General features: G+C 38.5%; 3 protein-coding genes across 5 annotated transcripts; 1 reads left to right on the top strand and 2 right to left on the bottom strand.

The window, feature by feature from the left end:
- The first annotated feature begins 26566 nt into the window (after positions 1–26566).
- LOC121985281 (probable E3 ubiquitin-protein ligase XBOS32) lies at positions 26567–33725 on the top strand. The gene is made up of 11 exons (XM_042538630.1): positions 26567–26759; positions 26912–27118; positions 27209–27268; positions 27334–27409; positions 27487–27658; positions 27727–27887; positions 28784–28842; positions 28909–28955; positions 29061–29201; positions 29282–29373; positions 33120–33725. The coding sequence occupies exons 2-11, from the start codon at positions 26924–26926 to the stop codon at positions 33590–33592; spliced, it is 1476 nt and encodes a 491-aa protein (XP_042394564.1). The 5' UTR covers positions 26567–26759; positions 26912–26923; the 3' UTR covers positions 33593–33725.
- A 1380-nt stretch (positions 33726–35105) lies between these two features.
- On the bottom strand, positions 35106–39023 carry LOC121985282 (30S ribosomal protein S17-like). 3 transcript variants are annotated; one of them, XM_042538631.1, is made up of 3 exons: positions 38892–39023; positions 38570–38787; positions 35106–35449 (listed from the first exon to the last, which is right to left on the bottom strand). In XM_042538631.1, exons 2-3 carry the CDS (start codon positions 38729–38731, stop codon positions 35312–35314), a joined length of 300 nt encoding a protein of 99 aa, XP_042394565.1. In that variant the 5' UTR covers positions 38732–38787; positions 38892–39023; the 3' UTR covers positions 35106–35311. The 3 variants fall into 3 exon arrangements, with proteins under 3 accessions (XP_042394565.1, XP_042394567.1, XP_042394566.1); XM_042538633.1 differs by having other exon boundaries at positions 38570–38784; positions 38892–39009; XM_042538632.1 differs by having other exon boundaries at positions 38896–38967.
- A 24576-nt stretch (positions 39024–63599) lies between these two features.
- LOC121987715 lies at positions 63600–64324 on the bottom strand. The gene is made up of 3 exons (XM_042541447.1): positions 64177–64324; positions 63952–64089; positions 63600–63861 (listed from the first exon to the last, which is right to left on the bottom strand). The coding sequence occupies exons 1-3, from the start codon at positions 64255–64257 to the stop codon at positions 63742–63744; spliced, it is 339 nt and encodes a 112-aa protein (XP_042397381.1). The 5' UTR covers positions 64258–64324; the 3' UTR covers positions 63600–63741.
- Between the last annotated feature and the right edge of the window lie 7765 nt (positions 64325–72089).

Here is a 72089-nt window from a genome sequence, read left to right on the forward strand (position 1 = left end):
TCTTTTAAGCTCATAAGATAATCACTATCCTACGAACAAGAAAAACTCATCTATATTATGGGCAAAACCGCTTCACCTACTATGTTGAGGATACAAAAAATGAGATAGTGAAAATCAAAAGGTAAAATGTTAGCTTTTGATGTCCACAACTCTTGACGTCATGAAGCATTATCTTTGCCCCTACATAGCCGGGCCACCATGTGGTAAATTTATAGAAATAGACAAAGGTTGATTCCTAGTGAAGTCGGTGGCAGATATCCTTCTATGTAGTGATCTGTTGGTTTCTTGATTTACCTCTCTACATATGATTGTGGGGCCAACCGGATGGAATGCCTAAGGTCAACGTATGACCTTTTGTAGGAATGAAGCATTATCTTTGGCATGAGATAAGGGAACATCTATTTTTTCAATTCCCCTATTGCAAAGTTATGGTAGAGGATCTGATGCTGAGTCCACAAGCATCCGAAGATGTCGATATATCATTAGACGCTTAGAGTTTTTAGCCAGTACTACTATGATAGTAGGGCATTGACAATTAGATCCGTCACTTATTCTTATCATCAATGATACACTATGTATGGAGGGCATGAAATCACAATTTTTTTTATGAAGGATAGTTAGATGTAAAAAGGATATGCACAAACATACAACTTTATGTATACAAGTCTTTACACGTCACTCAAATCTAATAGACATGAGTAACCCCTAAATGTTCAATTTGTACATTTTAACATATGATATACAACTTATCTAAAAAAAATGAAGCATTATCTTTGTATATCTACTATTCGCTAATTCTGAAGTACACTTTTCAAAACAATTTATGATGGTAATGATGCGAGATGCATGTTTATTATTTATATTAGAAATCTTCTCAGCCAAACAAGGTACTAGATCTCTTTCAACATACTATGGGGAACTAATAAAAACTTTTTAGGAAGTAGATTCTGGCGATAAAGTGGCAATGAAGGATCCTAATGATGTTATAGCACACTAGCAGTCCATTGAGTGAACTCGACTGCACATATTTTTTGCTGGATTGGATAATTTTTTGATCAACTTTGTTGAGTAATTTTACAGCATGACCCATACTTAAGTTTGAAAGAGTGTTATTCCCTGTCTTGACAAAATGATACAGCAAAAGTGTCTTTTCAGTTTCTCAAATATCTAAGAATTAAGTTTTAATTTTGATAAATTAACGGATAATTTTTTTTTAATGAACAGTTGACCTAGATCGCCCACTACGAACGTTTTCTAATTTATTGGATTGATCATTTTTAAAATTCATCAGCATAAATTACATATCTTATGCTAATTAATAAAAATGTTATTCCTTGGTCCGTCATGAGGCCAAATGATCTACTAATTAAAGAAAGGACATTGAGAAACTAAAGCGTCCTTTATGATTTCATGCCCTCGACCCAACTGAACGTTACAAGACTAAACAAAATCTACCAAATCAGAGAATCCAACAATTCAGACAAATTGACATACAAGTGCACTCGCTACAATCAAATTGGACATTCTAAAAGTCAATACTTTGAACTTATTGGATATCTAGATTGGTGCCACCCAATACGATATCAAAATTCTAAGCGACTGTCTACCGCATCGGTTGCTCAAACAAAGGAAAACAATGTTATTCCTACACATCGACATTGGTGGCAATACAGCTATAAACAAGCTAAGTCGAGTTAAATTTTATAGTATTCAAGTTTATTTAATAAGATAATCGGAGCAAATTAAGCCGGTTTAAAATGAACCAAGCTGTTAAAATGATTGTTTAAACTTGTCTTGATTTATTTTTTATGAGCTTGAGCTTGATTTTAACTTGACTTGAGCTTGATTTGTTTAGATGTTATCGAGCTCACAATTCAAGCTTGTTTGATTGTTTTAAACTTTTATATTTTAAGTTTGTTTGATTAGTTATTGAGCTTGATAATACAAATTTTTTGTTTATTTCAAGAGTTCTTATTATTTAGCAAGTTGATGAAAATTTTATTGATAAATATTGTTTACGAACATTGTTCACGAACGTTAATAAGCTGAACACATATGTTCAAACTTGTTCGTTTAGTTAAACGAGTTGTTCAAACTTGTTTATTTAATTAATCTTATATATATTGAATGAACATAAATAAACTCTTACCAAATCAAATACCAAATTTATTCACGATTGTTCAATTCATTTACCACCTTAGGTGGCAATTACAAACATCAAAGGCGTTGGAGTTAAGAAGATCAAAGGGCACCTCTTCCCCTTCATCTTCTAGCCCATTTAATTCCTCTATTAAAGAGAGAGAGGAAGAGTCATTTTCCTCTAATATATGTGCATCCAAGCCAAAGAGGAAAAAGGGAGTTTTGCGAGAGCTTGTTGTATGCTAGGTTTGTGCAAAGTCGGGTTTGTCCCATATGTGAAAGGTCTCTGTGCAAGGCTCGTCCATGTGCACAAGATTGTAAGAGGGAGTGAGAAAGTAATCGGCAAGGAGAACATCCAGTAGGGAGAAATTTGGCTCGTAGAATCTTGAAGAGCTTTCCGATTCATTCATGATCGTTCTTCCGACAACAAATTATTCTTTGATATCTTCTCTGATCTTCTTCGCCAAGCATCACGGTTAGTTGTTTTTCATTTTGTATAAAAAGGTAAGATCAAAATCTACTATAGGAGATTACTGTGAGTTTTACAGCCTTTGTATTTATATATATTTTTCATACTTTAGAACTATCAACAATGGTATCAGAGTGTTGCCTTAGTTCTAAGAATGCATGATGGATCTTTTTGCTTGCATGATTTGTTACCGTGATAAGCTAAGATCACAAATATAGATCTGTGCATCTAAGCAGTATACACGTAGATCTGTTTTATTGAAATGTCTAAAATGATAAGCCAAGAAATCTGTGCAAATATACCTTTAGATTTGTTCGAATGGTATGCACATGTTCATCACCAAAGATATCACCGACGGAGCTGTCATCGAAAGTGAAATCGCGACAGTGTCGCGATCTGCCGCCATTGTCGGGTGGGGGAAAATACAAGTTGCCTCGGAGAAAAAGAACTGGCGACTGCTGCCGAATACGTGTTTGTCACATAGAACAAGTAGTAAAACACCGACGACCAAGTCGAGAGGATAGCCATAAGTGTCCTTAGCCGGCTAACGCTAGAAACGAGGCTGGAAGATCAACAGTTGATCGTAGTAGTCGGCAACCTCGCCACTGCATGGGGCGGCAGAAATGACATCGGCGTGCTCATGAGTGTGGCTCATGGGCGTGATCGGAAGAAGTGGGCTTGATTTGACGTTGGGCAGAAAACATGGTTTCATGAAAAACAAAATAACATTTGTTATTAATGCATGTTAAACGTATATTAATAAAACATAATTTGTTTTTATTGTATTGCATGTCATATCAATTGATTAATTGAGCCTAGATTTAATTAATTGGTTTGGTTTGACTTAAAATGAATCTGGTTCACTAAACCAAACTAAATTGGTTTGAACCACTTTAATTCAAATCAGACCCACTTCTAGTTCAAACTATTAGTTGGTTTAACAAGACCAGATTGGTCCAATCATACCCAGATTTGATTTAAATCATTGATTGATTTAATCAGACCATGATGGTTCAATTAGTCCCCGATCTTGTTCAAACCATTATTGGTTTAACCGAACCAGTTTAATCTAAACCAGAATCGATTTAGGTTGATTTAATAGGGCTTGGATCAGATATGATCAAATGACCAGATTTGTTCTATGGTCAAATTTGATCAAATGGATTAAATTTGTTCTAATGGGTCAGACTTAATCCAATGGATATTAGGTTAATCAAATGGACTTGAGTTTGATCAATAAGTCTAAGATTGGCTTAAATGGACTTATATTAGACAATAACAGAATATATGTACAGAAAATCTCTGTCCAATTATATTAGTTCTAACAAGGACATTGTACGGAGCTTAGGATCTGGATTTCTAATCGGTCGATCAAATGGGTCAGTCGATTTAGACTCCTAAAAATTAAGAATATTTATTTTTCTTGATTAATAATGTTGATTCTATTCCTGTATAAATTGAATTAAGTCGGTTTTGTACTGGTTAGTTGATTTTGTACTGACTTATTTAATTTCAATTTATAGATGACATGGATGACTACCAGTCCTAGAAACTCGAACAAGAAGAATTTCCAATCCTGGATAAGTACAGGATTTGGGCGTTGATTCGTTCACTGCTTGAGAATCCAAAGGTGGTAGCACACCATATATGGAAGCTCTACGAAGGGAGAATCTTATACACATAGTTGTGTGTGGAACTGATTCACCATGAGTTCCTAGAAGAAGATCCTGAAGAATTTGAGAAGGATTCAGAGGAGGATCCTGAAGATCTGAGGAGGATTCTAAAGAAGTTTTGATGATAAATCAAATTGAAAATTTTGAAGTTGGTCTATCTGAGATTGTCTCAAATGAGTTCAGGTTGAAAGGGATTATGTTAGCTACTACACTAGTGTCTGTCCCAGTGGGAGTGGTGTTAGCCTATCTAGTTTGTTAGAGTTCTGTTATTGTTACTGTCATTATATATGAATAGCATTAGTCTATTTAATTCATGTCAATTTGTTATATGTTAACAATATGCAGCATGTTTATGTGAATAATATGTTCATTCATATGTTGATTACTCTATATGATATATGATAAATGATTAGTTTATTTTATTAAATGATTAGTTCATTTAATTAAAATAATCATGGTAGAATAATGATTAGTTCATTTGTTGGGATGCATGTAATAGTATTGATCAATATTGATTTGATTGGATTATACAAATGATGAGTGGAAACGTAGTTATCACTTGATTTTGTAAACCAACTCAAATTAACAATGAGCCAATCATAAATTACACACATATGAATTACACTAAATACTAAATAATATGTTTATTTATGTTAGATCATGGCAAATAAGAACATCATAGCTAGTCTCAATAACAAAGAGAAATTATATGAGGATAACTACAAAATCTGGTAGCTCAAGATATAATATGTTATTGAGGAAAATGAAGTTCTTGAAGCTATAAAATAGGTTATGAAAGAACCTGTAGATGGTCCCACTGCATAGAACAGACGATATCTTGATGCCTATAAGGTATGGAAGAAGAAGGACTCCACTGCTAAGGGAATATTGATTAGTTCAATGGTAGATGACCTAGTTTTAGAAATTAGTCGTATCATACGGCTCATGTAGTCTGGGTAAACCTTAAGGAGAAATACAGTGGAGTAAGTCTAAGCAAGTTTCAACAGCTGACGATTAAGTTTGACAGCTACAAGAAGCATCTGAATCGTTTAATGGTTCAACATCTCAGGAAGATGTCGAACATGATTCAGAAGCTTAAAACTGTTGGTCATGAGTTGCCAATGAACAACAGGTTCAAGCAGTTATTTGTTCCCTTCCAGATTCTTAGGAGACCATGAAGCAGACCCTAACTCACAGTGAGAGTATTAAGACTTTTATTGGCATCTCACACCATTAGAGGCGGAGAGAGTTGAATTCACAAGGATTTCTAAACTAGCCTATGTGGTTATTGGTTCTGTTGGATCATTTGGATCCAAGAAAAGGAAATGGTTCAAGAAGGCTAAGGGAAAGAAGAAAGAATTTGTTGTTGTGGGACAAGGCCCAGAAGAAAGAAAAATGCAAATGTGTCTTCTTTTCCTGAGCATTTTGTTGCTAGTTCAATGTTGTTAGCTGATTCTTATCCTTTGTGGATTATAGATTTAGGAATTATCAATCGTGTAGCTCGGGAGTGAGTTATATTTGTAGAGTACCGATGGGTACCAGCTGGCAATAAATGAATCTATGTGGGAAACAATTCAAGAGTTGAAGTCAAAGGAGTCGACACTTACAAACTCAACCTTCATAGTGGTAATGTTTTGTTTCTACATGATGTCCTGTATGCTCTTGAGATTCAATGGAATCTGATTTCCATCACTTGTCTACTTGATTTAGGTTATTGTGTAAATTTTTATAGTCATTGTATGGAACTTCGAATTAACTCTGTGTTAATTGGGCATAGTTATGTAACAAATGATTTTATGGTTCTTGATGTAAAACCAAATAATAATGATGGTTGTTTTTCAAACATTGCTCTTACTAGTAATGTTGATGTTAATGATAAAATTTGGCATGTTATACTAGGACATATAGGATAAGAACGAATGAATAGATTAGCTAAGGAGGGTCTTTTAGGCACTCATGCTAAGATTAACTTATCTATATGTGAGCATTGTCTTACTGGAAAGGCAACTAGGAAACCATTTAGAAAAGTTATTAGGGTTGAATCACCATTATAATTAATTCATTCAGATATTTATGGTCCAATGAATCTGACGGTTAGAAATAGGAGTTCTTATTTCATTACATTTATTGATGACTTCACACGTTTTGGTCATATGTATTTAATTTCTCACAAATCCAAAGTATTAGATTGCTTCATTCGTTACTTGAACGAAGTTGAGAATCAATTGGAACGTAAGATTAAAACCTTCCGTACTGACTGTAGAGATGAATATTTGTCTGATCCGTTCAAGACAATGTGTAATGAGAAAGGGATTATTAGATAGCTAACTATCCCTGAAACTCCACAGCAAAATGGGGTTGATGAAAGAAGAAATAAGACTCTTCTTGAAATGGTTAAGTTAATGATAGCGCAGGCTAATTTTCCAATTTTCTATTGGGGAGATGCATTATTAGTTGTGGTCTATATACTTAACAAAGTACCTTCAAAGTCAGTTCCATCTACCCCACATGAACGTTGGAGAAATAGAAAGCCAGATTTGAGTAATCTGAGACCTTGGGGTCAGCTGCCTACATTCATGATAAGACTCACAAATATAGAAAATTAGAATTCAAACGTAAGAAGTGTATCTTTATAAGGTATTGTGAGACTTCTAAGGGTTATGTCTTTATTGGTGAGCGACTAGATGGAGCCATCTCTGAAGTTGATAAGACTATTCCTCTATATGAGATAGAGGGGGATAATGTTCTTTTATCAACAAATCAGGAGATGCCTGAATCTAGTCAACTTAGTAGGATCAATTTGCCACTAAATGAGTCAATTTCTTAACAGTTTAACCTACGAAAAAGTAGTCATCAGATTATTTCTTGGAGAAGGTTTGATATTGAGAATGAGGTATTGATGATTCTCCCAGTTGACACAATAAACCTCGAAAAGTTGAGGAAGCATTAAGATGCTTAATTAGAGAAAAAAAAGGTAAGTTGCAATGGATGAAAAAATGGAGTTAATGAGAAAGAATCGATTTTAGAATTTAGTCAATTTTCCTCTGGGCCAAAGGGCTATTGGAAATAAGTTTATTCTCAAAATCAAGAGGAAAGCGAATGGATCAATTAATCGATATAAAGCTCGACTAGTTACAAAAGGATATACCCAAATGGAGGGTATTATTTTTTAAGAGAAGCTAAGTACATCTTAGGAGTTGATGTGGTGGTAAGGAGGAGCCCACCTGGTACAGGTCAACGGCCATGGTGGAGGTCAAAGTCAAAATGGTCAACGTTAGGATTCAGAGGCTCAACCTCGTCGCCCGAGCGAGAGGGGGCTACATAGGCCGATCGGAGTAACCGTTGTCTGGTCAGCCATTTGGATGAAATAGCATATGGTCAGCCCGATCAGCAGGAGAGCAGGACGAGCGGGCCACCCGTCCGGCTTGGGGTATGCCATTGACAATGTAATGAATCGATATAATAAAAGAGGAAAAGACGGATACTTAATAATGGGAGGAGAAAATGAAAGAGAACACTCCATCTATCATTGAATGCGAAGAAGTCAAAACAGAGATGCCTTCTGTCTACAATTAATATCATTAAACAAGGGCATATGAAGTGTCACTAAGACAGGTATAAAAGAGTATGATAGGTATGAAGAAAGGCAAGGATTCTTTGTCCCTATTATTTTTTATTCCTCTCCTTCTATTTCTAACTTGAGTGTCGGAGGGTCAATGCCAGGGATCCCTTCCCTGGTTTGGTTTGTTTTGCAAATAGGAGCGAGATTTTCATTCAGTCAGTGGAATTGTCACATCCCTGGCTTTCCAGCTTCACACCTTTGGACAAGAACATCTTAGCACCATCTGTGGGAAGATAACCTGCATCTGAACGACAAGATGGAAGACGCTGGATGAATCACAATGGTGACACTGACACAAGAGGAACTCGACACGCTGATACAGGCCCGAGCCGCAAGGATAGTGGAACAATAGCAACAACAGGCCTTGGCCGAACGCCAACAGGCATTGGCCGAATGTTAAGCGCAGGAGCTTGCAGCCTCCGCAGTAGGTCGCCAGGTTAAGCGAGGGGACCGAGCGGAACAGCTTTCCATTCGGGAACCAAATAAGAGGCCAATCGACACTTATGGGGAAGTCCCTCCTGTGTCGATCCCATTCCACCAAATAGGAGAGAGGGCTCGAGCAGACAAAGACCAGGGATCTTCCTCGGATGAGGCACCCGCTCGAGTCATAAGGAAAAGGAAGGCACCTAGAGAGGATGATTCACCTGAGTGGGGAAATCAACAATTTTCGGAATGGATTCTAAATGACCCTCTGCCGAAGAATTACATTCCATTGACGATCGGGGAATATAATAGAGTGACCGACCCGGATGACCACTTAGACAAGTTTTATAATGCAACCACACTGCACCAGTACACGGATGGGGTGAAATGCCGAGTCTTCCTCACCACGTTATTTGGATCAACGTAACATTGGTCCAAGCGGTTGCTGAGCAACTCGATTCACAGTTTCAAAGACTTCCGAGCAACCTTCCTACAACACTTTGCTAGCAGTCGCCGCCATTAGAATACGAGTGTAAATCTATTCTCACTGAAGAAGGAGCCCCGAGAAGCATTAAGGGGCCTATATTCAGTGCTTCAATTAGGTGGCGATGGGCATCCCGACAATCTCCTCGAACGTATTGGTGAACACTTTCACCCAAGGGTTCATCAAAGGAGATTTATTCCGATCACTCATTCGGAGGATGCCGAGGGACTTTGGCCACCTACAAAAGAAGGTCAATGAATACATCAACGTGGAAGAACCCCAGGCTGCAAGGAAGAAGGAGACGTATGCTGAACCCATGGAAGTATCTGAACGGTGGCAGCCAAGCAGCCATCAACCTCCCAAGGGGCCTCGATCAGGAGGGGCCCCGCCACACTAGCCCAGGACACATGTCGTGTAGCATGTGGCGGTCGTTCGTCCAAATGCTGCAAAGGGCAAGGTGTGGATGTCGATGTTCTGCTCCTTCCATCAGTCGGCAATGCACAACACCTTGGACTGCTATGACATGACAGTTAGCAGGTCAGCCCTGCGGGGATATCTCCGTCAATCACTATCACCTGATCGGTGACAAAGGCGTCGATCAACTGTCCGAAGAGAGGAAGTAAGGACAATGCCCAAACCACGCCACCATCGGCCTCAGCGTAGGAACAATCCAAGTCCCACAGGATGCTTCGCCAAGCGGAACAAATTGTCAACAAGGGAGGAAGAGAACCGGAGTAACACCGCTCGGGGGGAGATAGGTATGATCGCAGGCGGGCCGACTAGCGGAGATTCTAACCAAGCAAGGAAGTCGCATGCTCAGCTACTCGAGATCTACGTCGTTGGTTGCTACAAGGAGAAAGCTGAAGGACCTGAAATCAGCTTCGGCCTAAAGATTTGGAGGGAATAGAGATCTCTCACAATGATACACTGATCATCCGAGCATTAATTGCCAATTATACAATCCATCGAACTTTTGTTGATACAGGGAGCTCGGTGAACATCATATATACAAAGACATTCGATCAGTTGCAAATTGACCAGAGCAAACTGCTGTCGATGACGACCCCGCTCTACTGTTTCACAGGTAACAAAGTATTACCGATCGACCAGACCAAGTTGTCCATCTCACTTGGTGAGGGGCCCCTGAAGAGGACAAGGACCACAAACTTCATTGTGGTAGACGCACCATCGGCCTACAACATTATATTAGGCTGACCAACTCTCAATGAGTTTCGAGTGGTAGTGTCCACCTACTGCCAGAAGATTAAGTTCCTGGTGGACGACAAAGTGGGAGAAGTCAAAGGTGACCAATTGGTCGCTCAACGATGCTACATCGAGATGGCCAGATTAAGCAAGTATGGCTCAAAAAACCCATGCCTGGAGGTTAACGCCATCATTGAGAAGCCTCTTGTGATGGTTTATGAAGAAAAAGAAGAAGTCCATATTCACCTGAACTAGTTGGATGCGACCACCTTCATTGCCGCCGATCTGGAAGGAGGGAAAAAGGTGGAGCTGTCCGCCTACCTCAGGCAAAATCATGACGTGTTCACCTGGTCGACCCACGAACTCCCCAGGATCTCACCGAGCGTCACCCAGCACGAGCTTCATATCCGATCAGATGCCCGACCTATGAAACAGTGGAAAAGGGACTTCAACGTGGAGTAGAACCTAATCATCTGGGCAGAGATAGAGAAATTACTAGAGGTCGGCCACATCCCGGAAGTCCAGTTCCTGAGTTAGCTCGCTAATGTCGTGCTGGTCTCCAAGCCAGACAACAAATGATGGGTGTGCATCGATTTCCATGACTTGAATAAGGCGTGCCCAAAGGATTTCTATCCGTTGTCCCAAATAGACCAGATGGTGGACTCTACGGCGGGCTGCAAGCTAACCTGCATGCTCAACGTGTATCAAAGCTACCACTAAGTGTCACTCACCAAAGAGGATCAGGAAAATGTTAGCTTTATCATGGCCGATGGAACGTTCTGCTACAATGTCATGTCGTTCGGACTGAAGAACGCTGGCGCAACCTACCAGAGGCTCATGAATAAGGTGTTTCAAAAGCAGATTGACCATAATTTGGAGGTATACATCGACGACATATTAATAAAGTCAGCCCGAGCTACTTATATGTGTGCAGATATCGAAGAGACATGTTGAACCTTGAGGACATACGAGATGAAGCTAAACCCAAGTAAGTATCTGTTTGGCGCTAAGAGTGGATGCTTCCTCGGATATATTGTCACCAAATGGGGTATCGAGGCAAATCCAAGCAAGGTAAAGACGTTGTAAGACATGCCTCCGCCACGCAGCTTAAAGGAGGCCCAACGGTTGACCGGACGGATTATAGCATTGTCCAAATTCATATCCAAGTCATTCAACCAGAGCCTACCGTTCTTCAAGGTGCTAGGCCGAATGACAAAATTCCAGTGGGACACGGAGTGCGACCGGGCGTTGGAGGATCTCAAGGAGTATCTAAACTCCTTACTTGTGTTAGCTAAGCCGAGCGTCGGGGAGTCGCTTTGGATCTATTTGTCATCCACAAAGTATGCAGTCGGCTCGGCATTTGTCAAGCAAAATGGACATGAGCAATAACCCGTGTACATTTTAAGTCATATATTGAAAGATGTTGAATCCCGCTACACTAGTTTGGGAAAATTAGCTTACGCTTTGGTGCTTGCCACTCGAAGACTCCGCCCGTACTTCCTCGCTCATTTGATCATCATCATGACCAACAATATCTTGGGAAGAGTCCTCCTCAACCCAGAGACATCCGGACGGCTAATCAAATGGACAACCAAATTAAGTGAGTTTGATATCCAATATCAACCCTGAGTGGCAATCAAAGCTCAGGCCTTGACTAATTTCATCACAAAGGTCTAGAACGCGAGCCAACAGCAACTTGGATAATATATATCGATGGTTCATCCACTCGACAAGGCAGCAGGATCGACATTCTTCTCATTTCACCACGGAAAGATCGGATGTAACTTTCCATTTGGTTGGATTATCGGGCCTCCAACAACAAAGCCAAGTATAAAACCTTGATAGCCAGCTTACAGATAGTGCGGTATGTCGGAGCCACAAAAGTCCTCATTCACTCAGACTCTCAGATGGACGCCCAATAGCTATAAGGGGCGTTCGAGATTAGTAGCTCTCGACTCAAATTATATGCAGAAGCTTTCAAGAAGCTGAAGACAAATTTTCAAGAGGTCACTATACAAAAGATCCCCCGATCGAAAAATCAAGCAGCAGATGAACTAGCTAAATTAGCTAGTTCATTATCCCCAGTGGAGATCAGCCAGCCAATTGAGCAAGTCTCATTGGTAGCGCACATCGACTGGATGGAGGGAGTGGTCTTCCCGAGCGACTGAAGAATGCTGCTGATTGAATTCCTCCGATCGGATAGCACTCCGTCCGACCAGGAGACAACGTGACTATTAAAGAAGAGGGTCAGACGATTCACCTTGATTAGAAACCAACTATATAAGAGATCTTTCTCAAGACCCCTGCTTAAGTGTGTTGGACCAGAGGACGCAGAATACATCGTGCAGGAAGTGCACCGAGACTCTTATGGATATCATCCGGGCGACCGTTCGTTGGCTCGAAAGATTCTCCTAGCCAGATATTTTTAGCTAACTCTCCAAGAGGATACTACTCGAATAGTAGCCACATGCCTATCCTACTAAACGTATCACAACATCTCGCACCGACCGACCGAGGAGATGAAGGCAACCGCGGTGTCTTGCCCGTTTGACTAATAGGGCATGGACATCGTGGGACAGTTTCCCATGGCGACTGGTCAGCGGAGGTTCCTGCTGGTCACGGTAGACTACTTCTCAAAGTGGGTGGAGGCCGAGCCACTAGCAAGGATAAGTGAGCAGATGTTCATCAAATTTATCTGGGAGAGCATCTTGTGTCGATTTGGCATCTCCCATTGGCTCATCTCGGATAACGGGAGGCAGTTCGGAGGTCAGAGGCTCAAGGAGTGATGTGAAGGCTATGGCATCCAGCAGGCCTTCACCTCAGTTGCCTACCCCAAAGCAACGGCTAGGCTGAAGTCACAAATCAAGAGATCCTCAGAGGTTTATGAGCTCAGCTTGACCATGTTGGGGGTAGCTAGGTCAACGAGCTCCTGAGTGTCTTGTGGGCACTTCACATGACTCCAAAGGAGGCGATCGGCGTAACACCATTCTAGCTGGTATATGGGAGAGAAGTAGTGGTCCCCGTGAAGGTTGTAGTAGAATCCGACTGAGTGCAATTATACACCAAGGGAAACACCGAGCGGAGGTTAATAGAGTTTGACTTGGTGGATGAAGCGCGGGATAAAGTTGTCGTTTGGCTAATGGCATGTCGACAGCGGATGAAGCAAAACTACAATCAGAGGAATATCCCGAGATCCTTCCAAGTCAGCGATTTGGTATGGAAGAGAATCAAGCCGGTCGGGGATGCCACCAAGCTCGAGGCACCATGGGTGGGACCTTACAAGGTCGTACAGAAACTCTGCTCGGGGGCACACTATTTGGAAGATGAAGATGGAAAATGGCTCAAACAGCCATGGAACGCGAATCATCTCCAATCCTACAGAGTCGGGTGAGAGGTGTGTGAGTAAATATAGATGTACTTGCATATATGCATTCTGGATGGAGGACATACATGAATAAATGATGAAAGTTTTCCACACTCTTGAGCCGATCCGCCAAGTTAAAAGTCGAGCGGTGACTATAAACCCCTGTCTACGTCAACAGTCGAGCGGTGACTATAAACTCTTGTCTCCATCAACAATCGAGCAGCGACCTTAAACCTTTGTCTCCGTCAACAGTCGAGCGGCGATCTTAAACCCTTGTCTCCATGAACGGTCGAGTGGCGACCTTAAACCCTTGTCTCCGTCAACTCTTAGGCTCTCCCCAAAAGGCCTCATGCCAATGGAGATATCTTTTTTCTTATAAACTCATGATCTTTCCCATATGTTTTCAATGTGGGACTATGTTTGCAAGCTTGCAACCCCAACAATCCCCCCTTAAACAAAGGACCACAAGCTTCGCACGTACGATCCTTGACCCACCAGGTATTCCTGCCCCTCGGTCCACCCGACCTACTAGGACTTTCTTGCCTAACCGCAACTAGGACTTCCTGCCTGGTGTCTAGTCCTTTTTATCCGAACATAGGAGTCCCCACTTTCTTTGTTTGAGGTCAATATTGTACCCACATGGATCAATTAGACCATACCTCTTCTGCACAATCGGTGGTTAAACCTTCTGGTAGTCTGGACTTTGATACCAATTGTTGGTCCCTTGGTGGCCGGCAAGAGGGGAAGGGTGAATTACCCTACAAAAATAAATCAACCCTTTCTCGACTTATAGCTTGAATAAGAACATTTAATTTGTAATTAAAAATAAAGAGACTAATTAAAAAGAAATAGACACAAGAGGAATTACTTGGTTTGCAATCAGAAGATTGCTAATCCAAGGAGAATGAAGCGTACTTTTCTGAAGATCTCCTTTGGACGGAGTAGCCTCTTACAACCTTAATAGCTCACAAACAAAAGTAGAATAGAAAGAATGGAATTACAAGTTGTTGTGCTAACTGTTGAAATCAGCGCTATATTTATAGCACTATTCCGGACGCTTGGAAGGGTTCCGGGCGCATGGAGTAGGATAGAATTCTATCCCCGATGCGTCGGTCAACGTCCACGTCACTTGTGATAAACTTTGGGTTCTGGGCGCCTGGAATGGTTCTGGACGCCCAGACCACAAAAGTCAACAAGGTTGACTTTTTACGATCCAGTTCCTCTGCTCCGATTCTGCTCATCTCGGTCCGGGTCTTCCGCTCCATCTCCGCTAGCTTGGGTGATCTCGGCCATCTGGAATAGGGCTCACCCGAACCCAACTTCTAGCATTCTCCTCGAGCAACCTTCCTCCCCGGCTTCTTGTCCCTCGAATGTCGCGTACATTCTTCTCGTCCATCGGTGTACTCTTTCACGGCACCTCGTCCCATGAACGCACTGAGTCCGTCAGCTCTCTCCCGTGCCGTCCTTCTCGCTAGCCGCGTCTTCCACTCGACTTTCTGTGTTCCTAAGCTCATGCACACTTAGACATAAGGGTTAAACTAAACAGAACCTAACTGGGTCCAACAATCTCTCCCTTTTTGATGTGAGCAACCCAAGTTAAGCTAGGGTAAACAAATATAATGTAAAAATAAATAATTTTGCAAATAAGTGAAAAAAGATTTTTCAATGAAAAAATTTAGATTATACCTGCCCCTAGACTTAATATACTTCTCCCCTTTTGATCACATAAAAAAATGAGATTCTTTAAAAAGTCTAAGGTTAATTTTAATTTTTAAAAAATTTGCAATAAATTAGAAAGTTTTAAGTGTTGTAAAAAAAATTTCTAAGTAAGAAAATTTTAAGCAAAAAAAAAAATTTCTCAAGTGTTATATTTCATCACTTAATTAATTTAAAAAAAATCTAAGTAAGAAAATTTGAAGCAAACAAAGAAATCTAAGTTAAAGATAAAATATTTAAGTAAAGTTTGCAAAAAAAATTAACAGATGTTAGATTATTGACAAATATTGAAAGAATTTTATTTAACTATTTCATGCTTATCGCTTTGTCAATTAAATATTTTAATCCAAAAATTGGCTTCCATGCTGTGATAAGGCACTAGACCTTCTTGGTTATTGGATCATCAATCACTTCTAGACAAAGCCTTTTAATGAATTCAAATATTTAATTTTCTATCAGAAAGCTGTAAGTCTAATTTCACTTTTAATTTAAACAAATTTTTGAAACCCAATATAGGTTCCTTCCTACAGAGTTAATCAGGTATTTTCTAGGAATATAGGCTTTTGTTATTTTTCTGATCTATCCTTTGTAAAATATATAATACCAGTTTAATCCTCTATAGTTTCTAAAAACAGAAACATTTGGACGTGCAGAATTTTTTAAGTTATCTATTTCTTCCTTTAATTTAGTATTTTCAAGTTTTACTTTTTCAAAATCTTCTATCAAACATGATTTTGCTAAAATTCTTTTTATTTCTATGTTTTCATTTTTTAATTTATTATTTTTACTTTTTAACTTGTACATAGATTTTGTCATAGACTTAATACCAAAATAAAGTTGATCAGGAGGTAAGAGACATACCTCACTTACCATATCAGACTTGAAGCCTGACTCTCCCCCTGCTTCGCTGCATTCATCTGAAGTTACTCCCCCTTCATCGATGATGGCTTCTAAGGTACTTTGCTCTCCATGGTTTGCCGTCAGTGCTAGTCCAGCATATTCTCTTATTTCTGATTCTGATGAAGAGCTGTCATCCCAAGTAGTAGTTAGAGTCTTGTGTTTGTTTTGCTTGGGCATCTTGTCCTTTTCCTTTTTGAGTTCTAGACAGTCCTTTTTTAAGTGTCCTTCCTTTTAACACTGGTAACATCGGACCCTTCTTTTATTTCTTGGATTTTTCTTATTCTGCATTTCTTTAAATTTGTTAGATCTAAAGAATTTTCTAAAATTCCTTACCATATAAGCTTCTTGATCTTCTTCTGAGTATGACTCGGGTTCATCCTTCTTGGTTGCATTTAGTGCCATAATTTGGCTTGAGTCTTTTGTTGTCCCTGCACATTTGGTTTCATGTAATTCTTGAGTAGAAAAAAGTTCCTCTAGGGTACTTACCTCCAGGTCCTTTGAGATATAGTAGGCATCGATTATTGAGGTCCATTCTAGAGTCTTGGGAAAGGAATTGAGTGTGTAGCGTATCGTGTCCCGATTGGTTACCGTTTCACCGAGGTTTTCAAGTCTGGTGATTAGTTCTTTTACCTTCGCGTGTAGATCGACTACCTTCTCACCTCTTTCCAGACGAATATTCGTCAGTTTGTTTCAAAGTATGTCTCTTCTTACGAGCTTGGCTTCAGATGTGCCTTCATGGAGTTCTAGGAATTTTTCCCAGAATTCTTTGGCCAACAAGTAGCTTCCGATACGGTTGACTTTTTGAGGCGGTAGCACGCTCAGCAAGTGATATTCTACTTAGTTATTTGCTACGAAATCATTTTGTTCTTTCTTCATCCAAAGACTCTCTTCCTTCTCCTCTCCATTTTGATTCATAGGAGCTACAAAACCGTACTTGATTATTAAATGAATTTCAAAGTCTATTTTTAGGAATACCTCCATCCGACGATTCCAATGTGCGTAGTCTCCCTCGAATTTAGGTGGAACGATGCTTGGTCCGGCCATTTGTTTCTTTGTTTCGGTTGGCAGTTAGTCTTTCTGAAGCGTCCTTGCTCTAATACCACTTGTTGGTCCCTTGGTGACCGGCAAGAGGGGAGGGGGTGAGTTGCCCTACAAAAACAAATCAACCCTTTCTTGACTTATAGCTTGAATAAGAACACTTGTAATTAAAAATAAAGAGACTAATTAAAAAGAAATAGACACAAGAGGAATTACTTGGTTTGTAATCAGAAGATTGCTAATCCAAGGAGAATGAAGCGCACTTTTCTGAAGATCTCCTTTGGGCGGAATAGCCTTTTACAACGTTAACAGCTCACAAACAAAAGTAGAACGGAAAGAATGGAATTATAAGTTGTTGTGCTAACTATTGAAATCAACACTATAGTTATAGCACTGTTTCGGGTGCCTGGAAGGGTTCCGGACGCCTGGAAGGGTTCCGGGTGCCTGGAAGGGTTCCGGGCGCTTGGAGTGGGATAGAATTCTATCCCCGACGTGTCGGTCAACATCCACGTCACTTGTGATAAACTTTGGGTTCCGGGCGCCCGGACTCTATAGGCTCCGGGCGCCCAGACCACAAAAGTCAACAAGGTTGACTTTTTGTAGTTTGGTTCCTCTGCTCCGGTTCTGCTCGTCTCGGTTCGGGTCTTCCGCTCCGGCTCCGCTAGCTTGGGTGATCTCGGCTATCCAGGATAGGGCTCACCCGAACCCAACTTCCGGTCTTCTCCTCGAGCAGCCTTCCTCCCCAGTTTCTCATCCCTCGAACGTCGTGTGCGTTCTTTTCATCCACCGGTGTACTCTTCCACGGCACCTCGTCCCTCGGACACACCGAGCCCGTCGCCTCTCTCCTGTGTCGTCCTTCTCGCTAGTCGCGTCTTCCGCTCGACTTCCTATGCTCCTAAGCTCCTGCACACTTAGACACAAGGGTTAAACCAAACAGGACCTAACTTAACTTGTTTGATCACATCAAAACAACCTTGGGGTTCCAACAGTTTCAATATCACCATTTTCTTTCAAAAGTATAATTCTTTTGTTTAGACATTGTAAAGCAATATGTCCTCTTCCCAAACATTTAAAGTATTTAATATCTCTATTTCTTGAAGATTGGATAGGTTCTTTACCTTTGACCAATGGAGAACCAGCATCTTTATTCTTCAAAAACTCGGTCTTACTCTTTGATGTAAATTTATCATCTCTTTTGTTCCAACTAGATTTCCAAGTGGATGAATTTTGACCATGATTGATTGAACCCTTCATTTTGAGTTGCCTTTCAACTTTCATGGGTATATGCACTATATCTTCCAGCTCCACATAATGTTGCAACTCCACTACATTTGCAATTTCTGAATTCAAACCTTGTAAAAATCTTGCCATGGTTGCTTCTCAGTCCTCCTCCACATTGGCTCGAATCATGGCAATCTCCATCTCCTTGTGATATTCCTCCACAGTTTTGGATCCTTGGGTTAGACTTTGTAGTCGTTGGTACAAATCTCGATAGTAATATGATGGCACGAACTTCTTTCTCAGAATAGATTTCATCTCTTCCCAAATACTAACGGATCTCTCATTATTTCTTTTCCTACTTAGAATAATTTGATCCCATCAAATAATAGCATAATCAATAAATTCAACAATAGCTAGTTTTACCTTTTTCTCTTCAGAGTAGTTGTGGCAATCAAACACTAATTCAACTTTCTTTTCCCACTCTAAATATACGTCTGGATCGCTTTTGCCTTGAAATGAAGGAATCTTCATCTTGATATTTCCCAAGTTTCTATCAACATAATCATTCATTCTTCCTCTTCTACCACCAATTCTAGCATGACCAGATCTGCCACTAGAAACTCTATCATCAATGTCCTCAGATTCGCCATCATCATCATCATCATCATCATCATTGTTGTCATCACGATTATATTGCCTTGAATTTTGTGTAGGAACTCTACCTGCTTATCTATTTTGCAATCCTGAAATTACAGCATCTTGTCTCTTTAATCTGTTGAGGATTTGATTGAATTTGATTTCCATACGTTCCAAGTGTTGTCTCAAGGCTCGTTGTTCAAGTGTTTCTCTAGGTCTTGCTTCCTCTCCACTTGTCGCCATTAATGCAATCTATTAACACTCAATCACTTAACTCACTAATGTTAGCTCTTTAAAGAACTTAGAATTATGGCAATTTTCCTATAAGTGTTCGTTGACTAATTGAAACTCCCAAGGATATTAGGATAAAAGATAGGAATTGATATAAAAATATAAGTTGCAGAATTGAAAACTGATCTTAAGGACTGAAAGGAAATTTGCCAGAATTAATCTTGGCAGAACTTAAAAGGAAAATACAGAATTGGAAACTGCAAGTATACTAGGCAAGATTTTAAAGGAGATGCGGAGTATACTAGATAAGACTTTAAAGAAAATACGGAATTGGAAAATGCAAGTATACTAGGCAAGACTTTAAAAGAGATGCGGAGTATACTAGGCAAGACTTTAAAGAAAATATGAAATTGGAAAATGCAAGTATAATAGGCAAGACTTTAAAAGAAATGCAGAATTGGAAAATGCAAGTATAGAAATAACAATTCTCTATGCCCACCTTCTTTTTTTTCTTTCCCTTTTTTATTTAATTCATCCCTTTTTTTACAGAAAATATTTTTTAAAAATTTTGGCCTTTTTTTGCTGAAAATATTTTTTTTTTAATTTAGGCCTTTTTTTATAGCAACAAGACGACTAAAACTCACTAAGATTGAGATGATAACGATAAGTAAATAATGTTGAACAAAATAAACAAATATTCAAGCACAAAAGAAAAAGGATAATGAAATCGATTTAGAAAAACCAAAGCTCTGATATCAAATGATGTGAATCCAAAGAGAAAAATATCTCAAGAATCTACAACGAATGGAAGAAGAAAGAAAGAAAGAACTAAATCGATAAGATTGATGAAAAGAACCTCGACCCAATGCTTATGAAAGCATGAACCTTAGTATAGAAGATGGAAGACGCCACAACCTTGGGATGGAGGTTGATAAGTCTTCGAATGCCACAAGGAATGCCTTGATAAGTTCTAATTCAATGAAGAACCAATAAGTGAGAGCCTCACCGTGCTTTAGATTGAAAAATATGTCAAACATATATGTGTGGCTATTACCCCCTTTATTTATAGCTATAAGGTGACAAAAAAAAACCTAAAAAGCCAAAAGAAACCCCATTTAGTAAAGGCATATGTAGAGTACTTAGCCATTTTAAGCTTATGACTTTATTACAATCCAAATAAAAGTAGAAATTGAGTCTAAATTGAGTCTACATATCCCTACTACATAGACATGAGACTTAAGTGCTAATTAAGCTCATCTAAGGCTTGAATTAGGTTGACTATGCCGAATGACTTGCTCTTGGTCAAACCTTCTTCAATGGTAGTTTTAGCCTTCACATCTTCAATTAGTACATTAAGTACTTCCTTCATCTTTCTAGCATTAGCCCTTATAATTGGGGTATGACATAATAATAAAATAGGATGCAGTAAACATAGATTATACTTATGAAATATATGTAAATGTGTGTCAAACAATGTCTAAAAATATATATAATCTATACATATCATCAAGGTTGACCTAATACTTGACAATATGTGAGAGAAAAGCCAAGTAGGTCATGGAAGACCGGATACTTGACTGGGAAAATCCTAACTGTGATTAGGCAAAGGAAAATCCAAGTAGGTCAAGGAGGGTCGCACGTTGGTAAAGGGAAGTCTTAATTGCAGTTAGGCAAAGGAAAGTCTAAATGGATAAAGGAGGACCCCACGTTGGCAAAGGAAAGTCCTAACTGTGGTTAGGCAAACGAAAGTCTAAGTAGGCCGAGGACCACATGTTAGCAAAGAGAAGTCCTAACTATTGTTAGGTAAAGAAAAGTCCAAGTGAGTAAGGAGGACTGCACGTTGGCAAGGGAAAGTCATAACCGAGGTTAGGCAAAAAGAAAATCTAAATGGGTCAAGGAGGACCGTACTTAGTGATCAAAAGTCCAATGGGAAGTTGGCACGAGATGAAAAGTCTAAGTGGGTCAAAGTTTAACCGGACACTTGGTGAAGAAGTCCTAACAGGTCACAGTTGGTCCAATGTTGTGTAAGGAAATCCTAAACTTAAATTAAGTAAGTTAGGGTTGGGCAATCAATTAGGGTAATTGATTAGGGTAATCGATTGACCCTAAGTTAATCGATTAGGGCTTAATTCGCGAGAGCAAAGAAGGTACCAAAATCGATTGCTCAATCGATTCTGGCATCTCTAATTGATTGGTTGAATCGATTAGGCAGTATTGAATCGATTGGGAAGAAAGCTCAATCGATTGGGAGCTTCACAAAGGAAATTCGTGAGAACAAAGGATAAATCGATTGGCCCAATCGATTGGGTCAATTGATTGGCCATCAATTTATTGCAAAGTGGTAGAATCGATTGGGGTAATTGATTTTGTCATCCCTAATCAATTAGGACAATCGATTAAGGGCTAGTTCGTGAAAACATAGAGAGTTAGAGAATCAATTGGTCAATTGATTCAACCCAAGCAAATTGATTGGGGCAATCGATTAGGAGAAGCAGAAAAGAGCCATTGCGTGGTTTGGACCGCTGTATTTGATTTGATCTGACGTAACAATCGGTTGAAGGTAAGGTCAATCGATTAGAAATCTTAAATCAGCGCAATAAAAAAGATTTCGTGAAGATTCAAATCACTTCTTCTTCTTTGCTCTTCTCCACCATTTCTTGAGCTTTTGGAAGAGAAGTGTTGCTGTACTTTTCAAGCATCAAGAGGAAGTCCAGAGCAACAAGAGATCAAGAGCAAGATTTTTCATTGTTGTATTTAGTTTTCTTGTTCTTGTTATATTCTTATTGTATTTCTCATGTTGAGATTGTACAAGGTTTCTCTACTTCTTGGAAGGAGATTTTTATAGTATATCTATGAGTGAGAAGAGTGTATCCTTAGATTAGTCATCTTAAGGATGTAGATATCAAGAAAAATCTAATGAGTTAGCATTGCTTTGAGCTACCCGCTACAACATCAACAAGATGAACCGGAAAAAAACTATTCACCCCTCTCCCCCTTAGTGTCGTAACATATCCTTCCCCGAAAGCCCTAGATGTGAATTATCCTTAATACCCTTTAAATGCTTAGCTATCGTTTACGATCATAGTCAAAATTCATATCCTCCCTTTAAAAATTATCTAATTCCATAGCTATCATTGTACAAGATTAATTGTTACCTCACCAGCCTCATTCGACATCCATCTCAATTCATCTAAAATTTCTTTAAAGAATGTTGTCATTGATAGCGATGTCTCATCTAATTGTGGGGTCATCAATCAACTATCGTTCAATTCTAAATGTCCTTCTTTATAGGTCAAAAATCTCTATGGATCATAGAGAAAATAAAATGTGTTTATATTTAAAGTGTCAATAATTTTTCTAAAATATAAATGTAATTTTTTTTAAAAAAAAATATTTTATATATTTTTAAATTCCTTTTTTTTATAATTCTTTATATTTTAAATTGATATTTAAAAAATAAAAATACTAATATTAATTAATAAAAAAAACTTAACTATGCATAAAATTTTGGCTTATCTCATATTAGCATAATAATAATATTAGTACATATTTATTAAATGGTTAAAGGAGCATGAAATTATCTAAGATTTTGTTGTAAGGAACGTTATTTGTAATCATTCCAAAGGATTGAGAGTGTAATGAGGTTTACCTCTCTTCTAAATGTGCGGATGTAGTGGATTAATCAAAAAGTAACTCAACTTATGAAATCATGGGTTATGAAATGAATTTGAAATTGTAAAACCAACTATATTAGTATTAAGTACTATTTCTAATATATTTATTTTTTATACCAAATATCCAAATGTTATAACCCGATTAATCTTAGGTTAGACAGTCCGACCCCGCATTAGGTCCACTAGGTAAATTCAAGAAGCACGGTGGCTCCTGATATGATACCCTAGATTTACTAGTAGTTCAATCATTGTAAATATATCTTGCGTGAAAATTAAACTCTGATTGTTTAGAAAATACACTCTGTCTCAACTTGACATGATTAACTAATTTGCAAATGAGCATCACTCACAAATCTAAAAAGTTTGATTTATTTAGCTTGCAAGAAAAGTTTTATTTTTAGGTCAACCCTATTCGACCCTCCCCTCTAACTAGGCCATATCATCTATTACAATGATAGTACGACTCTCATGTTGGGAAAAATAAGAGTTGATTGAAAAACTTTCATTAATAATCATGAGATGTTGATTTTTTGGATCGTCCATCACGAGCGCTTTTCTAATTATTCTAGTAACATGGAAATTTTTTATAAGATTAAATCAGTCATTCTAGATTCAGTGTTTATTAATTCATTATTTTCTATTAGACCGTTATAGTGCTATATATTCTTTACTATTTTTTTGCAATATTTAGGTATGCTCTTGCATGTGATATGTAAGAATTGAGGGGCATGTAATCATCGGAGAGGGAAGATCTCAACTTTGCCAAAGATTCGATCATTGGGATGATTGAGGAAAGATTCCAACTTTGGTGAAGACTCGATCATTAGGATTAGGATGATCATAATCTGGGCTCTAGTTGACTAGAGATAATTCTAGTCGACTAAGGATTTGATTTAGACTAATCATCCAATAAACAAAATATTTTTGTTTGTAGCTAGCTAAGTCGACTAGACAATTAATTGATTTGTGGTCAGTTGACTGATGATAAATTCTAGCAAAATTGATGCTATAGTAGGAAAGTCGGAAGGAGCTCTTGATTTGATGAAGTTGTGTTGCATTTATTGAATGACCCAAGAGCTGTAGTGAATTAGTTGACTGATGGTAAATTCTAATGGACTCATGCAGTCGTTAATAAACTACTAGATTAAATGATCAAGAAACTAATGACTGGTGATGGATCCAATCAACTAATTGGCAATTGATCATCAAAACAAGTGAAGTTTGAAGTATTTGAAAGCTATAAAAGGAGGACCAAGGGAGAGACTTTTGAAGGCTAACAAAATATTGATTGCTTTAATCTATTTTGCTTTTCTCTTGCAATCCTTTTAGCCTTCCTCTTAGCTTCATTCCAATATTCATAATGTAAGAGATGTCCTCACCTCCCGAGGTTCTCTAGAAAGGAGAAAGATTGTGAGCTTTTACGAGGTTCTCTGTTGTATTGGACCTTACTAAGTCATTAGCAAGAGCATAAACTAAGAATTGCTATTCACCCTCTGATATACATTGTTCTTATCACTTACTTCCAAGGGTAAGAAGATACCTAATATGTTTGATCTGTATTGAGGAGATATTTTTTAAGAAAACCTCATGCCACTAGTAAGCTTCAGATGTTTTTGATGTAGCACATACCTTATCATTCAAGGACCATCAAGATTCAGTAGCTTCATCTATCGCTCTATATATAGATGAAGAGCACTTATGCTAGGACAGAGATATGTGTTAAAAAGGAGAATAATATACATTTAGGCCCAGAGGAAATATACGTCCAATTGACTAAAAGGTATACACAAAAAGGAGGTTGGCTATTGCTAAGAGGATAGAGAAAGAACAAAGTGTTTCTAAGGTGGTTGATGTCGCTTAAGAGGAAGTGTTCAAGGAACCAAAAAAAAAGAAAAAAGGAGCACAAAAGAGGGTTGGAGGATGAAGCCACAACAGATTAAAAAAATATCCTTATACAATCGTCTAAGGATGTGGAGGGTGAAAATGTGTCTGTGGAGGGTAAAAAAAATGTCGAAGGAGGGTGGACAAACTGCTAATGGGGGTGAAGAGAAGGTTGTGCATGACGAAGGAAAACAAGTAGTGGAAGGAAAGAAAGCAAAAGAGGTACCATTACAATGTAGGATCATTCATGAGGATAATGGGAAGTGAATAGCCTATCACTTTATTTTTCTTGCTCGTGTCTACAATTTTTTTAGTACATGGTGAAATATAAGACAAACACAAATGCAATGCAAATGCTTTACTTTTTTACGTGATTTGAAACCAATAGTTCCTACTCCAAGGGCTATGGTTCATTGGCAAGTCAATCTAAAAACCTCTCTATACTTTCTCCTTCTCGTATGTCCCCTAGAGGCGGGAAAAACTCTTCCATCTAAGCTAGCAAAGATGAATTAGTCAACTATTAACTTACCTATAGTTCTTGACTACATTCACCTAGGTTGACTGCACCTGCATCTATTTGACTTTTGACTTTCTAGCTCCCAACAAATACATGAGTCCATTGATCTTCAATTAGTTAAGTACTTTAGTGTAGCATCCGAATCATTTTTCTCTCAGCCAATCTTATTGACTTATTGCATCAATAGCTCTATGCTTGGATTCCTACTTTTCCATCAGTCACCTAATATTTTCATAGTTGATTGCCCAATTGACTAACCCACAAATATAAAATAAGATGTTAGTAATCTGGCCCGATCGAGTTGATTACTTAGCTGAATCAATCATCAGGCAACTGAAGCTAATCGTCAATCAATCGACTGACTCTCGACAACAAACTCTAAGGTTAAGTCCTCGCCTAATTCATGTACCCAAAACCCAAGTACATGTCATTTAGAAACTTTACTCTCACTTCTAAACTTCCCTACTAAGAGGGCAAGGATCCTCTGGTCCAGGATCCCTGGACCACCCATGGTCTCCTGTTCATTCATTGGTTGGATGAACTGGACCCCACCTATTTAACAGATGGGGTCCAGTTAAAGGATATCCTCCTACCAAGAGGCCAAGCCTTTGGAATTTCCTTGTCTTATCAAGAGGTATTGCCTTTGAGATTTTATATGTAACAGACCTTGTCTTTAGGCGTTCCTCATCTGCAATATTAGTCAATCTTGACCCTATCAACTTTAATAATAAATATATCTTTTTTGGGGAATAATGATACTATTCTAATTATAATATTTATGGAGAAGGAATTGTAATAATTTTACGAGAAAATATCTTGGATCCCCATTTGGATCAAGATTTCCATGTGGACGAGATAGAGTATTAGTATTTTGGATAGATAATTTAAATGTAATAATTATGTATTAGACTTTTCATTATTTTTAAATGTCTAATCAATTATAATTCACTTGAATTTCATCCAATATCAAAGTGCCCATTTAAAACCAATATCAAAGTGGCAATTTAAAACCTAGAGAGATGTAACGCCGATCTAGTTATAACTTGAGTGTTTTTTTTAGAAATAATTGACTATTTTGGCAGGATTATAGGATTGCAGTAATAATGATATTTATAGACTAGTAGGGATCCTTTAGTAGAGATGATCCATGCATCCTTCATTTGGATAGACTGAGTCTAGAAAAATTAACCGCGCAAGAAAACGGCTTAAACTGGTTGGCAGTTGATCTGATTTCCTTTTTCTAGAGACATAATAGTATTTAGAATAATTTGACGGGTATTGTAGATTTTGTTTTTTCGGATGTGGGACAAAAGCGTGGGCACCGGCAGCAATTAACGACTGCGATTTCTGCCTATAAATGACAGATACCGTAAAAAGACGTCGTCTTTGGGCTGAATCCGATCTGGAATCAGCTCTCGACGACGAAAAAGATCGAGTTGGGGGAGATACCTTGTCTCCGATCCTTCCAAATGGAGGAGAATTTGAGGTTTGTCTTGACGAGAAAAGAAGGGATTTTTTATTCGATGTCCTCACCTGGTCGTCGATGTTGGTGAGGATTGTTGCGGACGGTAATCTTCCTTTCTTGACCAAGTTAATGTAGTTTTCCTGATAGCGATCGATCCAATTATTCTTCTTCCTCAGTCGAGATATAGACGCTAAACTTTGCTTCCAAGCGAGTGTTCTTCCAGTTAATTTTTTTTTTTCTTTCCATCTCTTGTAGAATTTGGGGATCATGGGATTTCTAAGCGTCGTGGGCAATTCCTTCGGGTGTTCCGCCACCGGAGAGCGGCTGGTGTCGGCGGCGAGAGATGGGGATCTGCAAGAGGCCAAAGCCCTGTTAGAGGTCAATCCTCGACTAGCTCGGTACTCCACCTTCGGCGTTCGGAATTCGCCGCTCCATTACTCCGCAGCTCAGGGTCACCATGAGGTAGCCAGAAGCCTGCGTCGGTTGATTTTGCATCTTGTTAAAAGCATCAAAAGAATCTCTAACTTCATTTGGTGATTTGCTGTTCTCCAGATTGTCTCTCTTCTGATCGAATCTGGAGTTGATGTTAACCTAAGGAATACACGAGGACAGGTAGTACCAAAAACGGTGCTGATTTTCTTGTTATTTACTCTGTTCAACTCGTGTTAATGTTGCAGACTGCATTGATGCAAGCTTGTCAATATGGTCGTTGGGAGGTTGTTCAGACATTAATTATTTTCAAAGCCAATGTAATCTGCAATTCCACCTACACTCAAAGATTGCTTGCCAATTTCAGATTCTCATTGTCTTTTTATACAATGTTTGGAAACTGGCCACAGATTATCTCAATGGCGGAACAGCTCTCCACTTTGCAGCTATAAAGGGTCACACTCGTTGCATACGTCTTCTCCTTGCTGACTATGTTCCAAGCATATCTAATTTTTTGAAAATGATGAGGTCAAAATCAAAACGGGAATCATCTATTCCTGACTTCGACAAGAGGTATATTTAGGTTTGTTGGTATCCTGTGCTTCTTTTAGAAGAAGATTTGACCTCCTGCTAATTGGCAGTGCATTATCTAAGGTTGTGAACCAAAAGGCTGATGGAGGCATCACAGCTCTGCATATGGCAGCACTAAATGGGAAAGCAGAGACCGTGCATTTACTACTAGACTTGGGTGCCAGTGTTTCTGAAGTCACTGTGAAAGATGGATCAACAATTGATCTTATTGGTTCGCTTTTCTCCTCTCTTTTTTTATCCTTCATCTACCATCTATTTGCTTGTGGAATTACGTCTTCATACTTGGTCAGTTTTCCTCAGATTTAGAAAATTTCTTTGATCTTTGTTAAATAGGGGAACATATTAACAAGATAATTTGTTTTTCTTGGTCAAATATGGTCATGGCATACTCAATACTTAACCTTTGCAGCCTTCTTTCATTATTTTTATTTGCTCCTATCGTACGCATCTAAGGCATATAGATAGGACTGAAATTTTACAATTATTGGACTCTCATCAAAGCTCAAGTCTGCATAAATCCTTATAACAAGTAATTGTTATATTCATAGACTTGCTCTCCTTCATGTAGCTTTGTGGGATAGAAATGAATGCATTCCATTTGATAGTAGTCTACTCTCTCTAACACTTATCGTCTAAGCCTCATGACTTGCTTGAGAAAAGTTGGAATGAGCTGCTTCACATATTTCAGGTATCTACCAATTCTAAATGACAGGATAAGAGATACTTGGCTTTGTACTTATCTACTCGGGCCAAGGATCATTTTTGTGACTGAGAGTAGAAGTTTGAGGTTATTGTCTGGTAGTACACTTGTCTAGAAATTGCAACAGTAGCTTCAATTGTAGTAAAAGAGGCACTTATTTCAGTTGATCACTAAGAAGTATTAAATTAGAAGTTCTGCACTTTTCACTATACAAATTTTTCCACTGGAGATCATTATTGTCTGCAATATGTTTCAGTTTTCTTTACTTTCTCTAACTAGATCACCATATCCTTCAACTTGATCACAGGACATTTACATAAAGCAATTGTGTTTGATCTATTCATTCATGTAATAGAGGAAGTAAGTTCAGTTATATGAAATAACTACCTTTTAATCTTATCGAGCAGGTGCTGGAAGCACCCCCCTTCACTATGCGGCTTGTGGGGGAAATGCAATGTGTTGTCAGGTATTAATTAGTTGTTCATTCTATCTGTAAATATGCTATATCAACACATGATATATGGGCATTCAGGTTCTTATAGCAAGAGGAGCCAGCTTGAGTGCTGAAAATGATAATGGGTGAGTTCCTAAGGTTTAACCCGTGTTGATTTATGATAAATCTCATATAGAGCTAGAATTCTGCCTATTACTTGACTGCTTGCATACATTTCTTCCACCCCTCAGATGGACCCCTTTAATGGTAGCCCGTTCATGGCATAGAAATTTGATTATAGAAATCCTGAGTCACAGATCAAGTGGTCGCATAAAGGTTCTCCCCTCCCCATATTTGTCTATTCCTCTTATGAGCATCATGAAGATTGCTAGGTAAGTCTATTTGACTTTTGTTATTTACAAACTTTAACTGTACGTCTTATCTTTTGTCCTAATAAACTACTCGTACGCAGAGAATTGGGTTGGAGGAGCACAACCCAGTCACCTGCATGCACTGATCCTTGTGTTGTTTGCCTGGAAAGGAGATGCACAGTAGCTGCTGAAGGTACACTGATTCTTATTTATTAATGGTTTCAGTTTATTTCCCATCCTAATACTGTGGATTATGCCATTTCAATTGCCGATTGGGTGGCAATGTAACCCATATCAGAATGAAGTTTCCATTTTCCCCTATTTTACTTCTGTTTTGTCCTGTCAGAGTTCAATCTACATTAATAAATATTACTTGGACCTACATAATTCTAGTTACCACAACAAAACTACATTAGCATCAGAGCAAAATATAGTAAAATAAATCAGCATCTCAATGATAATCACCGACAAACGTAGATGAAAGCCATTGAAATATCAACCTTTCTTGAAACTAAGGGAAGCAAAGGAAACATTGTTAGCCACTAAATGCTAGCAGGAATTCAGTGGCATGATAATATACATAAGAAACAAGATTGACAAAGAAGATAGTAAAATAGAATCAGAACATGTGAACTCAAAGAATATGAAAATTGAAACACAAAGGGGAAATGGTGGAGCAATCTTGCTCTAGACATTGCTCACTGTTGATGTTTGGCAAATTATTTAAGTTAGGTCTTTAAATATGCAACAACCATAAAGCATAGTAATATGATAATATCCATGAAGCATAGGCATAATGAAGTATCTAACTTAAACTATCCATATCTCCCCCTTTGACACACAACAAAAAGATAGATAAAACACACTCCAGCATGAATCTAAACTCCCCCTTAATCCAACATTTCTTTCGAGATCAAGAGACAGAAAATGCAAACAATTAGACCAAATAAGTCATATCCTGAAATAGACTTACTTATCAATAAGCAAGAAGAAGAGACATAGATAACCATTGGCAAATAATAAGAACTACTGCAATGCATAGCTGTCAGACAATGTCATAGGAGGCATACAACTAACATACAACTAGCACAGTCATAAAAATAGCAAACTAGAATAGTGACAGTAGTGTTCGAGATAAACAAGAGAGAAGTATGTCTATGCCAAAAAGATTCTCGACACCAATTGGAACCTAGGCAGCATGTCTAAAAATCATTACGAGAAGGAGGAGGCGGAGGGGCATGGTAAGCCAAATCCCAGCGTTGCATCATCTCGTACATCTCTATCTGATGCTGCTGAGAGACGGCTCAATCCTGTCGGAAACCATGAAACTCCTAAAATCCTTGACGCACTGTCTCCTCCAACCGAGTCAACTGATCCTCGATAGTCATAGGAGCAGGAGCTGGTGCTAGTGCTGGAGCAGGAACATCCGCCTCCTCATCGTCCTCAGAGTCCTCTGCAGCCTGACCAAGCTATACCATCTCTCCGCGGCGTCGCTCAATCCCTGCTAGATATAGCTGTCGGGACCCGATCTGATCATAATCCTTAGATAACTAATGTTGTTGGCCCCTAGTGACATCTATACCTCTAGATGCGAAAAATGAAGTCAGGATGTGGCAAAATGACATGTATAACTTCCCTTGGATAGGGCTAGAGAAATGCAATATGGACTCAAAGATCTGTAGAGCAATGTCGATATCGATCCTTTACTCTAAGGCATACATCAGGACCAAATGGGGCAGCCTAATCTTGGCTTGCCCTCTAATGACAATAGGTAAGATACATGCAATGACAATTTTGTAGAGAATCTTACTGTGGGTGGACATACGCGTGGCATCAAAGATGCGCCTCAGTGGAGCCCTAGGAGCATTGAAGTAATACTGATGGATCACCTCGACCGACAGATGAGAAAACGAATCAGTAAAAGGCTCAACAATAGTAGGAAAGCATGTGAATGTGCTATCTGAACCCCTACACCCTAAGAATGACTGAAGAACGCTAGGAGTGAACTCAATGTCTACCCCTCCAACACGAGACACCCATGCCTGACCTGTACTGGTGCTAGGATGTAGATTATTGTAGAATTCCCTGCACGGATCCAAATTCACTGTATGCGTGCAATGAACCAACTTATCTAACCCAAAGTACATAACGGTCTCCATGATATCAGGAACTATCTCATTAAAATATGTTTGGTTTCGATACACAATTCATCATAGAAAAGTCAGTATTTGCAAACCGTTGTCATTCGCATCGGAAGAACTCATCGTCAACCGAAGCATCAAGATGGCGTTTCAAGAGGGATATAGCACCACTCGGCCACCTTTCTTTAATGGCAACTACTTCGCATATTGGAAAGAGAAGATGGAGTATTACTTAAGGAATGATATTGAAAATTGGTTTAGTGTTGTAGATGGATTTGAGAACCCAAAGGATGGGTCGGGAGCACCTCTTCCAACCAAGGATTGGACAAAAGAGATGGTAAAGAAGGCCCAAGCAAATGCAAAGGTCACAACAACCCTACAATGTGGACTCTCAAAGGAGCAATTAAGCAAAGTAGGATCATTCAACTCCGCCAAAGAGCTTTGGGAAAAACTCACAATCTCATAAACATATCATTATCCTCTATGATATAATATATGTGTATAAACAGTCCAAAAAATACCATGAACACTAGTGAAAAGGGAAAAAATAATGGTCATATAATTTAGCAACTCTAGACAATGCAAGTGGATCAAGCACTAAAAGGAAAATAAAATATCATGTCCAAGTTAAATTGGAGAAGGGAAGGAATCAAGGTTTTTCCATCTATATATACATTTGATGGGACTCGCATTGTCTAAATGAGAGAAGAAGCAAGAGGGGTCTAACCTAGAAGAGGAGAACAACGGATGGTTAAAAATCATTACTATTGCATACCTAGGGTACCATTTACATCACCAATCATTGAATCACTAGTTTGGTCGGAGGAAAGCCTCTACTCAGATGATTGAAGGAAGAAGCATATTACATTGATTAAATATTGGAAAATTAAGAGGAAAACCAAATTGTAGAAATGATGATAGACTTTAGCACAGAAAGATTTGTACACCAATCAAATAGAAAAGAAAGTCGCAAGATCTATTATTGCCGGTGCATACCTTTTAGATTTACAATAAGGTGCTCTCATCACAAGTAGTGCCTTTATGCTATTGAAAATATAATCATTGTCACTTTGATGTCTCCACTCAAATAGCCCACACAACTTGAGGTAGCAAGCACTAGTGAGCTTCTAAATGCTACTTCTAAAGGAATCATGCCATCCCATTGCTATGACTTCCAGCACCATGAAACCTCCTACGGCTTAGTAGCATACGGAGAGGGTGAGTAAGACTCACCAAGATGGTACAGAGGATGCCTCATCAACACTTGAAAGGGAGAGGAAAGGAATTGAGATCAACAGGACCGAGTGAAAGAGAGCATTCTTTAGTGGGACTATAAAGGGGAAATGGTTTGATTGTGACCTTGACTGTGTTGAAGAATGAGGTAACCGTGATCGACATCGAATTCCGGAAGTCAACTGCAAATGTCGAACTCAAGATTTGGGGGCGATGATGGCTAAACCTTCCAAACTAGAAAAGAAGGGCTTATGAGTTTAAGAAATGATTACAATTTGCATTTTTAAATCAATTATGATTCCTCATTATATATGCCCAAACAAAGAAATAGGTTACATCAACACTGGGTACGCCAACTTGTCTGCTTGTGAATAATGCAATTGTAACAGCTTCTAACAAATATAGTCTTGTCTATGTTGCAATAGCTTGCTACCAAAAAGATTGCATTATTTATTAAAACTTTGCTTCTATCTTATCAAGGTTGATGCAACTTGAAGTCAAATTGTGTTAAGAAGAGAGCTAAATCATATTGATGAAATTGTGCCTCATACTTATCACATCACAGGTTGCAACCATGAATTTTGCACCAGATGTGGCCTGTACCTGTGTTCCACCACCAACACCTCAACAAGCTTGTTGGTGCCACCAGGATCCATCCCTTGCCCCTTGTGCAGGCATCCTATTGTCTCATTTGCCAAAATTCCCGGAGTGAGTCCAATCAGGGAGCTGCCGAGAAGGAGCATAAGCTTGTCTCTATGCACTGCCTGCCCATCTGTGAATGGCTTTGGTGGCACTGCACCAATGACTGCACAGTTCTGTAAGCCCGAGTTCCATTTCACCAGGGCCCCTCCTTTTGGCTCCTCTTCTTTCAGGTCACTTAGCTGTCAAAGGTTTCCCTCCATGAAGATGAACCAAACACTTTGCATGGGAGTTCCTGAGACAAGCCCCTCACTCGTGAGATTTTCAAGGTCTGGTTCGAACTTAAGACGAGTCTCTTTCACATCGCAAGCCATTGTCACAAATGCTGAGAGGGGTTAGTTTTTTCACCTTCAAATAAATTCTTTTGTCACCCCTACGATTTCTGCTATGTATATTTTTGCCAAGTTTGTTCAGTAGAGAATCATGGATTCTGTAATTATTGTTTGTAGTTAAAACAAGTTTGTTTGTCTTACTGTAGTCAAGTTGTTGCTATGCATTTTTTTAGCTAAGAAGCAGTAGAACTATCAAATCTAAGTGCATTAATGTAAGATAATTTGTCCTCTCGGGACGGTAGAGACGGTACAGTGATTAATGTATGGGATATTATCACATGAAATGTTGGGATCGAAATTCGGCGTATCCGAGCATGTCTTGCCCTATGCCTTGACCACATGTAGTAATAGCTATTACCACATGAGGTGTTGGGGTAGAAAATCGACGTATCCGATCATGTCTTGCCCTATGACTTGGCCACCTGCTGTAATAGCTAGTAGTTATTTATGATTTATCTCTTTCGTATTGACTTAAGGAGATTGACGGAGATACCGGGACGAACAAATCGCCTTTTTAACCATATTAATAATATGCAGGATAACTTGGTTATGTGTTGGGCTACTAAGCGTTTATCGTCCCACATAGTTCAAACCTTCCCGTCTCAGAGACCATGACTGCGTAGAAAAATGAAAAGAAAGGAAAAAGATGCCACTATTTATGTTGTGTTTCCGATCGAACGGAACTGAAGAGAAGGAAATGCATACACTTTCATTCTATTGCATGTTCATCAGAACGGAAAGACGAGCAATTAAATTTGAAATTGGGTCCATAAAATTAAAATAATTTTCTTTCCTTTGACATTTTAGCGGTTTTGATGAAGAAAACGCTAGTATTAAACCACCCAACTAATTGAATTTAAAAGTTCAATTAAGTTATTTTAGAAATTCAATGTTTTTAAAAATCACTAAACCGAGTCAGGTGATAACTTGGCCGCAAGTGCTAGAACGATCCTCTGTATGGGGCGTGGTCATGCCAAATTTCTTAGTTTCATTTGTTCTCTTAAAAAGTTCAATTAATTTAATTTTCAATTAAATTAATTTTTGTTAAAAAAATTCGGTTAGCTCAAACAATATCGATTTGTTCTATTTCAATAAATCAGTTCGGTCGAATCAGTTCAAGTTGATTCGGTTTTGAAATGCTCAGCCCTAATAGTATTTAATTCATACAGATGTCACCTTTCTTTCAGAAATTTTATCCTTAATTGAAAAATAATAATAATTTAAGGTTCATGCACAACGATGAAAGAGACCTTCTAAAACTACAAACTAAACGGCTAAATAGAATAAGTCATTTAATCAGATTATCATCATAAAAATTATTTCTTGTCCTTTACGTGCCATAACTTTACTAATCAAATATAAGAATTCAAATTCATTTTCTTAGAATTACAGTTAAGAATCAGAATATAAATATTAATTACAACACAGAGATCACTTTTCACAAGTTTTATATTGGTTCTCCTGGATATCAGATTCAGGTCAAGCAGGAAACTCCATGCTGTTGTTGTACATCAGTCAACTAGATCAAAGTAAATATTTAGGGCTAAGCTATTGATGAATTTTTAGTCATCCATTATTCAGCTGAATTACTCATTGGCCAAGGAACAAGATTAATTAGTATCCGTGTATGAGACACGTCCTTCTAATTCATCTAAATTCTTAATATAAAGAACAAGGCAAGGGACTTCATGAAAACATACTATTCATTGTTCCTGCCTCAGGAAGCTCATGTAGAAGACACACTCTGGGATGCAATTGAATCTGCAGCAGGAGATGGTCGAACATAGACTCTTGCCTTCCGCAATATCTCGGCCACAATCCAGTCCTTTCTTTTGCTCAGTGGCCTAGAAGGATCCAACCTTACCTGGGAGCAAAAGCTTAAAATGCCATCAGAAAATTTTTCAAATACAAAGTCAGCTTAAGGCAATTTATTTCCGAGATAGTCGTCATATGGTTCATGCTATTTCACTCCAACTTATCAACAAGTCATTTTCTCTCAAAATGAAAAAGGCACATTCAGTCACATATTTAAGATTAAAGAAAAACAACATTGGGAACAGGAAGCAGGTGACTTACCATTTACATTACAAAGAACAGCAACTGTTTGTTATTCGAGATGAGGGAAGTTAATGATAATAACACATTTACAAATGCCATAACTGTGATTATGGTAAGATGCCTTTTTCTTTATTAACTAGATACTTCCATCTACCAGGTACAAATTATATGAAAGAATTTGTACTTGGAAAATGCAACATTATCAATAAGCAGAAGTTGCCTAGTAGTGTCTTTAAGATAGATGCATCAATGAACCGACAGATCTTCTGGAACTAGCCCCAAGTTTCATCTTTTGACAAAGAAATTTCTCTCTAAGCTCCAAATTCTTAGTGACATTGTTTAAGGTGGCAGTGGGTCACAGCTACTACTCTTGATTCCTAAAATCATCCCCTTATATTCCAGCAAATGACCACAGATCTGAAGCACCTAATGATCACAGCTATAATATCAAACACAATGATTACATAGGAGATGAAGGATATGGTTATGGAGAAGTTTATGATTTTCCATGATTCCAGTATGAGCATGATTGTTTCACATCCAGAAATATCAAATAGCTTTAAAACAAAGGGAGCACATCTACAATTATTCTTTATTTTTCAGTGATTTATCACTAATTTCATCCTTTACTCTGTTCCAGATAACTAAGAAAAATCAAGAATCAGTGTGACCTTCCAAGATTTATCCAAAAGGCAGATCACCCTGGAGATCTAGAGTTACAAAGCAGATCCTTATGGGGCTTGCATATGTTCACTAGAGGAAGATCACCCACTAAATCAGAGTGCACAACCACTGCCAGCCATTCTCCCATCACCACTACTCTCTGTGTGTAACAGCCATCTTCATCATGTTTCTCTGGTATAGACCTCAAAGCAGTGATTAAAAGAGCACAGAGTTCAACTTCACAACCTCTCAATTGATTGTTTCATGAAGCCGAGAGTCCCTTATGCATCCATCTGTTCACTTCGCGTTCAAGAACTAGCTATGTTCCCACTTTCAGGACCCCCATGCATTGTTGCATTCCATCTGCTACTCACCACATATAGGACTGAGCATTTGGTTACAACCTAACGAACTAACCAAACTTTTTTTTTGAGCAAACCGAATTAAAACCGAACAAATTAAACCCATACAAAATCGGTTAATTCAGTCGGTTACTGAATTAACCATTTTTTTTTAAAAAATAAATGATAATTTACCAAACCGCATAGCCAAGTTTCCTGAAAACTCAAACTATGTATCCAACTATCATATTTACCAAAACATGACAATTAAAATAATATTACAATAATTATAGAATTGACCAAAGTTACAATAATTTTTTTACTGAGAATTAAAGCACCAATGAAATTGTAGAGATATCACCATCTCAAAATTTGTGCAAATCATCGCCTTGGTCAAAGTGTGTCTTCCATTCTGATAATCTGGAAACAACTTATATACCTAATCATCATCATCTTGTGCAATTCAAATTGAAAATAATTGTAAAATCTTCCATAGATGACAGAGATGTCTATTAGAAAGTAGTAATAACTACCAACATGTTTAAATGGGTAACAATACATGTTAAATGAGTCTAGGACGAGTTTGGATAAACTAATAGGAACTAATGACTAGTATTGGATGGATTTGGATTTAAAGCCTTGAGTAATGAGTACCCGAATAAACTTAATGTATTCATAATAAATATCTATATCACTATATGAATTTAAAAATTCTTAATCCTTCAATTTTTTTTTCTCTTTGTTGCATGTAGATGGGTCAAGTATTGCAGGCATTTGTCAATATTTGACCCATCTAACTGTATGGCTACCCATTTAGTATTATGGGAATAATCAAGGAATGAATGCTAACAAGGTCATGATGGGGAATAGGTTGGTACAAATAGTAGATGATATCTTGAGATAGTGATCCCATTCCAGGTCAGCAAATTCAACTTAAGTGGCTCCGTTCCATGTCAGCACTCCCACTTACATAAGACTGGGAGCCTCGCATGGTTCCCTGTTCAACTTAGACTCCTAGGCCCCCTATGCAACTCAACACCACGGGTTCCTCATATAGCTTAGCATCCTGAGTTTCCATACAACTTGGCATCCCATGCTCCTGTACAATTTGCATTTTTCATGAGGCTCAGCTTCGCGAGTCCTCCTTACAGCTCTGCCTCTAGAATACCCTAAGCAACTCAATATCCAAGTTCCCTGGTCAACCTAATTCTAGATCAGAGCTCCCTGAGCACTCTCCTCCAAGCACTTCGAGATCCCTATGTTGGGCTCAATCTCTTGGGATCCTTGTTACACGAAGAACTGCAGGGATGGGCCATAGCTAGGCATGATCGCTTCATGGGCTATAGCTCATAATCCCTGGGGTTTAGGATGCTGATCCTTAATAAATATTAAAGTCGTGATATGAGCATCTAATCCTAATCTCTTTCTTCTCCATTGCCATTTTATTGCTTCCACGACACCATCATAATTTAAACATTAGAGGGACTTTGTTGGGCAACTCCAACGCCATCTTACGTGTGCTTTCTTGTTTGCAAGATGGCTTCCATCCCTCACATCCAGTCAACACATTTTAGCCGCATCAATAGATACCTAGATGTATATGAATATCAGTAGCTAAATTTTTTGTGTGTGCCCAACCCAGTACCATCCCTAGCACCTTTGGTTTAAGAAGGGTATTGACCGCTGAGAGAATATTTAACACCAATTTATCAAACGATCGGACATATAGATGGTTTCGCATAAATATATCATCCACCTCTTCCAGAGATTAGTGTTCAACAACTACCGAACTGTACTGTAGGCAATCAATGAGCCAAGGACTCGACGAAGTTAAATTAAAGGAACAAATCCTAGATACCGTGAAAACAATGCGTAGAGAGAAAAGAAAAAAAGGAAACAAGAAAGGGAGATGAAGTTCTAACTCGGTCACCGATGCTGCAGTCATTTTTCTCGTCGTGAGCCATGAATTTGCTGGTGCGCTTGACATATCGATTATAGAGCTTGTGGTGAAATAGCCGATCGACGGCCACCACGACCGACTTCTGCATTTTGTTGGAGACGACGATCCCGACCACCTGCTTCATTGTGGAAATCCTGCGCTTCCGCCTGAGCCGCCTCGGATGATCACCGATCACCGCTTCTAACCAGATTAGGGTTGGAGGTTTAACTTTTTTTTTTTTTTTTTTTTTTTTTACATATAATAGCGAATACCGACTATAAAAATAACATAAAATAAAATCTTACACACAAATTTGATATCTTGGCGACATCACTTCCTATGCGGAAGAGGCGCCCACGCGCATCACACACAGATGTCGGCCATCACCCCACCTTAAGTCGCACAACTTTGTGAGCATCTAAAATATTTTTTATTTTGAAAATTTTTACGAAGACAAAATTCTAAATAGCTTAATCGTAAGCTTAAAAAAAAAAAAAACTTATGCACAGCGTGGTGCACAGGATATATATATACTGCATGCTCCACAACCGTGCGTGATAGTGGGGTATGCAGATTTTTTTTTTTTATTTAATTTTTTAGCTTACGAATAAACCATTTAGTTAGTTCCTTCTCAAAATTTTAAATATCCTTTAAAAGTTGTCTTTCAAAATTTTATAAAAAGTTAAGTATTTAGTAAATTTTTCTTAAAAAACTCTTTTCAAAACTAAATATTTAACTACATTTTTTTCAAAAAAATCTTTTCAAACTTAAATATCTAATAAATTTTTAAAAAACTAAATCAATTTTTTTTTTAAAAGAAAAGTAAAGTGCTACTTTTAGGAAGAGTTTAAAGGAAAAGATTAAAAAATTAACTTCTCAAATTTTAAAAAAAATTTCTCAACTTTTCTCTCTACTTAATAATTTTTTATATATATGTCAAAGGAGAAAAAAAAGTGTTAAAAGTAAAGTAAAAAATCTTATTTTGAGTAAAGTAATACTTAAGAGGGAGTCAACAACATTTTATTTTTTTACCTTGAAAAATGTACTTGAAATTTATATGGTATTTATTCTACTTTATCTTTTCAAATGTTATTTGTTTTTACTTAACTTTGAACTATATTGTCATAATCAAAAAGGGGAAAATTATTGGTGCAGAGAGCACCAGACGATCAAACCTGTGTTTTAATAATAGCAAAGAGTTCAAAGTTAAGGTGTCTTGTTATCTAACAAACTGAACTTAGTGTGCAGGAAAGTCCTAAGTGATCTTAGGCAAAGGAAAGTCCAAGTTGAGATTAGGCAGGTGGAAAGTCTTAATTGCGGTTAGGCAAGAAAGTCCTGGTCCGATGGACTTGGCGAAGTCTTGACGGATCGAGCACTTTGGGCGAAATTCTAGAGTCAGGAACTCTATGTGAAAATTCTGGTGGTCGCAGACCAGGTGGAAGTCTGGACGGGTCGTGAAGCGGACGTTCAGCATGAAGACCTGAAGTCTCGGTCACTGAGCAAAAGTCTAGACGGTCTGGAGGACTGATCTGACAAAAGATAATTTCTCCTGAGATAAGTAGGTGAGGATGCGTTCCCCGAAGAGGGAACAATAGCTGTTAGTTCGACCTAGGGTTTCCAGGAAATCCGAAAGTCATAACCGAACAGACCTAGGGTTTCCCTGATGACTAACATTTTTATAGGATCAAATTTTGCCTTGTTCGGTCGATCGAATGTTCGAATTGGTCGACCAAACCTTCAAGGAAAAGGATCATATTTCCAGCGAGTTAATTGAGTTCGACCAAGGGATCGATCGACCAAACCTTAGATTTAGTTGACTAAATCGTAGATAGGAGCTAACTCGATTGGACCGGGTTGATCGGACTAGATAAGCCAGCGAGGAAAGCAGGATCAGTCAACCGAATGAAGGCTCTATCTGAAACGACAGAATCTGGATGGGAAGCTGGGTAGGTTCAAAAGGTTTGGTTGACCGAACACCTAGATCGATCGACTTCGACTATAAAAGGGGGTTCGACCAGCAACTTTGAAACAACTGAAACAGAACGATCTTCTAAAGTGTGCGCTGCTCCGAAACAACTCAACAACGCCGAACCGCTGCTCCGACAATCGACGAATATCTTCTTAATCCTTTATTGTCGGTAACTTAATTTTATATAGCAATTATACTTCAAGTTGTAACTTTCTGAATCTATAATGATTGTCCAATGAAAGTGATCGACGATCACGGACCTTAGAGTAGGAGTCGTCACAAGCTTCGAACGATGTAACCAAAAGTGTTAACGCTTGCTTTTTGTTTTCTTTCTTTATTTCCACTGTGTTTATCTCCGATTGTTCTTCGAAAAATGAAAAAATCACGAATACTATTCACCCCCTATAACACGCATCGATCCTACAATAAGCTCATCTAATTTCATCATGATGATTAACAAAATGTTGTCACATCGAAATACCCAATCCAGAATCTAGTTTAAAAGAAGTTTGTCCTCTCGTGATGGTGTAGTAGTTGAGGTATAGAGTATTACCATATTAGGTCATGGGGTCAAAACTCGATGCGTCCGGGCATGCTTTCCCTATGCCTTAGCCACTATACCAATGGATAGTAATTACTCGTGATTTACTTCCTCAGTGTTAACCCAGAAACAGATTAATCGGGGTATTAGGGGAGAACAAATCGTCTTTTGCTATATTAATTTTGAAAAAAATGTCATCAAACTCAACTCTTTGAAATTTACACAGAGATTCAGATTCCTCATTAAGAATGGATATATATTAATTTTGATCCTCTTAGATGTTGAACAATTATCAATTCTTGATTTAAAAATGATATAATATTATTTCATCTCTTTCTCTATTGATATGATATTAAAACAACCTAAATAATTACTTGATATTCTTGATTTAAAAAATGATAGAATATTATTTCATCTATGTCTCTATTGATATGATATTAAAACAACCTAAATAATTACATAAGTAATTAACTGAGTGGACAAACTCAAATAACGTAACTTATATCTATCATTTGATGGAAAACCACTAGAGATTAGATAAACATCTATATTTTTTTCCCTTAGCTTCTTCGCCGATATATCAATTTCAAGAGAAAGTCTAAATAACCACACACATTAACAATTTAGGAGGGAAGTGGGGAACATCTACATTAAAAGATTGAGGAATGTTAAGGAGGCAGAGGCGCTCCTTTTTCAGTGGTCAATCAACGACAGTCGTGGTGGGATCAAAAATTAAATTTGGGGATTTTGAGCTGATCACAAAATTTGATTGAGGATTTAGAACTGATCAATCGATAATAAGAGTTGCATATAAAAAAACCCACCCAACTGATCGCGAAAGTTAATTTGGAGATTTAGTGCTAAATAGATAAATAATTGCATATAAAAATAAAATAAAATGGCCCCGGACTAAAACCCTGATAGGCTAATACCTCCCTTCGACCTTAGTTGTAAAACAGAAAACATATACAATTAACTACCAGAATAATAAGATAAACATGATCATTAATTATCTCAAGCAATCTAGCATAAATTCTCATGTCTAAGATTAAACATGTAAATCCAAAGAGAGTCAATTAAAATATGGGAATACATATAAACATCCATGATAAGCATCCTAGAATTTTAAAATATTTCTGCATTTTTAAACAACTAAATTATGTTTATCTTATCACTAAAGCTGCATTGTAACGACCCGCCTCCTACTAACTAGGCTGTGAGGCCGATTGTTACATTATGTTGTGCTAACTATTCCATGACCATCATTAAATCTAAGTACGGAAGCTGTACTAATTAAAATTTTGCTAAACTATTATCATTTCTTGGTTCTACATGTGCTAAAGGGGGTAATTTAAACTATTCATGACATATATTACATCCCCCAATGGTCAAGGAACTTAACTAAGAGTTTCTTGCTGATATCAGGCCTCCCAATCGATCCACGGATCGATTGGAATGGCCGGATCGATCCATTGATCGATCCAAGTGGCTACTGTATGTGGGGCTTAGGTTGGATCGATCCAGTGATCGATCCAACACGCTACTGTGCTCGAGCAATATTCTGGATCGATCGGCTGATCGATCCAAACTGGCCAATCGATCCAGTGATCGATCCCAGAGCCTTCTGTTCGCGACAGAATTTGCTGGATCGATCGGCTGATCGATCCAGAGGCCTACTGTTCGCGGTACGAACTTCTCAATCGATCGGCTGATCGATTGAGAAGCCTCCAATCGATCAGCCGATCGATTGGGGTTTCTGATTTCGTACCAGAAGTCTGATTTCAGCACTGTTTCGTGCCTCAATCACACATACAAGTTCTAAAATGACTGGAAAACATTCTAACATCACATAACTAAGGTTCTAAGCATGGTAGAGTGCATAATTTACTAGTTCATGGCATTTAAACATACTAAAGTGCGAAACCTGGTAAAATGCTAAAAAGTTCCAATGATTTAAACAAAACTTGCTAGATCCCTAAGATCTTTATTCCAAGTTTCATCCACACACATCTTTGCAGCATTGTCCTCCAGCCTCCGCTACCTTTACCTTTATCTGCAGTATAAGGAAAATAGTATCTGTAAGCTTGAGAGCTTAGTAAGAAACCATCTACCTCACTAAAACATGCATTCGATGTAATATTATGTTTTTAAAACATGCTACTTGAAATGCATACTGAATATGCTAAGCATGGCATGACATACATCACATAGAAAGCAAAACTAATCATAGTAATCGAGCTAATCATAAACTATCATGTTGTATCAACAGAAAGCTACACCGATATAAAACTGAGCTAAGCTAATACTAATATGATGCTGAGGCTGTACTGAGTTCACATAACTATTTTGTGATGTTTGAAAACTATATTCATAATAGATTAAAATAATAATCAAGCTGTTGTTTGGGCCTGGCAACTGTACTTGCTATGCGCACATCCCTAACTAAACCCGGGGTTGCAAATTCTGAATCTAGTAGGGTTACTAGGCTAGCTGAACCTAGGGACGACTATGAGAGCCCAACCCAATGGATATCTAATCCAGTACAGTGCCACTGAGAAAGTAAAATACTGAACATAAGCTAATAAATTCTTGTCTTGCTTTTACTAGGTTGTCTAAACCCAGAACTAGGTTATCTAAACCTAGAGGCGACTATGGGAGCCCACCCACTGGACATCTGGTCCTGTAAAAGCTGGAGCAAGACTCAATAAGCTATGAAATGCTTCTATTGCATTTATCTAAGCCACTAAAATGCCTAAGTTGCATTTTTCTATGCTAAACAATTTAAATCAAACACTTGGTATGCGCTAATTCGAATCCTTTGCGTCGGTAGTCTACATATTACTAAACTAATACATGAAATTCACACGAGAGCTACTTATACTGCAGGTGCGGGGTTTCTTACCTCCTGTTCGGATTTTCTTACGATTCTAATCGCTAGATTTCCGGAGGAGACGATTCTTTCGACGATCTTCTCGCGTCTATGCGTTCCTCTCGCGGAGGGGGGCGTCCTCGTGTCGAAGTCGTCGCCGGAAAGTGCTCCTAGAGCCCTTAGGGCTTGGTGCGCCGAGAGAGGAAGAGGAGGGAGGGGCGGCGTGAGGTTAGGGTGAGGAGAGGAGAAGTTGCGTTAAAAAAAATAACTCTTCACTTAATTCCTCCCTTTTTATATTAAGTGGGTAATTTCGCCCAACTCTAATATAAATTTAATTGATTCCCTTTCCTTTCAGCACGACCCTGCTGGGTTCACTTGGTTACTAGAGTCTGCTATAAGTCGTAGGACCCAATAGGTCTCGGGTTCAATTCCCGCGTTGGCTATTTTTTTTTTCTATTTATTTTTGCTACTTCCGCTACTCTAAAAATTCTGTAAAAATATCCTAAAATTCCATAAAAATACTAGGATATTTCTAATAATTATTTTGAGAATTTTCGGGCGTTACAATCCCCCATACCTTATAAAAAGTTCATCTTCGAACTTAGAATAACTCTGGGTACTTCTGTCTCATACTGGCTTCTGTCTCCCAGGTTGCCTCTTCTGCTGTGTGACTTTGCCAAATTACTTTCACTAATGATATTTCCTTGTTCCGCAATTTCTTAACTGCTCGGTCTATTATCTGAATAGGCCGACTGTCATAGTTGAGGTCTTCGCGGACTTGTACCGACTGGGGCTCAATCACCTGGGTGGCATCTGGGTTATGCTTCTTCAGCATAGAGACATGAAATACATTATGGATGGCTGACATCTCCTGTGGTAGCTCTAGCTCGTATGCTACCTTGCCAACTCTCCTGTTGATAAGGTATGGTCCCACATATCTAGGACTTAGTTTGTCCTTCTTCCCAAAACGCATTACTCCCTTCATGGGAGCTACTCTGAGGAACACTGAATCCCCAACTGAGAACTCTAAGGGTCTGCGTCGGGTATCAGCATAGCTTTTCTGGCAACTCTGAGCTGTCTCTATCCTCTGGCGGATCTGCTGTATAGCTGCTGTGGTATCTGCTACTAGATCTGTCTGAAGCTCTAGTTCTTTCTGTTCACCACTCTCATACCAGCAGATTGGAGATCTACACCTCCGCCCATAGAGAGCCTCGTAAGGTGTCATGCCGATGGTGGCTTGATAGCTGTTGTTATATGCAAATTCTGCTAAGCTCAGATATTTGCACCAACTTCCCCTGAAGTCTAGGGCACATGCTCGGAGCATATCTTCGAGTACCTGATTTACTCGCTCCGTCTGACCATCTGTCTAAGGATGGAAAGCTGTGATGAACTTTAACTTTGTGCCCAACGCTGACTGTACATACTCCCAGAAGTGTGATGTGAATCTGCTGTCTCTGTCTGATATAATGGTTCGTGGGACTCCATGTAGTCTAACGATCTCCTTGAGATACAACTGTGCTAGCTGTTCCATGGAGTAGGATATCCAGATAGCTAAGAAGTGGGCTGATTTAGTCAACCTGTCGACTATTACCCAGATGGTATCAAAACCATTCGTGGTTCTGGGTAGTCCCACTATGAAATCCATGGAAATGTCTTCCCACTTCCATTCGGGTATCTGAATGGGCTGCAAGACTCCTCCTGGTCTCTGATGTTCTGCCTTAACCCTCTGACAGGTTAGGCAGATGCTGACATATCGAGCGATGTCTCTCTTCATCTCAGGCCATCAAAAATGCTTCTTCAAGTCCTGGTACATTTTGGTGGAGCCTGGATGCATCGCATAGGGAGTCTTGTGAGCCTCATCTAAAATCTTCCTGCGTAGTTCCTCCTGATCTGGAACACATAATCTGTCACCAAAGTACAATACCCCACTATCAGATACTCTGAATTCTCCACTGTCTGATTCTGCCAATCCTTGCTTGATCTTCTGAATTTCAGGATCCTGTTCCTGAGCTGTCTGAAGATCACCAAGCAAGGTAGACTCTAACGTCATAGTAGAGAGCTGTCCAACTATGAGTTCAAGGCTGAAGTCTGTGATCTCTTTCTGTAGGGGCGGTGACATGGCTGCTAGAGATAATAGGGCAGCACTGGACTTCCTGCTAAGTGCATCTGCTACCCTATTTACCTTCCCTGGGTGGTAGAGGATGTCTATATCGTAGTCTTTAACCAGTTCTAGCCATCTGCGCTGTCGCATATTCAGATCCTTCTGAGTGAAAGAGTACTTCAGACTCTGATGATCTGTATACACTCTGCACTGAGTTTCGTACAAGTAATGTCTCCAAATCTTGAGAGCGAACACCACTGCTGCAAGCTCAAGGTCATGAGTAGGATAGTTCTTCTCATAATCCTTGAGTTGTCTGGAGGCGTAGGCGATTACCTTGCCGTCTTGCATCAGCACTGCTCCTAGTCCCAACTTAGAGGCATCACTATAAATATCGAAGCTGTCTGTGTTCTCGGGTAGAGCTAGAATAGGTGCACTGGTCAATCTTCTTGCTGAAGCTGTTCTCGCAGTCCTCTGTCCACTGATATTTCCTGTTCTTCCTGGTGAGAGCTGTCAGTGGGGAGGCTATCCTGGAGAAGTCCTCTACGAATTTTCTGTAATAACCTGCTAATCCCAGAAAGCTTCTGATCTCGCTAGCGTTCTTGGGTCTTTTCCAGTTACTCACAGCTTCTATCTTACTGGGGTCTACCATAATACCATCCTTTGAGATGATGTGACCCAGGAAGGACACCTGATCTAACCAAAATTCACATTTTGTGAACTTGGCGTACAACTGGTTCTGCTGAAGGGTCTGCAGTACTATTTTCAGGTGCTCTGCGTGTTCTTCCTGAGTTCCTGAATAGATAAGAATGTCATCGATGAATACGATAACGAACTTATCTAAATATTTTCTGAATACCCTGTTCATGAGGTCCATGATGTTAGGACCAAAAGTAGCTAGAGGGGGGTGAATAGCTCGTCGCGTTCGCTCGTTGCTCGGCGTTGCTTGTTTCTTCAAAGATGTGCAGCGGAAATACAAAGAAACAATCACACAACGCTAACACGGTTGGTTTACTTGGTATCCACCTCACAAGAGGTGACTAATCCAAGGATCCACACCAACACACACACCCTCCACTAAATAAAACTCTCCTTTATGGTAACTACCAAGGGCGGAGAAGCCCTACAAGACTCAATACAAGAAGAGAGGGAAAGGATACAAGAAATACAAGCTTACAAGCTTACAATGAGTATAAACCCTAACCCTAGCTTCTCTTCTTGGCTTTGATCCGCCTCTTGACTTGGAGAACTTCCAAGATCCTTCAAGAACTGGCGATCTGAGCTTTGTGAGTGCTGTGGAGGAGCTGGCGAGAGATCTGGAGTGAATCGGAGAAGAGATGCCGAAGGAATCGTGCGCCTGCGGCCTTTATCGACGCCAACGGTCGGATCCCGATCGATTCGAATGTTCCCAATCGATCGGGGAGGCTTTGGATCGATCCACGGATCGATCCAGAGCGCCTCTGTGCTCTGGGAAAAACGCCTGGATCGATCCATGGATCGATCCAGCGCTTATCGCGCGAAGCAGCCGCGTCCCAATCGATCCACTGATCGATCGGGACATCTGGATCGATCCAGAGACTCTCTGTTCGCTAGGAAAGGCTTGGATCGATCCACTGATCGATCCAGTACTTGGTTTTTGCCCAAAACCAAGTCCCAAGCCTACCAAACCAACACCCGGTCAACCTTGACCTGTTGGTACATCATGCCTAGCATCTGGTCACTCCTTTGACCTGCTAGGACTTCCCACCAAGTGTCTGGTCAATCCCTTTGACCCACTTGGACTTTTCTATTCATGTCAAGTATCTGGTCACTCCCTTTGACCTACTTGGACTTCCATCATATGTCTGGTCAATCCCTTTGACCTATCTGTATTTCCTCGTGCCAAGTATCCAGTCAATCCTTTGACCTACTTGGACTTCCCAACACCAGATGTCCGATCATCCTTGATCCATCTGGATTTTCCTTGCCTGGCTTCACTCACCAGGACTTTCACCTAGCTTCACTCACTAGGGTTTTCAATCTGCCTAGCTTCACTCACTAGGACTTTCCTTCTGCCTGGCTTCACTCACCAGGACTTTCACCTAGCTTCACTCACTAGGGTTTTCCTTCTGCCTGGCTTCACTCACCAGGACTTCCATTCTACCTAACATCCCAGTTAGGACTTCCCAGTCAAGTATCCGGTCAACCTTGACCTACTTGACTCTTTTTCAATCAATTTCTTATTGTCAAACATCTAAACTCAGACCAAGACTCAGCTTGGTCAACCAGGTCAACCTTGACCTGAGGGATGTTGCACCAACAATCTCCCCCTTTTTGATATTTGACAATACCACAATAACACTTACAATACCACATGTAAGTTAGGCTAATTCTATAGCCTCAATCTTTATGCCACTAGGTAATGAACACATAAATTAAGCTCTTCATTCTCCTCCTAAGAGGGCACACTCCCTCTAGGTAATGAAAGCCTAACTTACACCCATTCACAGGTCCTTTCATTCTCCCCCTATTGGCACACATCAACCCATCTTTGGGCACACATCAACCCATCTTTGGGCACACATCAACCCATGCCCCAATTTTGGGTACACATCAACAAATCCATTTGTTGACGACTCTCCCCCTGAAGAGTTGCTCCTCGTTGTTCACAACATCACTCGTTGTGATCAACACGATAATGAAGGTCCCATACCCTTCATTTATCCTTAACTTCTCCCTCAATGTAGACAAATACCCAACCTTGAGCATTTTCTAACCACTTGAGTTCCCACTTGAAATAATGAGGATATTCACTCCCCATTTCAAGTTCAAAAGCTCATACATGAGCATTTTCTTTAAAGAAGGTTAACCACCTTCCAAGGTTTATGAAAAATAATTTTTCATGTCTTTAAAGAGTCCCTCCCCCTAAAGACATGGTGGTAACTTCTGTCATTGCACCAACAATGACTTGGAATCCCTAAACCTTTAGGAAACCCAAATTTAGAAGTTTTGAGGTTCAAATACTCAAAATTTGAAACAAACCTCAACCTAAACTTCAATGAAGCCTTCCTTAACCAATCCATCCTTGTTTTCACATGAAAACACCCTTGTATGTATACAAATGTATTTTTGGGGGTTTGGAATGGTTACCTAGACTCAGAAGGGGTTCAAAGATGCTGAAATCAGGCATTCCCAGCCAAAATCAGCAACTTGGATCGATTGATCGATTCAGACTACCTTGAACGATCGGCTGATCGATCCAGCGAGCTTCTGCTCGCGGGGACTGCCTTCTGAATCGATCCACGGATCGATTCAGGACTCCAATCGATCCACGGATCGATTCAGGCACTCCAATCGATCCATGGATCGATCGGAGCTCTGATAGTTGCTGAAATTCCATTTCAGTCAACTTCAGAAACCCCTAGAAAATTCTACAAAAATCCAAAAATCATGAAATTTCGTGTAGACATTATTTAGGGCATACTTAATCATGGAAAAATAATTTTCTATGAAAATACATCATATTTTCAAAGATTGACACAAGATTGAAAACTTGCTAAAACTTTAGCGTTTTCTTCAAGTTTGTGTCTAACTATTCAATGGTGATTACTATCAAAAGATAGCCTTCACCATGGTTTTCCAAAAGAATTTTTTTAAAACATTTTCAAAACCAATATCCCATCATGTTCCTTGGGCATAATGCACATGACTTGTACATTAGCTTTCCCAATGATGGGAAAACACATAACTATGTGTTTTGATGAACCTAAAAACTCAAAAGAATGCACTAAATCAACATCTTGAGCTTTGTTCATCATCCTAACATCTCACTTGTATCTAATGTGCACTAAACCACATACAAGTCACCTTATAGTCTTTGTGAAATGTAGATTTTGGTTTTGCCCTAATCTAAGGATCATGCATATCTATCTAGGCATTTTAAAAATATTAGACATCCACCTAGGATGTCACTTGTTAATAAGTGTTGCTAAAATGCCATTTGTCCTTAATTACAAGGAATTAAACTAATGCATGATAATGTTATGGCATACATCAAAATAAAATAACTTCCAAAAGAAAGATTCCTATAACTACATGATGTATGAATGTCATGACATGGTATTTTTGAATTTTGCATAATAAAACATGAATGCAAAAATAGACATGATGTCATGGCATATGATGGGCAAACAATCATGGCAAGATTTAGCATAAATAAAATATACCTAGATTAACTATCTAAGTATCCTTAAAATCTTAGCTAAACTTACAACTTAAACCTAGATTGCCCTAAAATGCTTCAAGAAAATGCCAAAGCCTAAATTGGCATTTCTAATTTCCTTGATTAATTTATGCCAGTCGAAATTAAGCATATCCTCAAATGTTGGCATATTTCATTTTTCACAAGAGTAGCACTTTTAAATTAAGGCTCGGATTGCCTTAAATTTCCTAAGAACATACCAAAATCCCAACTTGGTAGTTCTTCTGAATTTCCCAATATGTGTCATTTAAGATTAAAATCAATTCTTCCACCATTAGGCACATTTTACTCTTTCAAGGAGTAAATAATACTTCCATTTCATTTTCAAAGATTAACAAAACCCTGAAAATGCTCCTTGAGTGTCAATTTCCTCAAAGTTGGGTTAACTACCCTTCTAATCGGAGTTGACACTCTCTAACCCATTTATGGGGTAGAGAAAATGCTCCTAGGAACCCAACACCTATTGGTGCTCCTTGGATGCTCTAGGTACTCACTAGGGATAACTTCCCTAGATACCTTCCTAGTGACCTTGTTGGGCTTCTTAGAAGCCTTGGTCACATTTTCTAGGTCAACTCTAGGGATAGCCTCCCTTATGATATTGTTAGTGACTTTCTTAGACTTCTTAGAAGTCTTAGTCACTTTGGTTGCAAAGAGACTTCTAGGGATATCTTCCCTTGTATCTTTGACTTGACCTCTAGACTTAGGGTTTGTTCCATAGCTATATGGAACCCTATGATAACTAGACACATCCCTTTTAGCTTTAGGTTTGTATCCCAAACCTAGGTTATGCTCATTTTACCCTTTTAGGATATTTTCCATCCTTTTTAGGGTCTTTTCCATTTTATCAAGTCTTGATCTTAAGACTTGATTTTCTATCATTAAATCCTTAGATTTTGATTTTTCATTACACCCATGAGCATTTTTATTTTTGGGCTTGTACCTATTATCCTTAGTGTTCTTGCCCAAGTGTCCATCTACCTTCCTAACCTTAGGTTGGGTAGTTTTGGCATGTAGGGCCACATATTTTTCCTTAAAGCCCTCATGCTTCCTATTCTTATGGTAAATCGCATTAAAATGATAAAAATTAGAACTATCATGCTTTTTACCATAATGTAAAGGGGTAGGCTCAATAAAAGATACCTTCTTCTTTACCTTGGAGGCTCCCCCTTGACTAGTGCCTCCTTGAGTCTTGACCACCTTCTTCCCCTTGGGGCATTGACTTCGGTAATGCCCCTTTTGATTGCAAGAGAAGCATATAATATGCTCCTTGCTCTTCTTTGTGTTGGGGATGATCTCCTTGGGCTTCACCTTGCCTTTTTGTGCCACTTGGCCCTTCTTCTTAGCCAATTTAGGGCACTTGCTCTTGTAGTGCCCATGTTCCCTACACTCAAAGCATATAATATGATTTTTATTATTAATTGAAATATTTATACCTTTGCTTGTAGGGGTGACATTTTCTTTGGATCCGGAGGTAGAAGCTTCCTCTTGATCGGACCTTGATTCTCCTCTATTCGATTTTTCTTGACTTGTGGAGGTAGAATCTTCTTCCTCCTCTTTGTCTCTTGACCCGGATGTAGAAGCTTCTACTTCTTCTTGATCCGGCATCACCAAGGATTGCTCCCCCTCAATCCTAGAGGTGGAGGCTTCATCATCTTGAATATGAAACAAGGAGTATGCTCCCTCCTTGTTCCCTTCGTTGCATTCCCTTGAGGATGAAGCTTCTTGGATTTCCTCTTCTTCGGAGGTTGAGCATCTCTCAACCTCGGAGTCCTCCTTTTGGTCTTGCTCCAAAGAGTCACCCTCTCTGGATACTTCTTGCTCTTGTACAGTGGAGGGGATCTCTTCATGAAGCTTGGCCAATTTGCTCCATAATTCCTTTGCATCTTCAAATTCTCCAATTTTGCAAAGGATGGTGCTTGGCAATAAATTGACCAAAAGCTTGGTCACTTTGTCATTTGCATCGCACCTTTGGACTTGCTCCGAGCTCCATTTGCTTTTCTTGAGAAGCTTGCCATTCGAGTTTGTTGGAGCTTCAAATCCTTCCATTAGAGCAAACCATTGCTCTATCTCCATCATAAGAAAGTTTTCGATTCTTGATTTCCAAGAATCGAAGCTCGTGGAAGTGTATGGTGGAGCCACCCTTGTGTCAAATCCAAGTCCATCTTGGAATTGCATCTTGAAGTTGAGCCTTTTGATTTCTTTGACTTTGATGAATTTGCTCCAACTTCTTCGCCCTCTAGCTTTTCTTGTTATGCTTGACCCTTCCGGCGATGATTCCGGTGAAGAGCGGCATTGCTCTGATACCACTTGTTAGGACCAAAAGTAGCTAGAGGGGGGGGTGAATAGCTCGTCGCGTTCGCTCGTTGCTCGGCATTGCTTGTTTCTTCAAAGATGTGCAGCGGAAATACAAAGAAACAATCACACAACGCTAACACGGTTGGTTTACTTGGTATCCACCTCACAAGAGGTGACTAATCCAAGGATCCACACCAACACACACACCCTCCACTAAATAAAACTCTCCTTTATGGTAACTACCAAGGGCGGAGAAGCCCTACAAGACTCAATACAAGAAGAGAGGGAAAGGATACAAGAAATACAAGCTTACAAGCTTACAATGAGTATAAACCCTAACCCTAGCTTCTCTTCTTGGCTTTGATCCGCCTCTTGACTTGGAGAACTTCCAAGATCCTTCAAGAACTGGCGATCTGAGCTTTGTGAGTGTTGTGGAGGAGCTGGCGAGAAATCTGGAGTGTATCGGAGAAGAGATCCCGAAGGAATCGTGCGCCTGCGGCCTTTATCGACGCCAACGGTCGGATCCCGATCGATTCGAATGTTCCCAATCGATCGGGGAGGCTTTGGATCGATCCACGGATCGATCCAGAGCGCCTCTGTGCTCTGGGAAAAATGCCTGGATCGATCCAGCGCTTATCGGCCGAAGCAGCCGCGTCCCAATCGATCCACTGATCGATTGGGACATCTGGATCGATCCAGAGGCTCTCTGTTCGCTTAGAAAAGGCCTGGATCGATCCATCGATCGATCCATACTTGGTTTTTGCCCAAAACCAAGTCCCAAGCCTACCAAACCAACACCCGGTCAACCTTGACCTGTTGGTACACCATGCCTAGCATCTGGTCACTCCTTTGACCTGCTAGGACTTCCCACCAAGTGTCTGGTCAATCCCTTTGACCCACTTGGACTTTTCTATTCATGCCAAGTATCTGGTCACTCCCTTTGACCTACTTGGACTTCCATCAGATGTCTGGTCAATCCCTTTGACCTATCTGTATTTCCTCGTGCCAGATCCAGTCAATCCTTTGACCTACTTGGACTTCCCAACACCAGATGTCCGATCATCCTTGATCCATCTGGATTTTCCTTGCCTGGCTTCACTCACCAGGACTTTCACCTAGCTTCACTCACTAGGGTTTTCAATCTGCCTAGCTTCACTCACTAGGACTTTCCTTCTGCCTGGCTTCACTCACCAGGACTTTCACCTAGCTTCACTCACTAGGGTTTTCCTTCTGCCTGGCTTCACTCACCAGGACTTCCATTCTACCTAACATCCCAGTTAGGACTTCCCAGTCAAGTATCCGGTCAACCTTGACCTACTTGACTCTTTTTCAATCAATTTCTTATTGTCAAACATCTAAACTCAGACCAAGACTCAGCTTGGTCAACCAGGTCAACCTTGACCTGAGGGATGTTGCACCAACACATGAAAGTAGCTGGGGCATTTGTCACATCAAAGGGCATGACTACGAACTCGTAATGTCCGTATCTGGTCCTGAATGCTGTCTTGGGTATATCCCCTTCTTTAACTTTCACCTGATGATAACCTGATCTGAGGTCTATCTTAGAGAACACTGCTGCTCCCTTCAGCTGATCAAACAGGTCATCTATTCTGGGAAGAGGATACCTGTTCTTAATCGTGACTTGGTTTAGTGCCCGGTAATCTATACACATGCGCATGCTCCCGTCCTTCTTCTTCACGAACAATACAGGCGCTCCCCATGGTGAGTGACTAGGGCGTATGAAGCCCTTGTCAAGCAGCTCCTGTAGTTGCTCATGAAATTCCTTCAGTTCTGCTGGAGCCATGCGGTAAGGCGCTTTGGAGATAGGATTTGTACCGGGAATGAGTTCTATCTCGAATTCAATCTTCCTGTCTGGTGCTAAGCCTGGTAACTCTTCAGGGAAGACTGCTGGGTAGTCACATACGACTCGGACCTCTGCTAGCTGTCGGTCCTCGTCCTGACTGGTACTGACTACGTGTGCTAAAAATCTCGTACATCCTGAATCCATTAATATCTGTGCCTTCATAGCTGAGAGAAATTTCTTGGGCTTTCTCTTTGGTTCTCCGACGAACTCGAACTGTACTTCTGCTTCAGGTTGGAATACAACTTTCTGCTTACGGCACTCGATGGAGGCACCGTATCTGATCAAGAAGTCCATTCCAAGGATGACATCGTAGTCAGTCATATTTAGCACTATCAGATCACAAAAGAGTTCTCTGTTTGCTATAATGACTGGCACTGCTCTGAGCCAGTGCGTGGATGCCATAATTTCTCCTGAAGGTAACGTCGTCAGAAACTGACTACTGAGTACCTCTGGAGGTCTTGCTAACTTCTCAGCAAATGCCCTGGATATATAAGAATGGGTTGCCCTAGTATCGAATAAGACAGTTGTACCTTGCTGTAATATACTAATCTGACCTGAAACAACTGTCGAGGCATTCGTTACGTCCTCTCTGGTCAGTGAGTAGATCCGTGCATTTGTCGTAGCTGGAGGGGCTTCTAGTCTGCCCTGGCTGATGTGTGGACCATCTAGAGCGGCCTGCATATGATGCAATTGTGCTGGCTTGGCTTCATGCTGAATCGGTTGTGGTGGAGGAAAGCTGATCTTGTTCGGACACTACTTGGACATGTGCCCTTCTTGTCCACACTCAAAGCATCCTCGTGTGCCCTTACGACAAACTCCAAGGTGGAATTTCCCACAAGTAGCACACTTTGGATAACTGGGTTGTTTGCTAGCTGGTCCTCCTTTCGGGTAACTCCCTGGTTTGCGCTTGTTGCTGGAGTTCCCTTTCCAGTTAGAGCTGTGGCCCGGTTGTTTCTGAGTACCTGAGCCTCCTTGCCCTTTGGGCTCTGAGAGGACTTGCTTCTGCTGCTTGATATTATTCTGGTAGTGCTCGGTGGTCAGAGCACTGCTGACTAGTTCTTCGGTGGTTTGCGGCCTATGAACGCCGCCAGCCACGTTCATCGCTATTTCCGGCCTCAGCATCTTGAGCATCAACCGGACTCGTTCTTTTTCTGTGCTGACTAGTTCAAGGCATAGACGAGTCAGTCTATTGAATTTCTTCACGGCTTCCTCAACTGATAGGTTGCCCTGACGAAACTCAGTGAACTCGTCGTAGTGGCGGTTTGTAACCCGCATGTGAAAGAACTCCTCGAAGAATTCTTTCTCGAAGTCAGCCCATGTCATCTGATTTACTGGGCGCTTCGCTCTAATTCTCTCCCACCACATGCGTGCATCTCCTGTCAGACAGAAGGAGGCGCACTTCACCTTCTCATGTTCTGGCCAGTCCAGAAGCTCTATCGTACTCTCCAGTGTTTTGAACCAGGCTTGAGCATCCCATGGTTCACTGGTGCCTGAGAAGTTCTCGGGCTTGACTCTCTGCAACTGGATCAGATAGACATCTCTCTTTGCCTCTACTGGTGCTGTAGGCTGGACTGGTGGAACCTCTAAGACTACTGGCGTTGCTAAGTTTGGTTCCGGGGTGACTGTGAGAGTATTCTGCTGATTAGCCTTTAAGGTGGCTATCTCCTGTTGCTGTTCAGCTAGCTGCTGCTGTAACTGAGCCACTAATGCTGTAAGGTCTGGGGTAGGCACTTAACTGCTTGCCTCATGCTGGGGCTCAGTAGCTGGTGCCCTTCTAGCTGGGCGTCCTCGTGTCATTCTAGAGACATAGAGGACATACATAACTAATACAATCATAACTACATATCTATGGTTATCATGTTAGGTACTATCATAAGTAAACAGGCTTCATTTACTTCTAACATGAAAACAGGAAACATAAATAAGGTGAGAGGTGTTCTTACTTGGAAGCTGTGGGTTCAATGCTGATGTGTGTGTAGGAAGTATGGAAACTACTCTGATACCACTCTGTAACGACCCGCCTCCTACTAACTAGGCTGTGAGGCCGATCGTTACATTATGCTGTGCTAACTATTCCATGACATCATTAAATCTAAGTGCAGAAGCTGTACTAATTAAAATTTTGCTAAACTATTATCATTTCTTGGTTCTAAATGTGCTAAGGGGGGTAATCTAAACTATTTATGGCATATATTACATCCCCCAATGGTCAAGGAACTTAACTAAGAGTTTCTTGCTGATATCAGGCCTCCTAATCGATCCACGGATCGATTGGAATGACCGGATCGATCCAGGTGGCTACTGTATGTGGGGCTTAGGTTGGATCGATCCAGTGATCGATCCAGCACGCTACTGTGCTCGGGCAATATTCTGGATCGATTGGCTGATCAATCCAGACTGGCCAATCGATCCAGTGATCGATCCCAGAGCCTTCTGTTCGCGACAGAATTTGCTGGATCGATCGGCTGATCGATCCAGAGGCCTACTGTTCGCGGTACGAACTTCTCAATCGATCGGCTGATCGATTGAGAAGCCTCCAATCGATCAGCCGATCGATTGGGGTTTCTGATTTCGTACCAGAAGTCTGATTTCAGCACTGTTTCGTGCCTCAATCACACATACAAGTTCTAAAATGACTGGGAAACATTCTAACATCACATAACTAAGGTTCTAAGCATGGTAGAGTACATAATTTACTAGTTCATGGCATTTAAACATACTAAAGTGCGAAACCTGGTAAAATGCTAAAAAGTTCCAATGATTTAAACAAAACTTGCTAGATCCCTAAGATCTTTATTCCAAGTTCCATCCACACACATCTTTGCAGCATTGTCCTCCAGCCTCCGCTAGTCCATCTTCCCTTTACCTTTATCTGCAGTATAAGGAAAATAGTATCTGTAAGCTTGAGAGCTTAGTAAGAAACCATCTACCTCACTAAAACATGCATTCGATGTAATATTATGTTTTTAAAACATGCTACTTGAAATACATACTGAATATGCTAAGCATGGCATGACATACAACACATAGAAAGCAAAACTGATCATAGTAATCGAGCTAATCATAAACTATCATGTTGTATCAACAGAAAGCTACACCGATATAAAACTGAGCTAAGCTAATACTAATCTGATGCTGAGGCTGTACTGAGTTCACATAACTATTTTGTGATGTTTGAAAACTATATTCATAATAGATTAAAATAATAATCAAGCTGTTGTTTGGGCCCGACAACTGTACTTGCTATACGCGCATCCCTAACTAAACCCGGGGTTGCAAATTCCGAATCTAGTAGGGTTACTAGGCTAGCTGAACCTAGGGACGACTATGGGAGCCCAACCCAATGGATATCTAATCCAGTACAGTGCCACTGAGAAAGTAAAATACTGAACATAAACTAATAAATTCTTGTCTTGCTTTTACTAGGTTGTCTAAACTCAGAACTAGGTTATCTAAACCTAGAGGCGACTATGAGAGCCCACCCATTGGACATCTGGTCCTGTAAAAGCTGGAGCAAGACTCAATAAGCTATGAAATGCTTCTATTGCATTTATCTAAGCCACTAAAATGCCTAAGTTGCATTTTTCTATGCTAAACAATTTAAATCGAACACTTGGTATGCGCTAATTCGCATCCTTTGTGTCGGTAGTCTACATATTACTAAACTAATACATGAAATTCACACGAGAGCTACTTATACTGCAGGTGAGGGGTTTCTTACCTCCTGTTCGGATTTTCTTACGATTCTAATCGCTAGATTTCCGGAGGAGATGAGTCTTTCGACGATCTTCTCGCGTCTATGCCTTCCTCTCGCGGAGGGGGGCGTCCTCGTGTCGAAGTCATCGCCGGAAAGTGCTCCTAGAGCCCTTAGGGCTTGGTGCGCCGAGAGAGGAAGAGGAGGGAGGGGCGGCGTGAGGTTAGGGTGAGGGGAGGAGAAGTTGCGTTAAAAAAAATAACTCTTCACTTAATTCCTCCCTTTTTATATTAAGTGGGTAATTTCGTCCAACTCTAATATAAATTTAATTGATTCCCTTTCCTTTCAGCACGGCCCTGTTGGGTTCACTTGGTTACTAGAGTCCCCTATAAGTCGTAGGACCCAATAGGTCTCGATTTCAATTCCCGCGTAGACTATTTCCGTTTTCTATTTATTTTTGCTACTTCCGCTACTCTAAAAATTCTGTAAAAATATCCTAAAATTTCAAAAAAATACTAGGATATTTCTAATAATTATTTTGAGTAACGTAAAATCCGTCATATGCCGGCTCCCGACCCACGACTATCTTATACCGTTAGAAGTGAATAAATCAAAAAATTATAAATGATCCCCATGAGGATAGTATGATCACACGACTTTGTCAGGATTCGATCATTCATGATTAGACAATTCTAGTACATGATTACCATCTCAACTATACCTAAGAACTAACACAAAAACTACTTGATTCGATCATATGAGGCATTTCTGTGAAAATTTAATTTTAATCATGTTGAAAATGGTGGGAATGAGTTCATGCATATTATGACAATGTGATAATTGACATAAAATAAGCTTATTATCAAGGATTTTAAAGGTATCAAAATACAATTTGAAATCAAAAATTAAACCAGTTCCACTTTTTGAATTGATTGAACTAAGCATTCTAATCAATTAAATCAAAAACTATTTGACTGAATTCTATCATAGTCGCCTGGATGTTTAAATGATCATTATTTCAATTTAAAAATTCATAAATAATTTTTTAAAATTTAAATATTTGTGAATCTTTACGCATATCTAACAAATCTTCCTCAATATAGAAAAATGTTTAGTATTTTACCTCCCAATCTAATCTAAGTATCATATGACCATTCAAGCATGACTTGTCTAACCCCATTATTTAAAAAAAAAAACGTGTATTAAACTCTTAAATAGATCAATTTTGATGATTCAAAAATACTAATGATAGTGCCAGATTTGCCCTAATCATGCTAACTTTCTATCATCTAAGTGCTTAGTGTGCCTAGCATATGATTTATCATGGTTTCATGTAGTTGGGCATTCAAAGCATACAATCGAGCACCAACTATAATGCACAACTCATGTAATTTCTAACAAGAATTTCAGTCCATCAAACTCATCATTTGAATCAATAAGAGTATGGTTAGATTCATGGGACCTTATTGAGTTCATTTTAGGCCTGGGAACTTTAAAGTTGATAATGACATGAACAAAGGCACGAGCATAAATAATTTTTGAGAAAACTGTTTGATTCATTTTATATTTAAAAAAAAACAATTATTTGCTCAATATATTTGCATGGCTTTTGTTCATTCTAGTATCGAAAGTCCTCTTAGGAATCATAGCATCAGAGTTTTCGTGTGATATTTGATCTTCCTTTTCCAGAATAAAAATTTGAGAAGGTAGCAAACATAAGCTTATGAACCAGAAAACAACTAATCTACAAATGAATTCATTGAAATTGCTGACTCATTTACTTCGAAGAAAATACAATATCTACATTCATTAAACTTGACCACCAATAGCTTACAAGGAAAAAGAAAAGTTTAGAAAAATGCGAGGTGGTTACAAAGATTAAGGTAGCTAGGCAACAATGTAGTTCCAATATCAAGACTGGTACAGGAGAATTATCAGGAAATAATTTCACATTATAACATAAGCAGATAGAAGAGCCTACAACAATCTCAGACTCAGTTCCAATTTCCATTAGTAAGAAGATAATGTTTTTAGATTCCTCATAAAAAAGAGTATCATGCTTCTTAGCTACTTCAGTCCAGAAAAGTCTCCCCCTTTTATTTCTTAGAATAATTTTTTAATAGCTCTGCTGTAAAATACTATCATACATTCCCAAATTTAATCTAATAATGGTATTTGAACATCTTGCTTCAGCTTCAGTGATTAAAATTACTCCAGCAAAAAGTTGACTAAACTGCAAAAAGGCCTTAATGGAACTAGATTCTCATTATTTATATTATTTAGTGTTAGAAAAGGCTGGCAAAGCTGATGCAGTTCTAGCATGAAAAAAAAGATTAAGAAACCAATGTAAAGGTTTGATGGATGAGGAGAATTGTCTTTATTTTGTATTTTATTATATATTTTTTTAATACATCAAGAACCTAATAGTAAGTTTCAAGCAAGTAAACCTCTGCCATACATATATAATCATTAATAAAAGCTAAGAAATGATATAATCCACCAATACTGGATTCTGGACTCGAACCCCATATAAACAAAGCTAAAGGTAGGGGTGGCACATTCATAAGTACTAGAAGAAAATGATAAACAATGTTGCTTACTCAACTCATACGCTTCACATTAAAACTAAGAGCATAGAATATTAATAAAGTCTTTAACTTTGATACAGAGGGGTGACCAAGTTGAAAATACCACTAGGATGAAGTTATCTTTGTGGTAGAATTAGCAATAGTGTTAGCTGAGAGATGTTTGTCTTAGTAAACTCCATCAAATTTATGACTTCCACTAATCATCTTCTTCATTCACACATCCTAAAAACACAATGGATAGGATAGAAGTTTGCATAAGATTTTAAGGATTTGCTGAGAGTACTAATAGATAACAAATCCATAAGAAACATCTAAACATAAAGGATTTTGTATGGAACCTCGTGCTTTGACTCATATGTGAGAGCCATGAGCAATAAAAATAGTTCGAGAGATAGAGGGTTGAAAAAAAAAAGTGAAGATGTACTAGAGGAAAGTAATGGAGTCATGAACTTGATGTAAAAGCAAAACAAAAACTTGAAGTCATTATTGTAAAATTAGATGAATTTAAGGAATTTAAGAGTAGATTCTAAAATTGCCCATATTCAACAAAATAGATGATTAATATTGTGCCCACTTGAGTAATTTCTGAAGTTGAAGAGGTGTGGTGATATAGATTGGCATCAAAAAGGTGAAACTGTCTTCTCGACAGCCCCTCCAAGGTGGTCCCCCACTATCGGAAGGGACGTAAATTACGGGGGGCTTCGCCCAACAATAGCAATGCATGCAAGGAGGGGTTGAGGCAACCAGCAGGGCATTCCACACCCGCTGGGAATAGACCAGCGGCCTATTATGACCACTTGAGTAATTTCTGAAGTTGAAGAGGTGTGGTGATATAGATGCAATTGTAGTGGGTGGTTGTACACTTGTTCTAGCAATGATTTGATGAATGATTAGTGCAACTACAATGAACACAAAGTGGATATGTAGAATGTCTACGTTCATGTCCTTGTCCTCTATGTCCTCATCTAGCAAAATGAACTGTGACTTTTAGTGGCTTAGTGGTGGTCGATGATAGTGTTGCACTAAGGACTCACGCTAAAGTGTTTGATAAGGATAAGACATTGGCAAGTAACTGTGAGTAGACTATGGAAATCATATAATTAGACAAAAATTTCACCACTTGCGACTATTCATGTTGACACTTTAAAATTTTAAAATTCATATAAATACAATAATATATGGTTAATTCAACTAATGTCAAGAGAAGCAAAATATTTCAGCACTAAATAAAGATATCTTCATATACCTAATATATACAAGATACTTTGTTCACAAAAGCACATTTGATGAAGAGAATCCAAAATTTCCTTAGGCATAGAGAGAAACACTACAAATAAGACTATCATTGATTCTATACTATTGAGGAGCCATGTACAAACAATCAAATCTGCACTTTGCCACACTGAAAAGCTTGCATCTTTTCCATCTGAAGGTGGTAAAGTTAGACTCCTATCCTTTTCCACAAGAGCCAACAAGAACTTTGAACGCTCAAGCCCATAAAAGTTAGTTGGAATCGTTAAGTTTAATATTCGTTCTAGTAGCACTATTTGATCGGGGATTAATTGTAAAGAAAGATGTCATCCTCAATGAGATTAGCTAAAAAAATGGAAAATATTTTAAAAGGACATCATTTTTTTAAAATTTTCTATTTTTTAAATTTTCTATTCTTTTAAAGGCACCACTTTGAAAAGGGGCTAATACCTACTACTTTTGGAAACCAAAGTAGACAAGGCCTACAACAGATAAGGATTATGAAAGAACAAGGCTTCTAGTATTCGCTAGCATCATAACTCCTCTCATCTAGTGAAGGTGGAGTTCATCCACAATAGGACAACACAACATCAAGGACAAAGGATGATCCTACGCTCATGTTCACGAGGAATGATTGCCCATAGTATAGGAACAGGGAAATGTGAAGGAGAAAGGGGGAAGGATTGGGTAGGCTCTAATGTCAAATTAAGGAAATTGCATATTTCATATCTCGAAGGATATTTACAATTACGATATACATCTCAAAGAGACCAATTATTCTTAGACTAGGTAATATATGACCAGTAAAGTAACTCTCATCTACTCTAACAAATACAATTTCATTTAGTATATGTAAAAGTGGACTATGTCAAGCCACTTGAGTAAATTGTGCATTAACACTAACTCATTTTGTGATTGTGTTGCACTCTTATCCATTCAGTTTCTCAATTATGCTTACGGTGCCATAATATGCAACCACAACTAAAATCAGGATGGCATATGTATCATGTTAAAATACAACTCCAATCGTACAAATATGATCTAGCTTCAGGATAGTGGCGATTCAGTATTCATATTCAAGATCTAGCAATTCACTTTGTACTGTACATTTCAGGAATGGTCCTGGAAATTCACTCAAAATCATAGAGAGATTAGGTGTCATGAATTGGGAGCCATAGAATTTGCCTGCGTAGAAAGAGAGATGAACTCAATGACTGTTTAATTAGATTGTTGAAATGCTCGTGCATAAATTAACCTTGAAATAATTTCTTCCAACCATAATCCACAATAAATACACTAGCTACATCTACTCCCTGTTACAAGATCAAATAGCTATTTTTTTTATCAGTAAGTATTTGATACTAGAACAGAATCTAGCATAGTTTGGGCATGTCAGTTAATAGTTGTTGTATGCATTTTATTTCAATGTCAAGTTGGCCCCTTCCAGATCAAAAATCTATTGGCCTATATGGTATCTAGTTAAACCAACAATCTAGTAGAGGTAGAATCTTACATCAAATTTCGTCACTAATCAAAATTTTTCATATCAATAGAGAATCATTTATGCAGTAAACGTTGAGTGCTTCTTTTACATGCATGTATGATGCATTTATGAAGCTCAAGAAAATTTGCAAAAAACAGTTTTCATAGGCATCCCAACATCATCACTAGATTGAAATAATTTTCAAATAAAGGAAATTGAAGTTTTTCTTTGGGGTATGAAACAGAAAAATTGATAAAATTGAACTAGGGCTTGAATGTGGAGGTCTGAGGGAGTGAGATGGGACCACGGCGAGGGTCATTTTCATCATCAAGAAGCCTTCGCACCCGCTTCTTAGCGCAATACTGCCGATCGAAGTGCTTCACCTGCCCAATTTCGACCCCCAGCCGTTTCTCATAACCGAAAAGAAACAAAAAACAAATGGAGGAATCTAAGGGAATGAAATTACGAAATACCCAGGTGGGGCGGCACTTGGCGGCGAACTCTGCCCGGGCAGCTTTGCAGTCGGCAGGGTAGAGGAGGCCAACAGTGGCGATCTCAGTGGGCTTCTCGGCCGCCTTCTCCTCCAAGCAGGCATAGAAGGCGTCCCGCGCCTGTTTGTCGAATCGACCCAATGAAACGGACTAACAGAAAGACGACCCCTAGTAGAGGAGGAGGAGGAGGAGGAGGAGGAGGCTTGCCTTGTAGCAGGCGGCTCTGCCTTGAGCTAGCACGTCAGTCATCACGGCGTCTTGGCCAAGTTGCGTCGGCGATGTGGACATCCGCGGCGGTGGTTTCGGCCTTTTGCGGATCGGACTCCTCTTCCAAAAGCGCCACCGGCCTATTGCCTGGCCTCTGGTCTGCTGTGTGCGGCTATATAGTATAGTTAGGATACGTGGGCTGGAAAAGCCCGTCAAACTAGCACAAGGCCCAATTATACAAGTCAGCCCATGAAATGTTTCAAATGCACCTCCATAACTGAAAACTGCTCTAACGAACTAACCGAATAAACTGCCTTTTCAGGGAGTGAAAATAAAATACAACTATAGCTCTGCTGAATAGCCTAAGCAATAAGCATTCAGCGTTAACTTTAGCATGGCTATGTAAACACGTGTGTCCACAATAGAAAGCAAAAGTGCGTCTCTAACTGATAAAATTTTGTGTATCAAACTACAAATTTAAAATTAATTAATGTGTTGTTAGTATGTTCATTGATGTAATTTAAAATATATAATCTCCCCCGGTTAAAAATAGGGCGATCATTTGCATTACTCTGACTATTTTAATCTTGATGATGTGCTTAGATAGACTCTACACTTTCCTCTTTTGCTGTCTAGGAAGTCATTATCCTTTTTTATGCTTGATATATGATTTATATACTAAAGTTATTGTGAATTCAACACATTGCATTAAGGGGTTTATACATTCATTAGAATTATGTAATGTATGTTAATGCGTCCTAAAATTCGCCTCCTTATTGGACGCAAAAACTTCCTCCAAGGATGAGGATGAACTTGTGTGGATCAACACATGTCAAAGGGTGACAAAGACATCCAGGATATATTCTGTAATGCTTAAATTAGTGTATCGTAATGGAGGTGGAAGCAAGAGCAAAGTAAGAGAAAGTAATAATGGAGGTGATAAAACTACTATATGATCAATCTTCTTAACCTTAGGACTAGTGGACCCTAGGAGTTGTGGGTCCTGTTAGTGTAAGATCTAGAAGTCAATTAAAAATTGATTGACTTAGGACATATTATATCATATTTTATTAATAAAAGATAAAAATTATGATTATTATATTTATTTTAGATCTGTGTCAGATGAATAAGTATAATAATATCCTAGGGTAGTAGGTTATAGTCTACAACATATCAATTGGTCGAATTGATAATGTGAGGCTATAGATATATATAGAACACTACTATAAATTATTCCTAGTCAAGTACTAATATACAAGGACAATATTAATACGTTGAGACTAGTATATATGTAGGTTAAATTGATGACTTAATCTCATAAATCATGTATATAAGATATCAAGTTAACACGTGAGTATATTCTAGAGAATATGTACTGAATTAACCTGCCGTGAGAATGCTTTATGAATCGTTATATGTGTGTCATAAACATGGTCATAGTGACTATTAGTATAAATAGTCCTTACACGTGAAATCACTACAGTTCTTTACATAAAGAGTTATGTACTTTGATATCGACAAACGTTACCTGTAACAAGGTGGACTATAAAGTCGATCACTGGTATACAATAAGTTATGCGGAGGGATGTGAGTGATGTAGATGAGATTTATCCCTTCCATATGATAGAAGTGATATATGTGGCCCCCTTGATTAAGTAGGACTACTAAAATGCATGGTCATGCTCAAATAAGTTAATATGAGATATTAAGCTCATTTGGTTAAGTGAGTCTATTTAGATATCAAGAAACATAAAGATTGATAAGAGGATGACACAGTCTTATCTCATTAATCAATCTAGATATTGAGGATAAAAAGACCAAGTTATACAAGATAATAGACACAGAAATGTTAGGTTGAATCTCAACATTTTTGTCACTTGGGTAACAATGATGCATTGTTAGATGTCACTCATTACTTATGTATCTAAAATAATTTTAGATACATTGTCAACGTTACCATATCTATCGGGTCACACACAAAGAACATGTTGATTTGGAGATGAGTTTATTTTAGTTTGACTAAAATATGATAGACCATAAGATTATAGCGTTAAGTCTAATTCGAATTAACTTACTGAGTTAGACTCAAATGAATTCAGAGTCAGATTATACAAATTGAATTAATGGATTAAACTCATTAGCTTATATGGTTAATGACTTATTAGGTTAATGGTTAGTCCAATATATGAAAATTCAACCCATAAGAGGATAATGTAGATTAATGAAGATTAATTGGTATCATTTTTGGAAGAATACCAAAAGGCTTCTTGTCTTCTTCACACAATAAAGATAACTATTATATGTGATAGAGTAACAAGAACGAGCATACCGTATTCGCAAAGATTTCTGGAAGAATCCTTTTTCGTTGCTATTATGTATTGTTTTATGCATAAAATCCCAACAGTTCTAACAATATCGATTATGAAGGGACCTTAACCAAGTGTGGTCTAGGTCTAGTGGGGTCATACTAAATTATGGCCTGCACTTTTAGGTCTAAAGTCAGGGTCATATCCAGTATCATGCCCGGTAATGATCAAAGCTTATAGTTCTCGAGGGGTCAAGCTCGACATGAAAGACTTTGGAAGTCTAGAATGCTCGGAGAGGCAAGCTAAGTGGGTCGAGCACCTCGGAGGGTCGAGTTGCAATGGCAACTTGGGAGGCTGAGGTAGTGTGCTTAGGCTACCAAGCTACATGGAACACTTAGGATGTCCAGCTGTGAGGGCGATTAGGAATGACGAGTTATGTTAAGGGTGCGTTTGATTGGTGGTTATCCTTAATAACCTTAGTTATCCATCTAAGGTTATCAACAAAAATCCTGTTTGATTTAGGTAATCAATTATTCCCGAGTAATGTTCCATGTACGACATGTCAACAAAAGGCGCATGCAACCTGGAATCGGAAAACTGAGGTTTTTTTTATTTCGGGGTTAACGAAATTTTTTTACCCAAAATACCCTCGAATAAGAGAAAATGTGATAAAAAAGAAAAATGTAAAGGAAAAAATAAAAAATAAAATAAAAAACTTTAAAAATATTTTAAAAAATTTAAAATAAAAAAATAGAAAAAAAAACATTAAAAAATATTAAAAATGGGAAAAAAATATAAAAAATAAAAAAAAAACGTTAAAAAATATAAAAAAATATTAAAAAATAAAAAACATTAAAAAATAAAAAACATTAAAAAATATATAAAAAAAAGGAAAAACATAAAAATATTTTAAAACCCATTAGAAATAAAAAATAAAAATAAAATAAAAAAAACGTAAAAAAAAAAAAAAAAAAAATACATAAAAATAAAGAAAAATGTGAAAAATAAAAAATAAAAAAATTGTAGAGTTTAAAAAATAATAGTTTTGTAACTAAGGACAATATAGTAAAATATTAAATTAGGTTATTCATTACCCAAAATACCCTCGAATAAGAGAAAAATGTGATAAAAAAGAAAAATGTAAAGAAAAAAATAAAATAAAAAACTTTAAAAAAAAAAAAACATTAAAAAAATTAAAAAAATAGAAAAAGAGAAAAAGAGAAAAAAAACATAAAAAAAAATATAAATGGGAAAAAAATTTAAAAAACATAAAAAAAAAATAGAAAAAATTTTAAAAACGTAAAAAATAATAAAAAACATTAAAAAAATTAAAAATTATATAAAAAATAGAAAAAACATAAAAAATTTTAAAAACATTAAAAAATAAAAATAGAAAATAATTTTAAAATAAAAACATAAAAAAATGTTAAAAATTTTAAAAAATAAAAAAATTGGAAAAAATTTAAAAAAATGAAATGAAATAAAAAAATAAAAAAATAAAAAAAACATAAAAATAAAGAAAAACGTGAAAAATAAAAAATAATATAGAGTTTAAAAAATAATAGTTTTGTAACTAAGGGTAATATAGTAAAATATTAAATTAGGTTATTTATTAAAACCTTCAAATAAATAAGTTTTTGTTGCATTACCTAGGTTGAACCAAATAATATTTGGTTATGTTTTATTCCCCATAACCTTAGTTATGTGATTACTTGGTAATCACATAACGAAGGTTATATATGATAACTTGAACCAAACACACCCTTAGAGTGTATTTGATTGAAGGTTATCTTTAATAATTTTAGTTATCCATTTAAGATTATCAACAAAAATTCTATTTGGTTTAGGTAATCGATGATTCCCGAGTAATATTTCATACCCGATACGTCAACAAAAGGGGCATGCAACCCGGAATCGGAAAACCTTAAAAAACTGAGGTTTTTCTTGATTCTGGGTTAACGAATTTTTTTTACTAAAAATACTCTCCGATAAGACAAGAACGTAAAAAAGAATAAAAAATGTAAAAAAAATAATTTAAAAAATGTAAAAATATAAAAAAAATAAAAAAAACATAAAAAATAGAAAAATGTAAAAAAAAATTAAAAAAACTAAAAACTGTAAAAAATATTAAAAACATAAAAAATAAAAAAACGTAAAAAAAATTAAAAATTTAAAAAACTTTAAAAAATAAAAAACGTAAAAAGTTATAAAAATAAAAAAATGTAAAAAAAGGAAAAAGTAAAAAAAAAAATAATAAAGAAAAACATGATTTTTTTTTTAAAAAAAACATTAAAAAAGAAAAACGTAGAGTTTATATAATAATAATAATAATAATAATAATTATTATTATTATAATAAGTATAGTTGATTTTGTAACTAAGGGTAATACAGTAAAATATTAAACTCTATTATTGATTAAAACTTTCAGACAAACAAATTTTTACTACATTACTTAGGTTGAATCAAATAATATTTGGTTATATTTTATTTCGTATAACCCTAATTATATAATTATTTGATAATCATATAACTAAACTTATGTTGAATTTTGTTTTAAAATTCAAAGTATTTTTTGGTAGTGTTTTTAGTCCCACATTGCTAATTGGAAAAGCTTGGAAGGGCTTATATAGGAAGCCCTTTCATCCTTGCTTAGCAATGATAAGGGGACCTACACGCATGCGCGGGCCAAGCCCAAATCGAGTGGATTTGGGGGGTTCAAGCCGGAAATCCATAAACCGGGCGTCACGTACACGATTATCGCGCGCAAGGGGGTGCAAATTCCCAGCCCGTGGGCCTTGTGCTCACGGGCGGCCCGGTCTATTTTTGCTGGTTTGGTTCAGTCTGAACCAAACCAGTTTAGTTTCCGGTTCCGGTTCGATCTGAACCAAACCAGAGTTTGGTTTTTGTTCCGTGCATGAGGTGCATCATGTCACTTTTCGAGAGCTCGAGGCTCTGGAAAAGTCCTGTCACTGCATGAGGTGCATCATGTTCCAGCGGTCCGTCGAAATTTGATTAGCGGATCAAAGTTAGTTCGTGCTGGTTATGAGTTGAACTTCAAATGTAATAAAGTTATAATATTACATTTAAGAACCTTTATTGGAAAAGGTTACCTTAATGAAGGTTTATTTAAACTCAATGTAGAAAATGCTACATTAAATAAAACTTCTAATATTGGTTGTTCATATAACATTGAGTCTTATGATATGTGGCATGACAGATTAGGACATGTCAATTTTAATACCGTAAAAAGGATGATGAATCTTGACATGATCCCTAAGAATGCTATAAATGATAAGAAAAAATGTGAAATTTGTGTGCAATATAAACAACCCCGTAAACCCTTCAAATCAGTTGATAGAAATTCTGATATTTTAGAATTGATTCATACTGACTGTTGTGAGTTTAACGGTGTAATAACGAGAGACCATAAAAGGTATTTCATTACTTTCAATGATGACCACTCTCGTTATTGTTATGTTTATTTGCTAAAAACCAAGGATGAAGCTTTAGATAAATTTATGATTTTTAAATCTGAAGCTGAGAATCAAACCGATAAAACTATTAAGAGGTTAAGGTCTGATAGGGGTGGAGAATTTACCTCGAACCTGTTTCAAAAATTTTGTCAAGATACATGTATAATCCATGAGGTAACTGCTCCATATAGTCCTCAATCCAACGGTATAGCAGAACAAAAAAATCGAACCCTTGAAGATATGATTAATTCCATGTTAGGCAGTTCTGGGTTACCCAACTTTATGTGGGGGGAGGCTCTATACACTGCATGCCATGTGCTAAATAGAGTCCCAATGAAGTCAAGGGATAAAACCCCATATGAGCTTTGGAAAGGCCGAAGGACAAGTTTGAAATACCTTAAAGTGTGGGGGTGCCTAGTAAAGGTACTAGTACCTGAACACAGAAGGAAAAAACTTGGTCCAAAGATCGTAAATGGTATCTTCTTAGGTTATGCTCAAAATAGTGTTGCATATAGGTTCCTGATTATTAAATCAGAAATTCCTGGAATAGATGCAAATACTATTGTAGAACTTCGCGATGCTACATTTTTTGAGGATATATTTCCTATGAAGACGAGAACACCTCAATCTAATATTTCTACTAGAAATGAGCCTTCTTCCATGGAGGTCCCATTATCCGTAGTGGGTACACCTTCCTCAAGTCACTCTAGACTAGATGAATCTAGTGAGTATACAGAACCGAGAAGGAGCAAGAGGCAACGTGTGTCTACGGATTTATGCCAGGACTTTATCACCTATAATATAGAAGGTGACCCTATGACATATAGAGATGCTATGACTTCTCCTGAAGCTAAGCACTGGAAAGAGGCTATTAAAAGTGAAATGGACTCTATTATCTCTAATGCCACTTGGGAGTTGGTAGATTTACCTCCTGGGTGTACCACTATAGGATGTAAATGGGTGTTTAAGAGAAAACTAAAGCCTGATGGGTCAGTAGATAAATTCAAAGTCCGCCTAGTTGCTAAGGGATTCAAACAAAAAGAAGGGATTGACTATTTTGACACTTATTCTCCTGTTACCAGAATTACTACAATCCGAGTGTTAATCGCATTAGCATCCATATATCATCTTGAGATCCATCAAATGGATGTCAAAACAGCATTCCTAAATGGAGATCTAGAAGAAGAGATATATGTGGATCAGCCTGAGGGATATGTAGTCTCTGGAAATGAGAATAAAGTCTGTAGGTTAGTCAAATCTCTTTATGGTTTGAAGCAAGCCCCAAAGCAGTGGTACAAAAAATTTGATAGAGCTATGCTATCGTTTGGCTTTGAAGTAAATGACTCTGATAAATGTGTGTATGCTAAAATGAAAGGTGATAATTGTATTATCCTATGTTTATATGTAGATGATATTCTACTATTTGGAACTAACCTTTCTATTATTAATGAGACTAAGGCCCTCTTAAGTGGTAAGTTTGATATGAAGGATATGGGTTGTGCTGATATGATTTTAGGGCTGAAGTTGACTCGTTCAACTGATGGAATAACAATTTCTCAGTCACTCTATGTTGAGAGAGTATTAGAGAAATATGGTTATAACCAAGTTAAATCTGTTGTCACACCATATGACCCTTCAAAAACTCTCCACAAGAATAATAGTGGTGTGGCAGTGTCTCAATTAAGATACTCACAAATAATAGGTAGTCTAATGTATTTAGCTAATTATTCTAGACCTGATATTTCTTTTGCTATAACGAAATTGAACAGGTTTACTAGCTGTCCGGACAGAACGCATTGGGATGCATTAGACAGAGTTCTCAGATACCTGAAAGGTACTATATCCTTGGGCTTGTGGTATGAGAGATTCCCTGCAGTCTTGGAGGGATATAGTGATGCTAGTTGGATAGCAGACACTGCTGAGTGTAAAGACGTTACTGGTTATGTCTTTACACTTGGAGGCGGTGCAGTTGCTTGGAGGTCTGTTAAACAGACGATTATATCTCGTTCTACATCTGAGGCAGAATTGTGTGTTTTAGATACCACAGTAACTGAAGCTGATTGGCTTAAGGGTCTTCTTTTAGAAATTCCCTTGATGGTAAAGCCAATACCTTCTATTTCAGTACACTGTGATA

Source organism: Zingiber officinale, chromosome 5B (genome assembly GCF_018446385.1).
Source record: "Zingiber officinale cultivar Zhangliang chromosome 5B, Zo_v1.1, whole genome shotgun sequence".
In the NCBI taxonomy this organism is placed as follows: domain Eukaryota; kingdom Viridiplantae; phylum Streptophyta; class Magnoliopsida; order Zingiberales; family Zingiberaceae; genus Zingiber; species Zingiber officinale.

Excerpts from the sequence above, each read along its gene's own strand:
- LOC121985281 (XM_042538630.1), top strand. The coding sequence starts at position 26,924 with ATGGGATTTCTAAGCGTCGTGGGCAATTCCTTCGGGTGTTCCGCCACC. Across the intron at positions 29,202-29,281 it reads AGCATCATGAAGATTGCTAG|AGAATTGGGTTGGAGGAGCA; the intron begins GTAAGTCTATTT and ends ACTCGTACGCAG. Across the intron at positions 29,374-33,119 it reads ATGCACAGTAGCTGCTGAAG|GTTGCAACCATGAATTTTGC; the intron begins GTACACTGATTC and ends ATCACATCACAG.
- LOC121985282 (XM_042538631.1), bottom strand. The coding sequence starts at position 38,731 with ATGAAGCAGGTGGTCGGGATCGTCGTCTCCAACAAAATGCAGAAGTCG. Across the intron at positions 35,450-38,569 it reads ACTGCAGCATCGGTGACCGA|GTAAGGTTGGATCCTTCTAG; the intron begins GTTAGAACTTCA and ends TTTTGCTCCCAG.
- LOC121987715 (XM_042541447.1), bottom strand. The coding sequence starts at position 64,257 with ATGTCCACATCGCCGACGCAACTTGGCCAAGACGCCGTGATGACTGAC. Across the intron at positions 64,090-64,176 it reads GCAGAGCCGCCTGCTACAAG|GCGCGGGACGCCTTCTATGC; the intron begins GCAAGCCTCCTC and ends TTCGACAAACAG. Across the intron at positions 63,862-63,951 it reads CCAAGTGCCGCCCCACCTGG|GTGAAGCACTTCGATCGGCA; the intron begins GTATTTCGTAAT and ends GAAATTGGGCAG.